The 72,089-nt window shown below is 40.8% G+C and overlaps 1 long non-coding RNA gene across 8 annotated transcripts; it reads right to left on the bottom strand.

Moving 5' to 3' along the window:
• Nucleotides 1–27,492: 27,492 nt before the first annotated feature.
• On the bottom strand, nucleotides 27,493–57,705 carry LOC134564883 (uncharacterized). 8 transcript variants are annotated; one of them, XR_010083687.1, is made up of 10 exons: nucleotides 57,579–57,705; nucleotides 55,330–55,429; nucleotides 51,422–51,858; nucleotides 50,263–50,384; nucleotides 42,746–49,273; nucleotides 35,965–36,176; nucleotides 33,127–35,208; nucleotides 29,298–29,386; nucleotides 28,345–28,517; nucleotides 27,493–28,217 (listed from the first exon to the last, which is right to left on the bottom strand). It is a non-coding gene; the product is annotated as an uncharacterized LOC134564883 (long non-coding RNA). The 8 variants fall into 8 exon arrangements; XR_010083686.1 differs by having other exon boundaries at nucleotides 50,263–51,858; XR_010083685.1 differs by having other exon boundaries at nucleotides 42,746–50,384.
• Between the last annotated feature and the right edge of the window lie 14,384 nt (nucleotides 57,706–72,089).

Here is a 72,089-nt window from a genome sequence, read left to right as displayed (position 1 = left end):
TCTGGACTACCTTCCACCCCCCTATACACCTCTGCCAGCACAAGCCCCTGCCTCAACACAAGAACCCGGTCCTGACCCTAATCTACAGCCCGTTCAGGACCGCCCGGTAATAGCTTCAGCGCCGCCACTGGAAACCGGGATCCTGGTGGTGGAGGCTCCGGCCCCGCCGCTTTTCAGTCATCCTGAGGTCTCACCCCTTGAGAAAAATGCAGTCTCTCTCCCCAGCCCGAGCCAGTGTCTGCGCCCGGAGCCAAAACCCGTACTACCCTCCGCGAGTAGGAAAACTAGGCAGAGAGGTAGGAAAATTGGTGAAGAAGATAGCGAAACAGAAGAAGAAGGTAAGAGTCTATACCCTTTGCGAGAGGTACCCACTGCCCCAGGGATCATTGGTTATGTTCATATACCTATCAATTCTATGGATGTGAGAGCTTTTAAGCGAGAACTGGGAAATTGGATGGATGATCCTTTGGGGGTTGCGGAAAGGGTTGATGAGTTTTTGGGAACTAGTATATATACCTATGATGATATGGCAATTTTGAGAATCTTGTTTAATCAAGAGGAAAGGGAATTGGTCCGACAAGCGGGGATGCGGGAGTGGGAAAGGCGGAATCCCCAGGGAACCCCCGGAGACTTAAAATGGCCCAGCCGTAGACCGGAGTGGAATCCCCAAACAGAGGATGGGCAGAGGAGCATGATTGATCTAAGGAGTATTGTTATACAGGGCATTAGGGAACCGGTGCCTCGGGGGCAGAACATCAGTAAAGCTATGAATGAATGCCAGGGTAAGGATGAGGCGCCGACTGAGTGGTTGGAAAAGTTAAGAAAGAGCTTACAGATGTATTCAGGTACGGATCCTAATTCCCCTGCGGGAGAGATGTTGCTAAAGGTTCAGTTTGTAGCTAAGTCCTGGGAGGACATCAGAAGGAAATTGGAGAAAATTGAGGACTGGCAAGGAAAAGGTTTACAGGAGTTGTTAAGAGAGGCTCAAAGGGTGTATATGCGACGGGAAGAGATGTTGCAAAGGACCCAGGTGCGTGTTTTGGTGACGGCCGTAAGAGAATTCCAGGGCAAGGGACCATCACAAAGGTCTGAATTTTTTGAGAAAAGTGGAGTTAGGAAAAAACCAGGAAGGCTTCCCCCGGACCGACGAGAGGCTCGTAAGGAGGCTCCTTGGTGTTTTTACTGCTGGGAAAAGGGACACATCAAAAGGGAATGTGGTAAGAGGAAGAAGGATGAAAAAAAGTTCAAGAGCTAATAGGACACCCTTGGGCTCCTTTTTCTGGGGTCTGGTCCATCTAATGAGCCTAAGGTAATATTGAAAATAGGCCCCCATGGAGAGGAGGTGTTGTTTTTAGTTGATACGGGAGCTGAATGTTCTACGGTTAAGAAATTACCAAAAGGTTGTTGTAAGAGTAATGGTATGGTTTTAGTGATTGGAGCTAAGGGAGAACCCTTCAGGGTTCCTATAATTGAGGAGGTGAAGGTGGAATTAGGTGATAAAGCATGTGTGATTGATCTGTTGTTGGTGGAGGATGCAGATTATAACCTGCTCGGAAGAGATTTGATAGTAAGGATGGGAATAAATCTCATGGTGGAAGGTATGGATATTATGGTAAGGTTGTGTCAGCTGACTGAGAGAGATGAGGGACAAATTGATCCCTCAGTGTGGTATACTCCAGGCAAGGGGGGAATTATAGACATGGATCCAATTGAAATAGAAATACAAAAATCGGAGGACCCCATCAGGGTCAAGCAATATTATACCTCCCTGGAAGGAAGGAAGGGACTGAAACCTATAATAGAAGATCTACTCAAAAGAGGTGTCCTGGAACCCTTTATTTCTAAACATAACACCCCCATCCTGGCTGTAAAGAAACCTGATGGGAATTATCGATTGGTTCAGGATCTGAGGGCAGTAAACCAGAGAGCAAAAACTAATTTTCCTGTCGTGGCAAACCCCTATACCTTGTTAAACCAGATATCTCCCGAGGATGTTTGGTATAGTGTGATAGATCTGAAGGATGCATTCTGGACATGTCCCCTGGCTGAGAATAGTAGGGATTTCTTTGCCTTTCAGTGGGAGGATCCGGACACAAATAGAAAACAACAGTTGAGGTGGACTACCTTGCCTCAGGGTTTTACAGACTCACCAAACCTGTTTGCCCAGGCTCTGGGGAAATTGCTTGATCAGTTTGTCCCCGTGGAAGGGACGAAAATTTTGCAATACGTGGATGATATATTGGTTACCGGGCCGGAAGAAGATGGAGTTAGATTGGGTACAATAAAGCTCTTGAATTTCCTAGGGGAAAAAGGATTAAAGGTGTCAAAGTCAAAATTACAGTTCACAGAGCAAGAAGTGAAATACTTAGGGCATTGGTTGGTAAAAGGGAAAAAGAAGTTAGATCCAGAATGGATATCGGGAATTATCGCTATGCCACCGCCGCGCTCGAAACGGGAGATCCGACAATTACTGGGACTCCTGGGATATTGTAGGCAATGGATTGAGGGATACAGTGAGAAGGTTAAGTTTCTTTATGAGAAGCTCACCACAGATTGGGTAAAATGGAATGAAAAGTATGATTTAAGGTTAGAAAACCTTAAGGGGATTTTGGTAGCAGCCCCGGTGTTGAGTTTGCCAGATATAAACAGGCAGTTCCAACTATTTGTGGATGTTAGCAATCATACGGCGTACGGAGTTTTAACACAGGAATGGGCAGGAGCCAGAAAACCAGTGGGGTACGTGTTGAAGTTATTGGATCCCGTCAGCCGAGGGTGGCCGACGTGCTTACAGGCAATTGTGGCAGTAGCTTTAATGGTGGAGGAAGCCAAGAAGGTAACTTTTGGTGCTCCCCTGATAGTATGTACTCCCCACAATGTCCGGAGCCTATTACAGCAAAAAGCCGATAAATGGCTCACGGATTCCTGATTGCTAAAATATGAAGCAATTTTGATTAATTCCCCCGAACTAGAGCTCCGTACGGCCGCAGCTCGAAATCCCGCCCAGTTTCTGTTTGGGGAAGGGTCTGAAGAATATAGTCACAACTGCTCTGAGATTGTTGAATTACAAACAAGAATACGACCCGATTTAGAGGAGGAAGAGCTGGAGGAAGGCGAGAAGTGGTTTGTGGATGGGTCTGCACGGGTTGTGGATGGAAAGTGGAAAACGGGGTATGCTATTGTAGATGGAAAGACTGGAAAGGTTATTGAATCAGGACCTCTGAGTGCTGATTGGTCAGCCCAAGCGTGTGAAGTTTTTGCGGTCCTACAAGCTTTAAAAAGGCTTAAAGGAAGAACTGGGACCATCTTCACCGATTCTAAATACTCTTATGGAATAATACATACTTTTGGAAAAATCTGGGAAGAAAGGGGGCTGATCAGCACCCGCAGGAAGGGATTGATACATGGTGAATTAATTCAGCAGGTTCTGGAAGCAGTTAGGGGACCAAAAGCAATCATGGTGGTGCATGTAAGGGGCCATCAGACTGGTGCTCAGTTCAGGACTCGTGGAAACAATCTAGCAGATCAGGAGGCAAAGAGGGCAGCTCTCCTCTCAGTAAAGACCCTGGAGATAAAGGAAAGAAACCCTCAAAAATACCCCTGTCAGCTATCCGAGGATGAGGTTAAGGAATATAGCCGACTGGGAGCCAAGCAGGAGGGGGGGAAATGGAAGTTGCCTGACGGGAGGGAATTGATATCTAAGGAATATACTAGGAAGATTTTGAATAGATTACATGTCCAAACTCATTGGGGCTCACAGGCACTAGCGGAACACTTCTTGAAATTCTTTGGCTGTAAAAGGATATATGAATTGGCAAAACAGGAGGTACTGGGTTGTGTTGTATGTCAGAGAATAAACAGAACAAGGTCCAAACACCATCCTTGGGGAGGGCGACCTTTAGCATACCGCCCTTTTGGCAGGGTGCAAATAGATTATACCGAACTTCCAAAGGTCGGAAGGTATAAATATTTATTAGTAATAACAGACCAATTCACTCGCTGGGTAGAGGCTTTCCCGAGTTCTAAAGCCACTGCCCAGGTAGTGGCTAAGGTGATATTGGAAGAAATTATTCCCCGCTATGGTATCATAGATTATATAGATTCAGACCAGGGCACACACTTTACTTCAAAGGTTATAAGGCATTTGGCAGACGCCTTGGGAATACGGTGGGATTATCACACCCCTTGGCATCCTCAGATCTCAGGGAGAGTTGAGTGGATGAATCAGACTATAAAGGCTCAGCTAGCTAAGTTAATGCTTGAAACAAAAATGTCCTGGGTAAAATGTTTACCTTTAGCTTTGCTAAATCTAGGGACAATGCCAAATTCAAAGGGAGGGCTATCCCCATTTGAGTTGCTATATGGGATGCCCTATGAACATGGTATGCCAGTGGGACATCCTCAAGTGGAGGACTCGCAGCTGCAGCCTTATTTGGCTGCTGTCAATAAAAACTTACAAGAATTGAGGAAAAAAGGAATAATTCTACAGAGTACTCCCTTGGGATTTGCTATTCACAATATACAACCAGGAGATAAAGTACTGATAAAAGTTTGGAGAGCGGTGTCACTAACCCCTCATTGGGAGGGACCCTTTCTTGTCCTTTTAACTACAGATACAGCCATCTGAACAGCTGAGAGAGGTTGGACACACGCCTCCAGAGCTAAGAAATTAGCAGCCCTGAGGGAAAACCCCGAGTGGAAAGTCATCTCTTCCCCCGGAGATCTGAAGGTCCGGCTACACCAAGGACGCAACCGCCCGGAGGAACATCAAGCCGCAGCCTAAAGAATCCTCAAAGGAAACTTTGCATCCACCCGAAAAGGAAAACTAAAAAGAGGGAAGGGTAACCCGAAGGAAGGTATTTCTCCTTGGTCATACAATCTTAGAAATTGCGGTCTGCTGGGAGTAGTGCGGGTTAATCTGGCAAATACCTGAAATTCAGCCGATGGGGGGGGATAAAGTGCGAAAAGCATAGAAATGAAGAAATTGATCCAGTAAAGCTCCTATTGTGACAAAAGGGCAACTCAAGTCGTCCAGGGAAAACAACCCAGCAGAAAATGAAGGAAGGATCAGGAAGGGGGTCTGAGCAACCTGTTCTTGCTGTTAAGAACCCGGAAACCAGCCATTGGTCGCAAACCAATGGGCTTTGGTATAAACAGAGGAACTCGTTTGTGGACTTCCCTACTGATCATAAGCTTAACTATAATACCTACAAAGAGTCAGTACAATGAAACTGGACTCAGCCTGGGGATTCCTAGAAAGGACGGTCTCAAAGTTGACATAATGTCCAAAATGGAGCACCCTCAAAAGGGAAATCTGGATGAGGGAAGGAAATTGATTAAAAGAAACTCCAGCCCACAGACCTTGTCTAAAGATTTATGGCCAGAAATACTCTCTTCTTTCAAGAGGACCCCCCTCAGAAGGAACCTCGGAGGGAGTGGTAATCACATGCAACCCGGCTCAAATAGCAGAAGCTGGAATGAGAATCCACGAATTTCTAATCAGTACAATTTGGGAAGAAGGGTGTTAATGGGCAGTAATAGAGGAAAACAATAAGGCAAATACAAAACATGAATTAAAATTGTTGACAAAAGAGAGAAATGGGGGAATTGTGAAAAATAGGGTTATTTAATTCATGTTCTATAGATAATTATAAACTGGAAACTGTAATATACTGTATAAAGGTATGATAGATGTGTACATGCTCCACCCGCGTGCCTCACAGATCCCCGTTGAGCACCTCTTCTGATCTTCCCGGTCCAGAAATAGAAGGTGAAAAATACAAGGCAAAAACGCTGTCAGAAGAAGACAATGAACATCGACCAACCTACACCCTGACTACGGGCAGCAAGCCATCCACGCTGCTACGGCCATTAGATCACCTCAAAGCAAGGACTGACTCTGGACATTAGCATTTGAATATGGATCGAGGGACTCTTTCAGGGCTTAATGTAAACACTCTTAATTGCCGGTGCTTAACAGAAACAATGAGGAGAGTACTGCCTAAGGGGAAATAAAGTGTATTTAAACTGAGTCCCTAAGCGGGAAAATTCGTGTACCCAGCTATAGACCACAGACTGCCAGGCTCTGTGTCTAAGGGTCACCCTTGGCTATTTTTCCTGGGAAAAACTCTGTCAAGTAGGTATCGCTGTTTGGGGGGGGGGGGGGGGGGTTTGTTGCTTAAAATTCTGTGATTTGATTCCAAATTTTGTGATTTGAATTTTTTAATAAACCAAATTATTGAATTTGGAAATAAATTGTCCTGGCGTTTATAACACTTTCCAAGGTTTTATTCAAGCTTTTCCCTTTCTTATTCCTTGTTCCAAATTGGTAGCAATCCCAGAATACACATTCCATTCTTCTTTCCCTTTATTTCACACCTCTGTCTGAGTTTTCACAAAATTCCTTCCCAATTCAGCAGTGGTGCAATAAGTTTACTTAAATAGAAGTTGAAACACTTCATTGGCTCAAGGAATTAATTCTGCCCCTACCTTTTATTGTCTTTTATTTTTTCATTTGTTTTGCTCAAGGTGCTACTCTTACATCCTGATCTTTTGAGAATTCAATACACAGTTCTCAAAAACATCTCACTTAAATTGTCACAATTCCATTAACTATCTTCTCTGAACATCTCAGACCCCATCCTTCCCTATAACCAAGATTTGTGGGATGTCATTTTTCTAAAATGTTTTACAGATGGATTCAAGAAAACCCACCCACTCATCATATGTCTCTCATAGGGTTTTTTATACATTTTGGTAGATTTTTGTCCACACTTGTCAGATTATATTTTGAGAATAATTGTTTTACAGCTCAGGAAAAAGGGAAAATGAAAACATAAGCAAATATTCTAAATAATAGACAACCAGAATTTCATATCACTCAGCTTTTTGAGTAAGACTTCAGCTTGTAATAAATGCCAATCACTCGCTTTGTGATTTTTGGAAATTTAATAAAAATAAAAATGGTTATATAAAAAATTAGTAATACACATACAATAATAAAAGTTAAACAATTTAGAGTAGGACAATTTATGAGACAATAAGAGCAAAGAGGTACAGCCCGGGCCGGGCCTCCTCCGGTCTAGACAAAAGCTAGCTAGGAGAGAAGGCAAAAACTAGGGAAAAATCCCTCTCTTTTGAGGATCGCCTTCATGACTGTGCATTTTTCTGGTACTTGTCAAAGACCCTCTGCTAATCTCTCTAGGCGCCCTTTTGTCTCGGTCCGACTTGTAGAGGTGGTTTCTGTAGATTGTTATCTCTGTGGAGGAATTTCTGGTTATCTTTTCTTTCTCTTGAGCTGAAAAAGAATATCTCACACACATAGTTTTTATTTTTGATTACTACAGCTTAATGTTAATTACAAAACTACCTTCACTATATTATTCAAATGTTAATACAGTATAACTTTTCTACCTAGCATTTTACATATAGTAAATATCTGCGTAGAGTCACACAATATGCCTTTTTCACAAGCTTCAGGTAGATAGATAGGATAGGAAAGTAAATGCAGAAAACAAAGGAGACCGATATTCATGTCCTTGTGTAAAACTATTAGATGTTATATTCAGAATAACTGAAATAGTTTTAAGGGTCTGACAATGTTCACTTTGAAATTATTTCAATGCATAAAAACATTACACCTGCAACTGCAGTGCTGGACTGTGTTAGGCTGCTAATGTAATTTCCTTCAAATTTTTTAGACAAAATTATAATTCTGTGATTGATATCATCATGCTTTAGCTTCAATCACTACCACAACATCAGCCTCCTTGCTACATAACTTCAGAAGATTTTGCTTTTTCTAGCCGAATAAGCAAAGAGCCCTTTTTCCGCCTCAAAATAAAATTTATGCTATTTCAGGGGAAAGCAAATTTATCCATTCATGACTGTCGTTACCTTTTGCCTCTACCAGCATCTAAAACTTGCAACACTATTTGTGTGTGCTGTTTGGAATGGATTTCTATGCACAAAAAAAAAAAAAAAAAAAAAGGGGGGGAAAGTCATCATAAGTGCAAACAACAAAACAAACCAGGGATTTTGCTGGCATGGAGCAAAGCATGGCTGAGTGCTTTCCTGGAAACTTAGCCTGGGAGGGCTGCAGTCCCATCTTCTCTGTAAATGCCTAAGTACCCATTGTTTTAGCACCAGGTGCACATATTTGTCTACAAATTACTTTCCTCCTGAAGGCTAAAGAACAAAAGCCAAAAAAAACCCAACCCCTAAATTGGAAAATAACCTCATCCAAGCTCATTTGCAGGAAGTTCAACACTCTCAGCTTTATCATTCCAAAACCCATGAAGGTAACACAAGAGACAGTTCCATGTACTTCATATAGAGAAAAAGAATATTTTTTCCTCAAGAAAACTCAAACAGCCTCACTGAGAGATTGGGGGACGAAATGTTCCAAGTCTAATGATGTCTTTGGTTTCAGTAAGGTTTTATTTGACTTAGCAATAAGATAAAAATCTGAATTTTCTTTTTTCACTCATTTTATCATAGGTCTTCCTGTACAGCCAGAACAATTAAATTCTTGTGTGGAATGACTGAAAATGTGCTAAAAAGGGAAAGTTGCTTGCTTTGGTTTTGCCTTTTCTTATGTGCTCTCCAAAGACCTGGTTGAGAGACTGCACAGCTGGAGAATATTACTCATGTGGGAAAAAAAAAAAAAGAGATTAATGGAATCTAAACCAATTAAAAAAACCTTGAAATTTTATAGAATTTTTTATGACTATCTCACTCTTGCATTTCAGATTAAATAGATCTTTGCAACTCCTTCTGATCACATTATAATGACAAACAACATAATGCAATCTGAAGCAATTTTGGAAAACATAACACAGAAAATCCACAGCAGGTCTTTTTGCCCACAGTGATTAATATCAGAAGCTATAGAGAGATCCACTCAGGTATTGCCAGTTTTCTGCAAATCTACTCTCAATTTTGAATTATTTTAAGGAACACAAAATATTCAGCTAGATTTCGGACAACTCACAGTGAGTCATCTAAAAACAGGGATTAATCTCCTTCCATTATGACAGCCCAAACAGGAGCACCATTGCTTTTAAGGAGTGGGTATTTGTCATGAAATTCCCAAATAAAATGTCAATTCAAGCTTTCATTTTTAGAGTTCTTCAAAATTCTGACACCGTTAGTTCTGCAACAAACAGCTATCAAGAGATTGAATCTGCTGTACCACGAGAGTTTTGGAAAGGAGGGACTTATCTTGACAAATCAGAACAGAAATTGAATCTACCAAGCAGTCACTACTCTGTAGGGAAGTGTTTAATATAAAAAGGCCATTTCAGTCCTGTGGAAAGTCAAAAGAATGTATAAGACAAAATCCTTTTTTGCTTAAAATCAGATAGAAAAGAGCAAAACAGGAGAGCAACATGTTCCAGCTGCCAGTGGTATTTTCCACAAGCACAGCTCACTGCTTTCAGTGGTAAACAGAAATAGAAAATGTTGCTGTACTCTTCGATATTACTGCTCTTTATGGGGGTGTGACACGTTCCCCCGGAGCCCTGTGTGTCCCAGGCAGCCACCGGCAGGTCAGTGTAAAAGATGCAAGATAGACCCAGCTTGCAGCTCCGAGATTTGTTTATTATAAAGCATAACATGAATCGCAACCGACCTCAAAGACAGCAGAGGCTAGGATCTAAAATCTCTAAAACCAAAAGTGAAAGAAAGTTTCTCCCAGGGCAGGCAGTGGCTTTTAAGGGACTGCTTTTTGGGGAGAGTTCAGGATAAGGATCCAATAGGGAGAGGGGAACAAGGCAGGGATTTATAATACTGAAACCAATAAGGGAACACAGCAGGAGAGGAGCAATCTGAACAACTAATAAGGCATTGAAGCTTGGGAGATTGATAGGGAACAGTCTGGAAGAAAAGGCAGGGTAGGAAAGGATTGACAGCTACAGGGAAAAAGGGGGAGGTACAACTTAAGACAGAATTATTAGCATAGGGGACAACAAAAAAAACCATTCAACATAAAAACATATCACAACAAGAAATAAGTTCTTTGAAAGAGGTTTCTCTTTCCTGCTGGGGAGCTGAGGCATGGGGTTGGTGTTCACAGGTACAGGAACTGGTAAGGTGCATTTCAGCTGACACTGAAATTTGGTGCTTGGCTCAGTAATGACAGCTAAGAAAGACATCTAGAGAGTCATGAAAGGTTTGTCTTGAGGACAAGGTTCACCTCTGAGGCAGGGACAGAGAGGGAATCGGGTGGATTGGGGGAAGGAGACCTGGGAACATGAAGGTGAGTTTGCTGCTCAGAGAAAACACAAGAAGAAAGGAATGTGTGGGATTGAATTTTATGGAAATTGGTTGCTCTAGCTCACCCCTGGAAAATGTATGGTTTATCCCAAGTCTGTACCCTCCCTGCAGTATCGTGTATCTGTAACCTCATTGGCTGGAGAATGTTACCGCGCCCCTTTGAACCTCTGTGATAAGAATGCTAAGGCAGAAGGCTCTGCCCCTCTTGCCCCTCTTCCCCTGGAGGCATCCGGACGCTCCCTTTCCCTCTCCCCCTTTCCCCCTCTCCCCTTCCCTTCCCCTCTCCCTCAGTGAATAAACCCTCACCTCATCAGCACCCCACCGGCGTCTGAAGTCTCTTTGCCTGCCAGCACGGGAACACCCACGACCTCAAGGACCCCGGGGGTCTCCCGGGGGACCCTCCCCGGGACCCCCCATAAATTTAAACAACAACAGGAATGGGGGAGTTTCTTGACAAGGGCAAGAAGAGGCTTTATAAGTGGAATAATTTCACTTCCTTTTTTACCCATCCTGGTTCAGCTTGTCACCAGTTGCTCACCATACAGGGACATCTATTCCGTGAAGAACATCTTAGCTCTTTTTCTTCCCACATTGAAGATTTTTGTCTGCAAGTCCCATTCCAGTCTCCAAAAAGCAGTCCTAGAAATGGCTGTGGGTAAAAGAGGTGGATATTTACTATGCCTGTACTTTCAACTATCTCTGAGTATGGGGATGAAAGAGACATAAAAAAAGTCAGAGCAAGAAGGCCAATGCCCAGGTGCTCTCTTCTTCTAGAGGTTCACAGTGGGTTTAAATTAGTAAGTCAATCTTAGCCATCAATAACAAATAACATCCTTCTTCACTTCAGTGTGAAACCAGAAAACAGCACTCAGAAATCATTATTGTCTCCCCAAATAAAATGAATTTGTGGGAAAAAAATGAGTACAGAGAAAGGTAGATTCCAAAAATGTCTGATATTTGGGGTTTTTTTTGGGTGGAGGAAAAAGGGCAGCAGTGAAACAGTGGAAACTCTCCTGAAGTGCAGCAGCAGAAAGAATGAAATTAAATCAGATAATTAAGCATGTGTGAACTGCTGCTAGCAGGAGGATGCAAATTACTCATCTGTTTATTTGACTTCCCAAATTAATAAGGAATGTTAGAAAGGGGAATCATCAGTCTTGGTGGTGATGGGATCAGCTCTACATCCCTATGGGAACCCAGGTGGGAGCAGAGGGGAGAGAGGAAAATTTTCTGCTTCTAGAGTTTTATGCCCTCTAAAGCCAGCAGTGGGTGTAAGAGGAGGTGAAAGGAAGAACCTGAGCAGCAAGGCGTGATTTCAGAGTTTGATACAGAAGGAGAAAATTCTCTTTTCTCCAGTTCTTAAAATCGCACTCCAGAGGAAGACAGTGTTGTGGCAGCTGGGGAAGGCAAAGGAAGGGCAACTCCCAATTCTCCTGCAGAGGCCATTTCTATTTAATTTAGGAATTAGCTTCTGATCTGGCATGATCTCTATAATGGCACAAAACTAAAGAAAATAAAGAAAATTTAAGAACTTGCTACATCCTCAATGTGTTTGTGTTTCTGTACAGTAATCTGACTCTCAAATATTTAACCTAGGTATACTTCTGGAACAAACTCAGCTTTTTTCCTACTTAGGGACTGTAACTGGGCGAATATGTGTTATTTTCAACTGTTTTCAGTGCTACATTTTCCTCTCTTAATATTTGTGTTCAGGTATCATTGTTGGCTTGATTTTTCAGAGCTCAAAATGTGGATATTTCATATTCCATTCCATTCCAATTCACCACCTTCTCATAAGATATGAAAAAAAGTATTCATAGAAAGAGCTTGTATTTGGGTTTAACATTGTTAGCGTTTCCTCTCATGAGGGATAGTAAATAGTTTCATGCCCAACTGCTCAAAATATTTTTTAAACTTCTGTAAACATAAGATTGCCAAAATCTAACATATGTTATGTGGTATTTAATCCTCCACAGGGACTGAAGGAACAAAACATTTCTGCTAAAGTAATTAATAAGCACCAATACAGATACCTAGAAACTGTTCCATCAAAATGAATCATATCCTTCTTGAAATCATACCCAATATTTAAGCAGTCTAAAAATGAAAATTCAATACACAAGAACACCAGCTAAAACAAGTGCTGAAATCTCTGTGGTAAGTAGGGACAGGCGCTCGGAAGATCTCGGGATGTATGGAAAGCGGGACCCTTCCCCCCTCACTTCCCGTGGTATGCAATCCCCTAGCCCCAGTAATTTTCCATTCCATTACTAACCCTAGTTAGACCCAGCTATGACCATCCCCAGCTACCATCCCCCCTGTGACGTAACATAACCTCCCCCAGACTATATAACCCCACGGTGTAACGTAATAAATGCCATTTGACCATCCACCACATTGGTGTCAGTGTGTCAGTGGTCCGAGTGACGCGGGTGAGGCTGCGTTGCCATGCCGTTTCTTGGGACCAGGTCGCCTGCCTTTCAGCAGAAGGCAGCAAATCTCATGTATTGAGATCAAATCACCAAAGATGTGCTACCTTCTGGTGCTCCTGAATCAGGAAAAATAGGGAAGTTATTAGTAGAAAATTAATTTTGCCTATGAGAAAACTCATTTGACACAGCACATGAATCCTGTGGGGACTGGTGATTAAGGTTAAAGTGCATGTTAATGAATTACTGAAAGTAAATTAAAAACCAGCAGAGTTCCCTAAATCCACTACTGTTTGTAAAGGTATTTTCAGCTACTGCTTACAGACATGACAGATAATTCTTACTTTTTGTTTCCCTGCAATTTAACATATGTAGCAAGAGCATGATGTGTTATGGAATGAAGGTTGAGCTATCCCAAACTGGGCCTCAGATTTGGGCCCGCAAGGCCTCAGATTTGGGCCCATGTAGTAGTAGATAAACCTGTGGCGCAGTTAGAAATTAAGTTGTGTGCATGCTTTAGCTGGGAGAGTTAGAATAGAAACACGGTCGCTGCCTTAAGCTAAGATTGTTTGCATTCTTTCTCACGCTGAATGCCAATAGAAATGCACCTGCACCTGTAAACTATCTGACACCATATAAAACCAGCCATTTCGGGAATAAAGAGGAGAACGTATGTTATAACCACACTGGTCGTATTTGCGTTTGCTCCGTCTCCAACCCCATATAGAGACCCTGGTTTCAAACATATGCAAAATTCTCTGCTAAGTGAATCCCACTGTAATAGTTGGTCAGCATTAAAGTGCTTCACATATTTTGTCCTAATATTTACTAAGCAAAAATAGAATCTCAGGTCATGTGTGGATCTTTTCAATCAACATAGAGTTCCTCAAGGTGTAGCAAAAAATTTGATCTCCTTTGTTGTATTTCTCTGGGGAATGGTTCTTCCCAGAGACCCCTGGAGTCTGTAACCATGTAGTTTAACCTTTCCTCCCCTTTCTGACCCTATTGGCTGAGTTCCAACTATCTCTCCTTAGCAGATTAGATAAGGTTCTGTTCTTCCTCATTCCTTCTCTTCCCCCCCTGGAAACCATCTGGAATAAATGTCTTGGACTACATCTGGGGGTTAGAGCCTCCTCTGGAACCTTTTGCCTTGTCCCTGAAATATTCCTCCAAAGCCTTCTAGGATCTGAGCTAGCATAGGAACTCTGGGGGGCTGCAGGGGGGATATTTCACTCCTTCTATGAGGTTAGTGTTGAAGCTGCTGCCTGTGGGTACTGGGCAGAGCTGCAGGAAAATGTTTCTTCCAGTTCAGGGGAAAGCCAGAACAATTAAATTCTCTGCTTTCTCTCAAGGTGTGATAGCACAGAGGAAATAAATTTAAATTCCATGAACAGCAGAAAGCATAATAAGGAGAGACAGTATCCCAATCAATGAGGTATTTCATTGGATTATCATTGCTGGTTCTGAAAATGGAGCTGCTCAATTGTTTAACACTGGACTCAATGAACACTTAAAGTAAATAAAAATCAGCATCTGGGCCTGCATTAGAACCATGGACTCCTCCACAGGTGATGTCACTAGCCTATAAATTAATGATCTTTCTCTTAATATTTCATGCTTCATTCTTTTTTTTTTACTATTTATCATATGAGAGTTTTACACATAAAGCCTAGCTTATACATTTTAATATTTATATTTTTACTCCTTATAATATTTTCAATGTATTTTTTATGATGGGTGTGGATTTTTTTTTAGCTTTTCATTTTAAAGTAATCTTTCCAGTATTGAAATTTCTTTATTGAAATGATAATTCAAAATAATAAAAAATGTTATTGATTGTTGGTTTTGATTTTGACAGTTCTCTTAGTACTGAATAAGGAAGTCTGCATGGTTTAAGATGTTATTAATAAAATGTAAGTCCTCAGTAAAATCAGAAAAGAAAGAAAGGAAAAAGCCTGTGTTTCTTCATCTTCATGTGATAAAGAATGGAAAGTTACACCTTTAAATGTCCAGGTCGGTTTGCATGTAAAGGCATTTTCAGAATAAATATGGTTTTTGTGGTTGAGTTGCAAAAAGTTTCATTCACTTGTCATTATCTGAATGACAGAAGTGACACAGAAATTGAAATTCCTTTTTCCTTCACATAAGGTTCCTCCAATTAAGTATTGAAAAAATGAGTTGAATACCAAAACTGTCACTGCCTTTTTCATATGGGCTTTTGCTGGGCCAACATGCTGCACACCTTTGCAAAATGGTTAATTAATTTACATTAATGATGCAGCCACTCCATTCTTACATAGCTCTCGCCACGACCCCTCCTCTGCACAGATCCATTCCCAAGGATCAAAGTCAAACATTCCTGGAGCTGGAGCTTCTTTGAGTGCTCCAGGGCACAATTTACCTAGCTCAATAGAGATATGTATAATTTATTTATTTTTATTTGGGGATGAAGAGGGTTTCCAGTATCTTTACCACAAAGCAGAATAAAGTGGCCATAAAATTTGGGATCATCAGTGGATGAGGTGTCATTAGCCTAAAATTCCTGTGATTAAACAGGGTGAGACAAGAGCAAGCTTAATTGCATAGGTGGAAGAGTTTAAGAACCACATTAAGGAACCGAAGAGGGAAACCCCAGTGTTGAACCCTTTATGTAACAGAATCTTTATAAAACATGTATTTAGCAGCTATATTCTCTGCAGACAGGCTCTGCAAAGTATGATTCTGAAGGTTTTAGAGACTAAAATACAGATTTCTATGGGGAAAAAAAAGGGGAACTGCCTACTACAGTTCACACTTTAAAGTGGGTCCTTTCAACTACACCACAAATTTATTTTTTCCCTAACTAAAATACACTTTATAGATAGGTTTTTGTTGTTTTGGTTTTTTTTTTTTCCTTTGGAAACAACTCAGCCCTTCCTCCAAATCAAGACTTTTGGATCCACTCATCAACTTCAATTTGACAAATAATAGAGATCTCAAAGACACATAATTCAGAAAATATGAAAATAGTAATGTAGTGGGCATGAATGGCTTTAAGTTGATGGAGGGCAGGCTTAAATTGGATATTAGAAAGAATGGGATGAGCTTTGAGGTCCCTTCAAAACAAAACCATACTGGGATTATGTGAAAATCAGCAGCCTGAGAGGAAATCACTGACCCCACAGAAGGAAAGATTGAGAGTTTGACATTTTCTGTTTCAACAAACTGTATATTTTACCAGTTTTCTAGGCATTTTTGGAGCCAGCTGACATCATTTTGTGGGTTGGTGGGTAAAGGAGAAATGCCGGGCTTGAGGGAAACACTGGTTCCAGGTCTCCTGAATGTAGAAACATTTACAAGAAATGAGGCTCCCTTGTTTCACGAGGTGTCTTTCCAGGTTTTCATCCCACAGCAATTGTTTATCACAAAGCTGAAATACTTAAAAATCAAGTTCTGAAAGAGGCTGCACTCAGAACTTCACCTTTTCCACAGCTCAGCAAATGCTGTCATGGAAAAGCTCTGTTAACGTGGATCACATACTTGTGCTGAAAATTACATTTAGCTGCAGACACACACACACCAAGTCAGAGATGCAAAAAATTCCAAATATTTTTCCACATAAATCTAGAACAATAAAATATAATCTGTTAACACAAAGCAGAATAAAAAGAACTGACTCTCTCTTTGAAGGTATTTAAGCTCACTAACTGTCTAAAAGAGCATTTTCCCTCACTGCTTTTAAGAATCCAAAATTTATTGAAGCATAGTAGGAGTCTTCAAGGTCAAAGGGTAGATAGTCTGCTTACTGCAACATAATCTGACATGATAAATCATGTACAAGCATCCAGCAGTGCTGCTATCATGAATTTGAAGGAAAATAGAAAATGATTTTTACAAAATATTCATTAAACTATATGGCAATTTTCATTTTTTATGTGTTCTGTTTTACTGCTTTGTTTTTCCTTCCCAATAAACAATTTTTACAAAAAGCCCCTTCTCATTCTTATCTCTTCTTTGACAAACATTATGTCACACAGCAAAGGCTGCTGATGGAATAGTTTCAGAGACGGGGGGTAGAGGCTTTCTTTGGGACTATACCATAGAAAAAGCACTTTTCAGAAAGTATGAAAGAAAAAAAATGACATATTCAGGGGGTTTTGTTTGTTTTGTTATGAAAAAAACACGTGTATTACATTCCTGAGGATGATGGCAGAAGATCAGAGCCTTCAGCAACACTTTAATCTGCTGCTCAACTCTATTTATATTTCACCTGAAGAAATAATTGAGAGACTGACAAAAATAAGTTACTCAATTTGTTTAGTGCTAAATCCTGCAAGAATGCCAGGCTAGTTGAAAGCTGTAAAACCCAAAAATCTCACAGAACCATGAAGTGGGAACTCCTGAAAGAGATGTTTTACAGGACACAAAAGAGAATCCTAAACCAGCCAATGCCACAACTGCAGGGTGGGAGTGGGAGGCAATTTCACAGCATGTAAAGTCTTTGGACTTTCACTCCAATTCCTTATGGGCAATGTAGATTAATAAAGTACAATAAATATGAACGAAACATGAAAAATACCCAGAATCCATTGCATTGCTCAAAACAAAGCACCTCAGGATCCCTGTCATTTTGAACAGGATGGAATACAAAGAAGCAGAGTGAATTCCACGAAAAATAGGAGATTTTAGTTGTACTGCCAGAAATGGCTTTCAAGGTGCTCTAGAAGAAATGATGGGGTTTTATCCCCTCTTCTTACATAGATCACACATTTATCACTGAGAGCAGATGAATTTAATCCATTGTTATGCAAGAGGGAATTATTATTATTATTATTATTATTATTATTACCACAACCACCTTCTTTTTTTAGAACCTTAAGATTCTTTCTTGCTTTTCAGAAAGACCCAAGTTTGGTTTCCCTGTCCTTATTTTCCAGTCTCCATAGCTCCCGTATCTGACACTCTTTAATCTGTTCTCAGTGTTGTTATAAACATAGATGGTTAATTCATGTTCTTATGATAAGTTAGAAATTTATAAAGTTGTATAATGTGATATCAGGTAAAAGTTTATGTTTTAAGAGATTTTGCAGCAGACGGCGAAACTGACAGCCCCGAGACCGCTGACACCTCCATTCAGAAGAGAACAAAGGGATTTTTCCGGGAAAGCCCGCAGCTGCCCAAGCACCGGGAGGGGACCCCGGAGATAAGCTGGCACCAGCAACTCACACCTTGGGTGCCACCTTCACAGACCATCAAGCCACATCCTCGATATCTCGACCACTCATCAACTATAAGGACCTATTGAAATTGGACATTAACACTTGAACTAAGAAAAGGACTCTTTTCTGCTTGGTTGGGGAGCCTCCCGAATTTTGTTTAGTTAGTGGGGAAACAATGGTGAATCTGGGGAAATATTGACATGGGCTAAATAAAGTGTATGAAACCCAAGCCCCAAACAGGGCGAATTTGTGAACCGTTGGGGGAGATAGCAGGCTGCCAGACCCTGTATCTCACGGTTCACCCTTGACATTTCCCGGGAAAACTCTGTCAAGTTTCTCCGCTGTTGGTGGGTTATCGAAATTCTGTAATTTGATTTGTTATTAATAAACCAAATTATTATTTAAAATTGGAATATCTGATTGGCATTTATAACAGTGTCATTTGCAAAAATGAAGGGCTGAAAATCTTTCATTAATTCAGGACAGCTGAGGCTATTCACACTGGCCATTTACCTACAAAACACAAAAGTGTTTGAGTGACTCAAAAGTTGGTAATTTAAACAAACATATGCAACAGAGATTAAATATAATATTTAATTATTAAACTATTACACAAAATCATTGATTCATACACAGATAACAATAAAACATAAAGCCGAACCTTCAATCTAGAAAATATTTGCTATTTTTATTTGAATTATCACTGGCAGTATCAGCATTAAAAAAGGAAGGACTTGACTTTTATTTGACCCTATGCCTTTATTTTTGGGATGGCAGGAGTGAAGCCTTTATTAGCCAAGGGTGCCCAGTTTGCACCTTATTGCCTGTATAACTAACTCAGAACACCTGGGCCACACGGGGTCTGCATTTCACTGCAGCACGAAATCCCAAACTGGGCAAACTCTATCAGGACACCATATGACAGATTTCAAAAGCTCTCATTTTTACCCAAGAAATCTAGTAGTGGCACTTATTAACTGAGAAACTATTTCAACTCTTTTTACATGGGGAAGCTTGAAAGCACCAGCACTGTGAGTGATGTATAAATGAAAATTAGATGTTGCTTTTTGCCTGGAAAGCAAACAACTATCAGCCCCATCAAATGTTTGTTTTTCCTTTTCTTTTTAATTCCTTGGAACAAAAAGGCCAGCTGACATTCCTTCCATTTCTATTATTTTCTCAAGATTCAGAGTAAGCCAAACTCACAATTACCATAAATCTAGAGGGCAGTGTCTAATAGATAAATCTACCAGAGCTGATGATTAGCATTTAGCTTTTGAGAAGAAACCCTGCTCATATTGCACCCACGATTCAATTTTAAATACATCATATGAAAATGGAATGCAGCTTTCCATCCAGCTGTTATTCTTCATTCCACCTTTTCTCTCTGGGTCTGATCACTCTTATTATCATCACTGTGGGTTGCCATTTACAACTTTCCATGGCTTTTGTGTCCAGTGAGCCAGGAAGAGCTCAACCCAGTCCATCTGACCCACTGAACAAGTGCCTTTGCTATAACCAGGGGCTAACTGAGCACATTAAATACTGTTTTGAGTCACTAAACACAGAACTCTGCAGTAAATGCAAGCTGAGATGCACCAGGACAGATTTAGTCCTCATAAAAATAGGTATAATCCTTCTTCAAAGACTGGATGCTCAAAGGGCTGAAGGAACTTTCTGTTCCCCTTCCCGAAAAAGTGGGTATTACAGCTATTCTGAGTCACAGAGGTTTCGAATCCCAACAATTAACATTCCCACCAAAATGTCCATATATAAAGTTTTGGAATTCATGATGGGAATATCCTGTTAACAGCCAAAGTAGCTGCCATGAAAAAGCTGCACCTGGTACCTGAGATCATCATAGGCCTCTGCAGACTTCAAGGCTTTGAGGAAGATACTCTTATATTTGGACTAGAAAGGCCTTTAGGAAATTATGCTTTTAGTCATAAGTGCAGACCAAAAGTTCATCCTAATAACACAGGACTCCATAAACACCAACCCAGCTTTGTTGCTGATCTGTAGAACCACCTCTCTACTGCAGATCTGTCGAGGAGGTTGGGCTGCCTTGAAGTGCAATATGGATAATTTGTTTGCTATACCATTAATGAGAGAAATCCACAAAGCATTTACATTTTGCACCCCCCAAAAGAAGAACAAAAATAATAATACAGAATTTCCCAAAACTAGAGCTCTGTATGTAAAAATTGAAATAGATCTCAACCCACACACAACCAAAGATTTACAGGAGGAATTTGGACTTGCATTCCTTCACGTGAAGTAATTAAACGCAAATCTGGAAACTGTTATCTTAATATAAAAATGCATTGCTGCAAATTTTTAGCTTCAAAATTTTTTGGTTAACTATTGACCAAATCAGTACTTCAATAACTATTTTCCAAAGAAGTAATTTGGTTTACAGAGTGACCACAGTATGTGGATTGCAAATATCAAGTCTTTGAACAAAAAGTGGCACAAATTCTGAAGAAAAAGCAATTTGTTGGTCATTACTGCAAAATTCTGTTTTACAACTGAAACCTGTGCCTGTTCACCTGGGAAGCATTTTTAATACAGGAGAATTTTAAACATCAACACCTCCATAATAGCCAACAGAGGATGCCTAATAAAGGCTGCTTTACACTGTATTTGATTAAACTGTATCTCCATCTGCAGAAGGTAAATGGATTCTTAAATTACTTGGGATAATTACAGCCCACAAACCTTGCAGACCTCTTGCATCAGTTCCTGTGCAATGAGTGGGGTGGCAGCTCCTGAGTTGTGTAAGGAATGCTGCCATGTTCTGACTATAGAATTACATCCAGGGAATCAGCTCATCCCAAAGCTTCCCTCCTTCCAGAGGCACCCCAAGGAACTCAGCAAGAGCCCTGTGCTGGTGCTGACCCTCTGTCCAAAGACAACATCTCTTACTGTGACCGCTGAACCCCCCATGAAAAGGGAAACCAGAAAAATTCGTAACAGAAGAACAAAAGAGTTTCTAGGTTTTGGGTTTATTTTTCCCATTAAATGGCTACTGAGCAGCTCCAGTAAAGCTGAGCTGAAATTTCAGCTGGCACATATTTTGAACTCAAACAAGGTTATTTAAAGTAATTTTACCTGAACTTCAAGGAAAGTTTAGCAGATAGAAGAGTAATTATGGATGATTAGATAATTACTGAATAATTATTAGATAATTATTGAAAAAGCAAGCTTGTTTAAACTGGTCACAGCATCCTAAACTCAATATTTCTGTTTTAATGATCTACAGAAGCCTATTTTCAGACAGTCTCAGACTAACATCTAGATTTTTTTGATATCAAAGTTTTCAACTCCAGTTAAAGAAGGCAGGAAGAGATCTAAGGACTTTGGAGTCCAATCTGCATTCTGTAGCCATTCTTCTAGAAAATACAAAGTGGGAAAAAGGGGCTGTAGAATGTTTTCTTTTTTGATAATGGGAGAAAATTGTCCAGTTTCCAATTTTGTTGTTGACTTTGCTGATAAGAAATCATTTAATGAAACCTTTGATGATAATTAATGTAACAGCAAAAAAAGGTGTGATTTATTGTCTTTTAATTTAATGCCAAATTTTACCCTTTTTGCTGGTAATTTGTAAAAAAGTCTCTTTCCCTTGAAAAGTCCCTAGGCAATAGTTTTAAAGTCTACAGAAGGCAGAGAGAGTCAAAGGAAAAGATTTGGCAGGACACTAGTACATATCAAAAAAAATAAGATGTTTAAGCCAAAAGATCCTGACAATAAATATCTATCAAATCCTTATTAATTTTCAAATTGCACTGTGAGAAAGCTGAGGATGTTGCAGTGGCTTTTATGCCTGACTCTATAGCTGCTACAACTCTACCACCAACTTTGGAATATTTGGTTCCATATCACCTCTGAAACACACCTGAATATTATTCCTGGTCTAAAGAATACAGGAAATCTGCAGATTTCTGGCATGTAGGTAAAAAATATAAGGAACTTGAAAAATGACAAATGTGTTGGAAATTTTTCAGTTTGTCTCAAGGATGTGGAATAACTGAATTCCTCTGTAGTGTTATCACTTGTATGATATTCACTCAAGAAATGAGTGAATAACAGAACAAAAAACAACACAAAATATGATTTGGTATATGAGTTTATAACTCTTTTTCCCCTCCTGGCCCACTATTCCAGCATTATTATTGAGGAATCCAAGAACCATAAAAACAAAATCAAAAAAAACCCCACACCACAAAAAAACCCACAAAAACTCCAAATTCCATCAGATTTTAGACTGGAATAGATACTTTTTATTCCCTAGAACTGAATAAACTGTGGTCTGAAGATGGTAAATGAAATTAAGGTTTGATGTAACCTCACTGCAGGGTCCAGTGTGATCCTGGGCCTGTCCCTCAGCTGCTGCTACTGAAGGGAATCCCTGAGGTGTAGCTGAAATATGACTTGATGGACAATTAAAGCTGCCTAAGAATCTTCACTGTTCTGAAATTACACATATTTTCCCCATGTATTTAATTAATTTGGAACATGATGCTATGACTTAATTTTCATAGGATGCATATTATTTAATAAAAAGCCCTGAGACTTACTAGGACAACTACAGCATAATACAATTGTTTTTCAAACACTGAGGCCCATTAAAGGAGAGACAGAGTGCTCAGGTCACATATATGCTATTGTAAACTTTGGATTTTGCTCTGACAGATGGGATGGCTGAATTACAATAGAAACAGTTCTGTGTGAGGGAAACTGCGATTCCTTCTTCAGACTGTGTTTTATTTGTCACAGTAACTGATGCTAGGACTTTGAACAACAAACAACCGTTTAGGCTGTAGAACTTTTTTGGGCTGTGCTGAACACTTCTCCTCGTGCTGTGCAATGCCTGACTGTGATCACAAGATCATTTCACTCAGTTCTGAATTCCTCCTCCAAATAGAAACCATTAATTTCAAATGTACATAAATTTCATACACTATTTTGATATTTTAAAAGTTCTTTTAATGGCAAGCATTCAACAGCCCCACCCTCCCTGAGAATTCAGTGGATATTCCAACTTTCTTCGAAACTCAGAATTATAAACTGCTGCTGATCACATAAATCATCATGCTCTAGCAATGAAAGACCCAATTCAGCACCTCTGAAAGCTCTGTGAGCAGAACACTGACACTCAGATGATGTACTTCATTCAAATACCAAATTATTTCATTAAAAACCAGCAAGTTTTTACGAACAGGCAACAAAGGGTGATAGATCAAACAAGAATTAAGTCACTGTTAACTCTGTATGTGTTGAACCCTTAAATTTACATCTCAGTTCAAATATAATTATCAGCACCTATTCAAGCGAAGAGAGGGCATAAGGATATCCTTTGCTAATGCCAACGCAGATTATAGAAAACAACTGTGAAAATTCAGTCACATGGCTGAAAAAGGGCCCAAGGATGTGTCAACCGACATGTGAAATGACAACACGGAGGCAAGAGGTCTGCAGTGCAAGAGCCGCTCATCAAAAAAAGAGCCAGCCTGTTTATTTCTTTAATTTTTATACATTTGTGGGTCTGGTTGTGGATTAGCTGCTAGGGTTACTACCCCTTCATCCCACTGGCCAGACCAGCTGTCAACCAACATTATTTTCAGGCTAAAAAATATGTAAACAAAAGACAGTGAACAGAAACAAGAAGGTTTGTTTATGTTCCAAGGCGTGAGAAACTGAAAAACTGACTTCTAATATTGTGCAGAAACTAAAAAACTGACTCCATCTTATGAACAATGCAGAAGGCTTAGAAAAACTCAGAAAAACCAGGGCGACACAAGGACACAATAGTTTTCCAAGAGATGTGGAAAATGTGGTGGCTGGTCAAACCTAGCTCAGAAAAAGCAAAGCACAGAGACAAAGAACTAGGAAAACTAGGCTGGGAAGTGTTCCATTAATCTGGATATATTAATTTACCAAAATAATTGAGAAAAAAACCTAAAGACACAATTGCAGCCTTGTCCATTATGATCAAAATTACTGTTTTCTTTTGAAGGTTTTAAAATAGCTTTAAAGTTATTAATTTTAAAAGTTTGAAACCACTACTTGCACTATTTTATTTATGAAACTAAGAATGAGGGCAAGCAATTTCCTACTCTGATGAGTGCTATATTGCAGAATTTATTTTCAGTGTAGTCTACACTTCTTGCAAGCTATTTTAGTAAGAGTGAGAAAGGTGATCAAATAGATTATTAAACTAACCAACTATGAAAGATCAACTTCTCTTTGTATTAAAATCAACAGCAAGTTGTTTTATCAGATCATAAATAAAGGTAGACACAATTAAAATTGGAAAGACAAAATTATCAATGGTAAATGAAAATATTCTAATGCAAAAAATTTTGAAAATCCAGTGATAGCACAGAGAAAAATTAATGCTTTGAAACAGCTGAAAGGAAAAGAGATTCTCCCAGCTGATTCAGCAAGGATTTGGGATCTCAAGGCTTTCCCCATTGCCTGAGCTATATTTTGGGATATAAGAGCACAGGAATTAATATTTAGGTGTTAAAATTGTGCTAATTCTATATGAAATCCTGGGTTATCCATTCATTAAATAATGTGCAGATGTTGCATCTCCAAGATCTCTGATGCCTCGATCATGCACGTATTAGAAATTTTCTGGTTTTACAGATTTGGCGCATTCACCAGGATTTAATATTAAAAAGTGCCTTTCAGACCTGAAAATAAAATCATAAAATAAAATGCAGCTTTGAATTTCCAACACAGCTATTCCAAACCCCAAATGTACACCCTGAGTTGGGGCCTGTCCCTACAACAGGAGAAGTTCCAAGAGGACTTTGGGGTCCCCTGCAGTAGCAGGGGCTGACAGACAGTGTCTCTGAGGGGGTGACACATTAGAATAAATCTGAATAACTCAGTCTGAAAGTTGAGCTAACAGACTTTTGGACAGTAGTAAATCACTGAGAGACATGTTGATGTTTATAACTCTTTTCTCTGTTGACACATCAATCTGTCTGTCATTCAGTGCACCAGATATTTCAGGCATATTAAAAATTCACAGGGGTTTCTCCCTGCTCCTTCCCCAAGCAGCATTAGCTGATACACGTGGGTTCAGTCAGAATATTCCAATGTCCCATCAAAGAAATAAATAACCTCTCAAAAAGGCACAATTGTATCAAATCCATGGCATTGCCCCTGCAGGCCCAGATGGAACTGGAAATCATGGAAGGCTGAGAGACTGGCTCCCTGAACTCATTTCTAACACCAAACACCACACATTTTGCATAGAAACTCTGGGGTTTTTTGAGTTCACACCTGCATTTCTGGAGGAATTGGATTCAGCCAACCAGCAGGACTTGTGATGAATCTGAACTAGACCTGTGAGAATTCAACCTTTTGCCTCTCAGGAAAGAGTGAAGTGTTTCATGAGATTTCATGTTTAAAGTGAGGGTTTCTTCTGGTACCAAATCAAACCTAAACCAACTGACTGAGGTTCTTTTTTTCTCTGAAGTTTTATCCATGATCTTTATATTTTCAGCCTAACACTGCTCTCTGAAGATCATTTTAGTGCCCAGTTGAGTGTAACTTACTTCCTTTGTGATCCAGGAGTACAAAAATACTCTTCCCTGATTCAGTCCACATGGATAGAGCTTGAAAGGTACATTAATCAGACTAATATAATTTTTTTCCGCTTTTTGAATATTTTCATTCATGACATGGAAAAACATGGACATTGACAAACCAGCAAGAGCATCCCGGGCTAAAAGAGCCGAATAATTTTCATTTTTTTCAACAGATTGGATCACACAGGTAACCTTTGCCATTCCTCTGTTCTTTACATGCATCAAGGGAAGACACTAAATTATACAATGCCAGGTATGTAGAAATGATAATTTCCTGCTGATAGAATTCTTCAGGCAGCTTCTCTGAAAGTTTACCTATCTAAAAGAAAACATATCATGTTTCTCTGTATGTCAGCATTGTGTCAACCCCTGTGTTCACATTTTTATACACTTGTGGAGGTCTGTGGTGAAGATATCTGGTAAATGCTTATAGAATAAAAACCCAAAAATCTGACTTGTTTATTATTGATTGAGAAAATTGTCTTGATATAAAGCTCATGAAATCAGGACAGTTTTTCTTATGAGTTTTACCAGATGGAATAATGTAAACTCCAAGGCTCAAACAGGACACAGGATTTAAATTTGGCTATATCCTATGGTCTATAACTCCTTTACCTCCACATATCCATTTATCTTATGGTCTATAACTCCTTTACCTCCACATATCCATTTATCTTTGTGTAAATAACTTTTCATTTTACCCTGTTGTGTACATTTGGATTCGTACCAGGTATATTTCAGATGACAACTCAGTACCAAATGCTTGACATTAATGTTCAGGCACTATTCCTTCCATGGTAGGGAATTATGACAGACAATGCTTATTTTTTTTCCTCTTTTAACCTGGAGGCGACCTGCCACTGGAATGCAGTTTCCTCGTTCATCATTGTTACTCTGTAAAAACACTAATAGTGATGCCTTGGAAGGCTGACCTGAAACAGAGACTGGACAGAGCTAGAGAATAAAGTAGGTATTTATTGAAAGGCCTCTAGGTTTCACCTCGGGCAGGACAGGAACCTGACCAAGGCTGCACCCGGTGTGGACTAAGAATGGACACAAAAATGGCTGACCGGTCAAGACATCTTACATTTTTATAAGTTTTGGTCCATTTGCATATTGGGGTTTAATTGTCTAATTACAGCTTCAGGTTCTGAGGTCTCATCCTTCTTGTTCCTCCCTTCAGTCCACCGTTGTTTATGCTTTTGGGCTTGAAAGTTGTCCTTGGTCCTCAGCTGGAAAGGATTTGTTTTGTCTACCTGCTCTGTGAAGAAAGCTTACTGGCACTTAATTTGAGGCTCAGAACTACACCTAAGCAGCACAGAATCTGAAAACATGAAAGCTAAAACTTAAGGCATCAATAGCACCATGTCATGCAACATTGAGAAAAACCCCAAACAAGACAAACCCCTCACAGACCTGTAATCCAATTGTTACTTGGATAATAAAGAGAGGGATTTTGCCTTCATGGCTCAGGGGTGGACACAAACATGACAAACAATGAGACAAAAAATTCCAAGGAAAACTAGCAGGATCTTTGGAACATGTGACAGAGGCACGGGGACAAGCACAGCCTTCCCACCACACTGCTGCTGAAATTTGTCTGCAAACACTCACTTTGGACAACAAATAGAATAGAAAGTTTTAGGAACTCCTGAAGTTGTTTCAGTCCACTCCTAAAGCATTTTAAAAATTCGTGACAATGGTTTGAGCTGGACAGGTAAGTTGAATTATTGTTATTTCACTGCCCCGGTGCTGACAAACAGAAGCCATCAGTGAGTGAGGGCTGGTTCCAGCTGAGAATCCATGGGAACAGAGCACCCCAGGGGCATTTAAGGAAACACCATGGCACTATAAATCAACAGGGTGGACAAGAGCTCAGCTCACCAGCAGCTGCTCCTTTGAGGAGCCCTGAGGGGTGTCACGAGCCAAAGGATGGTCGTGATGGTTCGTTTTGATTTCAGAGTGCAAAAAGAGGCAATGAGAACTTAGTTCAAGTAAAATCAATTGTATCTTTATTGATACACACAATTATGCGATAGAAGAGAAGAGAGAGAGAGAGAAAAGAGGAAAGGGGGGGTTATAGCTACTGACTGAAACAGACGAGAGTCCTCATGACACTGGACCCAAGACCACCTTCGCAGTCCTCGTGGCGCGCGTCAATAGATCCATCGTCCGCCGGGGAGGCCTGAGAGTGTGAGTCTCAGGGGGAAGCTTTTATAGTCATTTCAGAAGCAGGAGGCACCCGGCCAATGCAGGCAGAAGTGGGGGGCACCCGGCCAACATGGGGAGAGCACCCAAGAGTCATTGTGAGGAGGCCTGTTGCTCTGGGAATCAGGTGCAACCATTCAGATCAGGCAGGTTTGGGACAAGCAGGTCTGGGACAGCACAGTCAGAGCAAACACAGCCTCTGCAAACACAGCTCAGGAACCGTGACAGTGTCCATTGTTCCTGCATGGGTTTCTGAGGAGGGCATTTCGGTCCAGTGGGTGCAGCTGCAGGGAGAAACTTGGATCCTATCTCGGTCAGGCCAGAACTCCTGTGCTGTGGCCCAGGGTCCTTGCGGGTCTCAGCCTGACAGTCGTGAGGCAGATGAGGGATTTTCAGACCGACTCTTACACCACCCCGTGACTCACGACTGGTTGTCAGGACAGCTCCATCAGCCGAGTTCGTTGCGTTGTTCTGAAGTCTTCAGGACTCACTGTCAGTAGTATACCCTGGAAAACAGAGATGAGTGATACGATCCTGTTTCTCTCAAAGGGTCTCAGCTAGCTCAGCCCTTCTCAGGCCCAGCAGGACTATATCAAGAAAGACAGGACAAGGATTCAAAAGAGGCTCTCTTACCCTTTTAGCTGCAAGTCTTTATTCCAGGATGATGTCCCAAGAGAGAGAGAGCGAGAGCTCCCGGGGGACAGGCTTTTCTTAGGGTCTCTGAGGGAGGGGCTAGCTGGCACACAGCCAATGGGGTCAGAAGGGGAAAGAAGGGTCAGACTACATGACAGGAGTTCCAGGGGTCCCTGAGGGAGAAGAAACCATTTCCCCAGGGGGATGTAACAGATGAGAGAAAGAGAGAGACAATAAAAGAAATAGAGAGGAAGGGAAAAACAAGAGATATCATAATGATTAATATTGATTATTAAAAAATCTCAAAACAAATCACTATGATAAAACAAATCCAATGATATTAAAAATTTCAAAACAAATCCAAATAATAGTTAATATTGATTAATAAAATTCTTAGACAAACCATAATGATAAATGATTCACAAAGTCAAATAATCAAGACAAAATCTTAACAATATTAATTCAAAACAAGATCATAATATTAATTAATTAAAAAAATTCATAATATTCAAGGCAAAAGTCATAAAACAATTTTTTCAAATAAAAAGATTATGATAATATTAATTCAAATAATTTTAATTAACAAAACAAAAATCATTGTAAAACAATTTTTCAAGTAACATGAACAAATTTTTAAAAGCGATCAACACAAATCACAAAAAATCAAAAATACATAATTGGCTTAAAAATATGTATCTCTAAGATTTCTTTATCTTACTTAGGCAAAATCCATTTCACAGTCCGCGGCTATGGCCTACTTATAAAGTTTGTCTTGTGTCAACATCTCTAAGTATATCTATTGTTTCTAAGTAAAGAATGAGATTGCTGCAAAACAAAAACCAATCAAAATGAAGTCAAAAGAACAACGATGGGATGACATAATTTGTTATCAAGGTATTCTTGATTTTATCTAAAATTTCACTTAGATCCTGAAGGAGCAACAATTACTTTACCAAAGTGAGCTTCATCCCAATCGGAGTAGGCCATAGCTTGTGGATCAGTGTGTAATTAGATTGTAAAAGCTGGTAAGAAGTAACTGGAGCTGAAAAAGAAAAATCAAAAGCTGTGATTTTAAAGTTACAAACACAAAAGTTAAAATTATTCTTAGTTTCTAATATAACATTTTCTACAGTTACAACATCACACGCAGTCCTAAAGCATACACATCCATTGCTTACATATAGAAGCACTGTTTCAGGAGTCTCGTTAGGATAAACTTTAAAATGAGAAATATTTTGTTCTATGTCTAAACAAATGTAATTTTATTACTTTCACAAATAAACCTTTGTTGTTCCCAAACAATACAAAATTCTAAATTAACAGTTTGCAATTTCTCATTAATTTGATGGGCCCATTCCCTATACTGGAAAGGATAGAGAATAGCTCCATCATGATTTAATCTTAACACAATAATAGGGAATATCAAATGTACTAAAGCATTACATATAGTCAATACAAAAAACTGTGGCTGTGTTTATAATAAAGTTATAACTAAAATTCACTAAATTCCACCAAAATTGAAAATCTCTTTCGAAATCGTTGGCATTGTTCCAAATTACTTTCCGAATTTCAGTAGAAAGACTGCCTTTTATAATTGAGGCAGACACTAACTGCATCCACTACTGAGACTGGAGGCAGCTAAGAGCTAAAAAATTTAGTTTTGTGATCAATTATCAATTTGTGATCATTCACATTTAGCTACTGAGTTGTTCTCAAGGCCAATAAGGATGACTATAAAGAGTGTTGTCAAATTCTTAATTGTAACAACCAATTTATTAATTATTTCTAAATCAATACTATTTAAAATTCTTAATTTTGTTCTTATAACACCAATAATGTTTTAAAATATCACCAGTTTCATCATAGTTTTATGTGGTCTTTATGTTCCTCGGAGTTCTCCTGTGAAAAGTAAACACAACAGAATCTGCCTCCAAAGGCAGAAAAGTTAATATGAAGGAATTATCCAGCATGTATTTATGCTTGGAACTGCCGGGCAAAAAGCAGTGATTTTGGAACACTTGTTAGCCTCCCATCCATAAGGGGTAGCTCATTTGATCTTTTCACCTTTTGCCCAATCTGGGACAATTTTTGCAGTAAAGTGAGACTGCTTGGGGCAAAAGGGAGGGGCTGTTCCAGTGACTGAGGCAGGTTTGTCTGGGCTGCCATCCAAGTTCATTGTCAGATATTTTACAGCTTCGAGTGAGGCTCTTTTGGCCACCCCGTCAGGTGAGGGAGTTGAATATGGAATAACAGCTTTAAAAGGGTCTCTCAGGGCAACGGGTTGTTGTACTGACAATCCTGAAAAAGAAAAACCCCATTCCATCTGGAAAGGATCTGTAAGATAAGTAGGACCAAGTGTTTGGTGGGCAGTTGCCTCAAAAATTAACAATTTTAAAGCCTCCTGATGAGAATCACCCCATTCCCAAATTTACCTTTTCTCAGCAAGCTGTAAAGGGGTCTGGCAATTATAACAAAATCAGGGATGTGTTTTCTCGAAAACATTAGTAATTCTAAAACTTGTTGCAGTTCCTTCGTAGATTCTGGCATTTTAATTTGATTGAAGGAGGTTATCACATGCTTGTCATGCTTATTTTCCATCAAATTCCCAGAAATTTTACTTTCAGGGGAAATTTGTAGATCAAAGCTTTCTAAGTTGGAGATTATTTTCTGTTGGGCATCCTCTACTTCTATTTCATCCCTACCCACAAAAATATCATTGATGCATTGGTAAACACCTGCATTATCAGCTATGGGTATTTTTTCTAATTCTTGGGCCAAAGCAGGGTGGGCAAGGGTGGGTGAATGCTGGTTCCCTTCAGAAGGAAGGCTTTGCTTTGGCTTGTTGCCTGGGTGCTGAGAGGGGGAGGGTGGGGGGGGTTGTATTGTTAGATTGTTTCTGGGCTCACTGCCCAGGTTCTCAGAAGAAAGGTGTGTGCTGAGCTGTGACTTTTTAGGGAGGGGTTGCCCCAGCAAATTTGGGTTTTCTTTGGGGACCCCTTTTTTAATATCTGATAGCAACAAGTGTTGGCAGCTAGTGATCTATTTTCTTTTCTCTGGTTTTTCACTACTAGGAGTTTTAACATAGTTGGTCAATTCTACTGCAATTTCACTCAATACACAGACATTACGATCACCAGCAGGTGAATTGGATTGAGTGTCTGGGGGCTGGGAGGGGGTAAGATAAGGACTGAAACCGTGATCTGTAGATCCGGTTGGTTCACTTTGGTTTTTGAGGGATCTGTCTAGCTTTTCTACTGAACTTAAAACAATTGCTGTAGGTTTAAGTAATTCCAAAGGCTTATTCCAAAGGCTTTTGAATTAAAGGAATCATAATTTCAGGCTTTACAGGCAATTGCAATGGAGAGTCATCATGTATCATTTGCAGGCAGGCAGCTTTGTGAATGTTTTCCACGGGCTGTTCAGGAGTACCAACTAAAGTGAAATGGTTTCCCTTTCCAAGGGGTTGAACCCATCTGCCCAGTAAGCTGAGCATTGAATCAGGGACCACGGGTTACGTTTGTCTCTCATTGTTAAGAAAACTCCATGTCCCCAGTACCCACTAACTTCTTGTTCTGTCAATTTAATTTGATCTCCACCACTGAGAGATACTCAGGAAACATCATGAGGGAAACGTGAGTACTCTCCTTTTAGCTTAGATAATTCAGTGGTGGTGTCTGGGATTTCTTTAGTGATTATGTGTGGGTCTGAATCTTCATCATTAATATAGTTGTATTCTGTTTTAACTAGAGGTGTTATGCTAGGGCAGCAGTGTTCCCCACAATTTTTTACTAACACCAATTTTTTTCTGGGGGTAAATCTGATTAATGTGAGGAGTTTCTTTTTCCTCTGCCTTTTTTGGGAAGTCAGCATTCTCTAAATTTTTAGAATATTCATCTCCCAAGGCAGTCTGTAGCAAATTATTTTCATCTCGCAGCAAATGGTTTTCATTTTGTAAAATTTCAACTAAATTTTGAAGGGAGTCAATTATTGCGTTTTCTTCACTTCTTCGCTTAAAGCGAGTTTCTACAGCTGCCGTAAGGCAGGCTTCCAGAACTGAGCAGAGTATGGTTTTATTTTTGCCCAGTTCAAATTTTGTTTCATGTTGTAAAGAACATACTCTATCAACCACAGTCTCCAAATTAGACCAGTTATTATTAGCCCAAAGTTCCACCTCTGGAGAGGGTCTGGCATTGTGTTTACTTAGTAGAGCATAAAATTCGGTTTTATGTATATTATCATCAGTCATTTTGTGTAGGGGATCAGAAAACCACTACAGGGAGGTAATGCTTGGTTGTACACACACACACAGCTACGCTGCGTCTCCCCTCTTTCCCTGGGGTGGGAGAAGGGACAAAACCCTGTCTGCTGAGGCACTGTTTAGTTACGTCAAGTTGTCCCTTCGCTCAACAAGACAGTTTACACAAAAAACAAATTCTCTTTTTGCACTAGGAGATCTTTTGTGAAATCCTGAAGACAGATACACCTCAATAGAGTATAGGGATGCTTTTACCTAGGTGTCTACAATATGCGAGGAATTCCTCCTCCTGTTACAGACTATAGACAACCTGCAACCCCTCTGTCTATAAGGATCCTGTCACGGTGACGCCGATTTTAATGTCACGAGCCAAAGGATGGTCGTGATGGTTCGTTTTGATTTCAGAGTGCAAAAAGAGGCAATGAGAACTTAGTTCAAGTAAAATTAATTGTATCTTTATTGATACACACAATTATGCGATAGAAGAGGAGAGAGAGAGAAAAGAGGAAAGGGGGGGTTATAGCTACCGACTGAACAGATGAGTCCTCATGACACTGAACCCAAGACCACCTTCGCAGTCCTCGTGGCGCGCGTCAATAGATCCGTCGTCCGCCGGGGAGGCCTGAGAGTGTGAGTCTCAGGGGGAAGCTTTTATAGTCATTTCAGAAGCAGGAGGCACCCGGCCAACATGGGGGGAGGACCCAAGAGTCATTGTGAGGAGGCCTGTTGCTCTGGGAATCAGGTGCAACCATTCAGATCAGGCAGGTTTGGGACAAGCAGGTCTGGGACAGCACAGTCAGTCAGAGCAAACACAGCCTCTGCAAACACAGCTCAGGAACTGTGACAGTGTCCATTGTTCCTGCACGGGTTTCTGAGGAGGGCATTTCGGTCCAGTGGGTGCAGCTGCAGGGAGAAACCTGGGTCCCACCTCGGTCAGGCCAGAACTCTTGTGCTGTGGCCCAGGGTCCATGGGGGTCTCAGCCTCTGACAGTTGTGAGGCAGATGAGGGATTTTCAGACCGACTCTTACAAGGGGTTAACCCTGAGAGGTTCCATGGCACGTGTCCTGGGGGATGCACGGATTTTGGTCCCTGGATGTTCTCTGTGAAGAATGCTGGAGGGTAACGAAGACTGCCCTGCAAAGGGAACTACCAAAATCCACTGCCAATGACAGACTGAGCTCCGCGGCCATGTAATTCCAGAAATTCATAGCTTTCTTAGCATGGCTAAAACAGAGTGGTTAAAGGGAGCAGAAATATGACTCCATACAATTGAAAACCTCAGACAGAAGAAGTTATTTCTTTTTCCAGTGTTTCCTAACCACTTTTTGGGAACTTCCAATTCCTTGCAGGCTTAAAGAAATTTCAAGAGAAGCATAAAATTATTGAATTAGTTTTAGATGTGCTAAGCCTTTTAGCTCACATTAAATCCATGGTAAATGAGGTACATCACGTTGTTATGGTTTTTGGATGGCATGGAATAACGACATTGACTCTTGGTGTGATGCAGAAATGAGAGCAATCTTTATTCTTCTAAATTCTCTTTTTATATAGTACTTTGGTACAATTCATATGATTGGTCCTTAGAGCCTGCACCCTTTTTGTAAACATCTTTTGCCAGTAAACATGTTGGAAAAACACTACTTGCTGATGGTTTTCCCTTCTCAAGGATTGTTATTGTTCTTCTTTGAGATTTTCCTAGGCCAGTTATGAGAGAGCTGCTCACTGGTCTTTCACACAGACCCTAGCAGTGCCTGAAGCCTACAATTCAGACCATTGTCAGTACCCACATCACATCTCTAAAAGGCAGATTACTCATTCAGGATCAAAATACAACTTTGAAACATCTGGCATACACATTTTTAAAATTCAAAAGGTATTAGTAATTAATATTTTGGTAAATTAAAAAGTATTTTGATGGGGATTTTCATGAGATTAAAAACTCCACATGACAGTTTAAGATGAATACTTCTGGAAAAAATTATAGTAATTGCACATATATATAATTTTCAGATTTTTTTTGCAAATACACAAACTACCACAGAAACCTCAAATAAATTCAATTCATACAATTCTTTCCATTGGGAGAGAGAGAAATGAACTTTGTGTTATTTATTCTTCTGTTCTATTTGTTTTATTTTCTGTTTCAACTTAAGCTTGTTTCAGACCACTTTCATTTAGTGAAACAAGACAAATTTTAGTGTTTCAGTTTTGCAGATATGATTTAGCATTCAGAAAAGCACGTTTACAAACCAACTCATTCTGCTGCATTTTTTAACTTTTGTAAACAGATTGCGGAGAAGGAGCCAATGCAGATCTGGACATCTTGTATGTCATCAGGCACAGCTTTTGAGTTTTTTATTGCATAAGGGATGGATTTCTGACAACACATTTTAAAAATTGCTTCTTATCCAAAAAAAGACAGGCAAGAAAATTACTCATGAAGAATAATCTTTGTTCAGTGAGAGCAGACCCCCCACGTTCTCTGCAATGGCCAAGGGAAGTGGCTGCACTTGGAACACAAGATGGATCCCAGAGAACAAAATCTCCTCAGAACTCCTGCCACAGGGGGTTTCCACAGCAGTTTGTGGCTTCCACTCCAGCCATTGGCCTGCAGAAGGAGGAGAGATATCTGAGCTTTCCATAACCAGAGGTCTGTAGCTACCAAATCTGTCAGTATAAGAATAGTCAGAATTTTAGACACCTTTCACTGGACAATGCACTAAACCCCATACATTTCATTGATTTTTTTTCAGTAGTTGCTATGACAGTTGTGTGGATTATGATAGTTACAGAGGATTTTAAAAATTTGTTGGCTTTTCAACACCATTAATTAAAGAAAATAATTATTAGGAGGGAAAGTTACTTTACAAATGTTGAGGCTGTCTAAGGAGCTGGAAATGTTTGGTGGAAGAAAGTGATCAATGTTCACCATGGCAAAGGATGAACAGAGTATTTCAAGGCTTAGTTCCAAGGCATATGAAATACATTACATTTTTAATGGATAAAAGACTTGTATCTTCTAGCCATTCTAATATTTTCATAAGAAAAAGAAAATTCCATTTATAGACTTTGCACAATTCTAAATCAATTACATCAACTGTATTAAACTTCTCAGGAGGCAGATCCAACATAGCTGAAGGGGTGTAATGAAGAAATAAATATTATTATGGAAAGATGGGGGAGAAAAGTGAAACTATACTGCTGACAAGTGTATGCTATTTCATTAAAACAATTGCTTTTATCTGTAATACTGGTCTGAGAAAGACGATGCAAAAATTTTTAGAAGCATTTAAAAATTCTTACCTGATGAGAATTCAAAAAGACTAGAAAGTCTAAGGATACACCACGAAAAACTCATACTCACTAGTGGCATCTGTAGAATATCCAAAGTTCCTCCCTGTGTGTTCAGGAGCTCATCTGGAGAACATCCAAACACGAGGTGGTTCCTCTCCCATGAGTTGGTGATCTTGCCTGACATCCCTGTTCCCTTGTTCTGGATTTCCTGAAGAGAATTCCTGTCCCATCTCTCTCCTCCATAGCAATATATTACACAAACCCTTCAGCACTTCAGATTCTCTGCAAAATAGACAATTTTGGGGAACAGCACCCGATTATATGTGTTCTGTTTTCCTGCAGGGAATCTACAGTCACTGAGAAAGTGTCACTTTTCCCCAGCCTCCATCCACGGTCTCACACGCCCAGCAACCCTCTCCTCTGGCAGCTTTCCTTCTTTCCCAGAAAAGAAACCACTCATACATTTTACTCCTTTTCTCGAAATACTGTTCATATTACTAATTACAACTCCACCAGTACTTTTTTAATTTGCAAACTTGCTGCTCTTCTCCAGCAGGGAACAAACTTTTGACTCCACCTCACCCATTGGCCTTTCAATCTTCACATGGCCTTTGATCCATCTAACAAATTAATTAATATCTGATGGTCACAGACCTATTTCTGGCCAAACTAGAGGTTTTTTTCTGTTCAGATCTTCTGTAAATTCTGCTTCTCTTGCCTGTTGTCTCTTCCCTTCAGATCATCCTGCACAACTCTTACAAATTTGTTCTTTGCATTGCATGACATTATTTCAACTATAGATAGTGAGTCAAAAAACTCTCATTAAAAAATAAACATAATATTTGAAATACAGTTAAATAGCAACCATCTAAATAGAACTTGAGCCATGCAGTGAATAAAAAAACACAGTTTGAATTCCTGCACAGTATCTGTTACATCTCTGCCAAACAAAAGAATGAGTTGAGCACAAAATGAACCTCTTGTTTTCCAACAAATGCTACTTAGCTTTAGCTCATAACAGCTGAGAAGATTAGGCCTATGAAAACTCAATTTTCCCAGTCCAATGGGAATAGTGGAAAATAATACACAACAAAATAATAAAACCAGCCTTGTTTTACTGAAAAGAACCTAACACTGTCAACGTCCCCTTCAAGTGATTGATGAAGTAATATGGAACTACACCAAAATAGGGGTTGGCTATCATTTAGAAAAACAAACACATTGGAGTCAACCAAGGAAACAATTGTACAGACAAAAACCCCAAACCACTGACAAGGGAAGAACACAATACAGTACAGAAAAGTGTGGAGAAATACAGAGATAGCAGAGGGGTTCCTTTAGCTGCCTGGCTAATCAGGAACAAAGTGCTAAAAGGGCCTGGTAATGCACTGGGAAAATGCTGAAATTCCATGCCTTCCCTTCCCTGATTGTCTTGCTGATAAGGATGAACCAGGGACACATCTCAAGTCATGGCTTTTGCACAATGCAGATGAACCAAGGGGAACAGGGTGGGAGAAGGGCCCTGGCTGCAGGAGTTCTGGGGAAATGCATCGTGTCCCAGAAAACTCCATCCCACACACAGCCCCTATTTCTGAGGCACCTTGGAAGTGTCACCAGGGGTGAAGGTGTGAGCTCCAGCAGGATTCCTCAGCAGTAGAAGTTTTCAATGAAGTAGCCCTTAGTAGAAGTGTGGACCCCAAAAAGTTTTCAACATTTTTAAAGAAACTAAAAATAACTCCTGAAGTTTTTAATTCAGATCTGACCTCTTAAAAAAAGTTTTACTGAATTTTCAACTACATTTGTAAAAATTTGCCTTCTAACTTTTGTAGTTCATTTATTAAACAGATAACTTTGGTTCAGCACTCCAAAAGCTATGGAAATGGATGCATGAATTCTTAAAAGCTGCTGTTAGACACACCTGCATTTGTCACAGCCTGGACAAGCATGAGCACACCTGGGCAATGGTCATGGCTAGAGATGGCAATGGCTGATTTGGTAATCATGGGGGACTCCTCTGTTCTTGGAAAGCATCCATAGAATTTAATATAGTTGTCTGATGCAAGGGCCTAAAATGCCCGGCTAGCTCTCACACCCTGGCACTTGCGCCTGGAGTGGCCGCTCTCTGCCGTTTCTCAGGCTTGGGTAGTGGTGGAGCAGCGCTGCCAATATCGTGGCAGGGCAGCTGTTCTCAATGGCTCTCAGTTCTGGCATGCCTCGGATCGGAGCAAAGGACAGAGAGAGGGTTTCTCGCGTGCTTCTCAGAGATTAATTCCCCAAGGGGTGCCATGGTGAAATCCCAAAAAGCCCGTGTTTACAGTATCATTTAGACGGACCAGCCAATCAGGGATACAGCGGGGAGGGGAGTGGGGAGGGACCCATGATCTAACAGCCGATAGGGAAGGCAAAGGGAATGAAAAAGGTCACGTGCACCAACGGGACGTCGAGGAAAAGGGGAATTCCAGGGAGGGATATAGGACTGACTGGGATTTCTCTGGAACAAGGGGTAGGGATAAGGGTGGATTGACATTATGTAGATGAGGTAACAGGTGGGTCTGGGGGTGAATGACAGCTGGACAAGGGAGGGGAAAACCTGGGGTAAAACCAAACATTTTGGGGGATAACAGGAACAAACCATCGGGAGAATAACTTAACAATAACTTAACAATAGCACACCACCACATTTGTCCCTAATTTTGTATGCTGCCACATTGATATTTCACTTCTGCCAGGTCACAAGAGTGTTTGAGTTCCTTCCTGATTAACTTCACGGTTTACATTTGCTTAAGTTCCAAAATGAGTGTGCAGTGCTGGGGGACTATGAATCTCCCCAGAGTACTATAATGTGCTCGAAAGGTTTTGTTACTGGAGAGAAGAAATTTAACCTAAAAGGAACAAGGTCTGTAAAGAACACAACAGAACCATAAACTCAGATCAGTACCTGGAAGAGAAAGGGAACAGTCTGCTAACTGTATTTTAGAAGTTATGAAGCTAGGCAGATAAAATCAGGAGGAACTATTTTGAACAAAGGCAGAGGAGATAGCAGCTGTGAGGAGCTGACAGAGAGAAGGATCTTGTGCTGAGGCCCCAGGTTTTCAGACTCCCAAGTTAGCTTAAAGGTCACCTCTGAAAGATAGCGTTTCAAAGGGCAAATATTACAAGGTTGCCCTCTCTGCTTCTACAGCTGAATTAGGCCTCCAAGAGATAGACTTTGAAGGATGGCACTCCAGAGTTCTGCCTCTTCTTTCCCGTCATTTGTCTGTTATAAGACAAAACTTCATATATTTACTTCAAGATCAGCAATGCAAAGAGCAAAATTACATACAACAATAAAGAACATGTCCATTTATCACAATAACTATCTGCTACAGAATACCAGAGCAAGAAAATTAGGTTGGGTGAGGTTTTTTTGGGGTTTTTTGTGAGACACGGGTAGAATCACTAAAAAAGACTTTGCCAAGACAGGGAGATTTTATTGTTTGTAAAGGAAATAAAACACAGACTGGCCTGCAAATTCTTAGAAAGCATCAATGACAACTTTTGCAACTGAAGGAGGTACTACAAAAATGTTCTTTATATTTGTAGGAAGAAGCTTGTGGAGAATTGGTGGATATAAGGCAAGTGGAATGGGATGAGAAAGTTCAGAACCTTAAAAAAAGAAAAAAACGAAACCCAGCAAAGTAAAATCTGTTGATTTTAAGCAGGTAGATCAAATGTTGAGCACTCCAAATGTGAAATCCTTGCTGATGTCACAGAGAAGCACACAGAAAACAGGTCAGAAGGGGATGCATGCAATAACATGGGATGACTCTCAGAAGGACATAGTGGCAAGTAACAAAGAAACATTGAAGTTGATAGAGCAAAAAAGAAGTTATGCTGTGAGCAGGTCAGCAGTGGGAAAACCGTGGCTCAGTAGTTCCATATTCAATGGCATCACCAACAAATGACAATTATGAGCTAAAACCTTCAGCCATGTGCACCCACTTTCACTCCATGGCCAGGCAGGGATGGGACTGTCACAAATATAAACAAGAAAAGGTAAAATCTCAGCCTAGAATAGAGAAAAAACAGGTCAGAAAGCACTGACTAAAAGTGTAGTGGTGTGTTAATGAGTTCTTTATATTTTCTAAGTTTTTTGAAGTTCTTTGTGAGATGGTTTGTTCCTTGTACCCCTGTTTTGCCTTCCTGATAGTTGCCCCTGGAATTCCCCTAGTAACTGTTAGGTGTCAGTCTTTTCCCCTCTTCTCCCTGGAGCCTGTCTGTCATCTTGGAGCCCTGCCACAGAGCTGGAAAGTTCTATGAGGGGCTTCGAGTAATATGTTAGGTTCAGGGAAAATCCCCTCTTCTCCCTTCTGTGTGGTCCTCGTTTGTATCAGTCACCTTCCTAACCTCTCCTGTATTGAACCCTATTGGTTGTACCCTTCTCACCACCCTCTGTACCGCCCCCCCATAAAAGGGGCTCCCCAAAAGCCAAGATCGGCTCGGTCTGAGCAGTCCTTGGATGGTGAGGAGGCTCCTCCTGACCCCTCAAAAACCCCTTGGATTTACTAAACTGGCTCCTCCCTTCATTCTCCCACCTTCGTCTGCCCCTTGCCACCTGTGCCCTCGATGTTTCGTTGGCGCCAAGGATCAGTTTGGCTTGCGCTGCTCGCCAGCCGTGCCTACCGCTTGCCGTGGTGCCTGAGCTAGCCTTGGCAGGTTGGGACCATGTTCCGAGAGGCACTGCAGCATAAAACAGACCCTTTCCAATTAGCAGGAGCTGATCATCTGCCAGCTGCTTAACTGTTCACAGGATCTCAGGGGGAGTATTAGTATCTTAGAGGACAGAAAAAGGACAAAGTGCTGCAAAACTGACAATATCAATCACATATATTGCCTAGAAATGAACAGGAAAAGGGAAGTAGAGCTGGGAATTTGCGTCTAATGACTTAAAAAATGAAGAAATAATGTAAATCTAGGAAAAGGCTCTGACTTAAGAGACTTGCAAACAGTTCTTGGGTTTCTAAAGAAGAGTCTTTGACAAATGGAACATTACCTTAGTGATAGTGGAGGGTTAAAAATAATAATTTCTGTATAAGCTTACTGTGGGTGGTGGGTGGAAGGTAGAAGACGCACAGCCTGAAACCTGACACAGCCTGGCCTTGGAACAAACGTCAGCTTTCTGCAACCAGCCTCATACTATTGTTTTAATTGAATCAAGTGTGACTCCAGCCCAGGAGATAATTGAGAAGCATTGTTTTAACCAAATCAAGTATAACTCAGGGTAAAGCATAGGTATGATTTAAGATAGTAACTAAGAAATAGGAGAACCAGTATCTAAGGGTGGATGTTAGTTAATGTATGCATAACTTGAAGCTATAAAATCACAAAGCAACTCTGTATCCTTGGGCACAAGATTTGGGCATTGCATGCCCCTGTGTCCCGCGCACTTGAATAAAGAACCGCATATGATCGCCTTTGTGTGGTTATATGTTTTCCTACACTAACATTAGGAAAATGGAAGTGCTCTAGCTGAGCACTAGAAACAAAAATTTACAGGATGTGGCAGGGACCCCAGAGGGAGCCACGTGGTAAAAAACTTGTACTGTACCATGAGACAAAACTACTCATTTAAGATTCATGTAATGCTAAAAATTCTTCAGTGTAAATTTAAGTACATTTTTGCATTGCAAAGTGACAAAATCAAGTGACATGTAGCTTTCAGAAAATTGGACTCAGCTCAGAACACCTTTCTAATTGTAAGGTTTCTATTAGACATGGATATAATTCCAAAATATTTCTAATTTAATATTACAACTACTGTAAGAGATAACTAGGTAAAAATGCTGGTCCAGCACAGTGTTTTATGGCAAGCAAATCTGTATTTAGTGAACAGAGAATTTGGTAAGTGATCAGATCAAGAGATACTCATCTAAGGCAAAACTCTTCCCTACTCCAAATTTCCTATGAATCTCCTGGCTGATATTTCTTTTCACACCTTGATTACAATTTCCATTCAGCACCTTGGAAAATTCTTATAAGTCTAAGAAAAATATATTGTGCTTAAGCAACTCCTGCCTTGCACTAATCTTCTGACTTCATATTTGCCATCTTTCTACACTATCCAGAGTGTGCTTAGTCTGCAAAAGTAGCATGGAAAATTTTTTACTTTCTTGAAATATCTGGCACTGCACAATGTAAGGTGAAAGAAATTTAATTTTGTGGAATATCATTTGGCTTTGACACAATTTACACTACATTGTACACTAACTCCAAATTGAAAATCAGTTTTTTATCCAAGACCCCTTCTTCAAAAAAAAAATAGGCTGTGGACAAAAAACCCTCTTTCTGTTTTCTCACAGATGTAGTCATTGACCCCTGAATATTTGTCCCCCTATTTAAGGATATAAACAGCTTTGTTGTTAACCCTCAGAGTTTCTGACCTTGCTGCTTCTGTGAAGTAAGTGTGAGAGTGGAATTTTCTTCCAAATGAAATGTTTACTCTATAAAACTGTAACAGCTATATTGCATTATATTTTTATGTTTGCTGTTATAAAATGATGTTAAGTATAATTCTGTAATAAAAACAAAACAAGATTGATGCTGAAAGAGAATGAAATTTCAGAACATGCTATAAAACGAATCTAATCCTGGAAAATCATAAAAAAGTGCAATTACTCTACAGGTGAAAAGGAAAAACAACTGGATACATAAAAATAAAAGCTTCATTTTTATAGTAAGAAGCTTATAAACATGGAAATGAAAGTGAAATCCTCTTACAAACAAAAGGGTTAATCTTAATTGTGCATCAGTTTTGACTATAACAGGAACATCATTTTAATGCTGTAAACCCATTTTTTTTAACTCAAAAGTACCTTTGCATGATGAATGCTCTGGCTGTTGCAGAAGTTGCCTACGTCTTTCCACATAAATCACACTGCAGTCAACCTCCTTTTTTGTTGTAGAGCTGATGTTCAGTCACAATATTCTTTTTGGTGCCATTCTGGAAGTACCAATTTGTTCGGATGAAAGATGCAGATTTTAAAATCAACCTGCTAAATATATGTACAGCCTTCAGAAATATCAAAGGATGGGGCAAAAAGATAATTTGGGATGAGGCCAGATGGAGCCACAGAATTACAGGTGATGGGTGGAAGGGACAAGGAAAATTTCTGTCTGATTATTCCTGGTTTATCCTAGAAAACCTCTAACATATCTGGGACGCTCCTGGGGTAGAGGTTACCTGGGGAACAGGTCAATCTGCAAAAGAAAAAAACATTCCACAAGAAACATTAATGTTTGCTGTTCTAGCAATATTTTCAGTTTTGAGTGGAATGAGTTGAAATTTCCTCCTTATTAGAGGAGCTACTTTGAGAGAGTTTCAGGGTGTTTGGTTGCAGTTTAGTAGACAACAATGAAAACAACCCATGATTTTGCACCACTGCCCTCAAAGGATGAGGAAAATGCCTCCATGTGACACAATATTCATAATCAAGGGAAGAGATAAATTTGGAAAGCAAAGTGGCATGTTGGTACAAAGGTGACTTCCAAGTTTCATCCCTTCTCACCGGAGTATTCTTGTATGGCATAAAGGAAAGAGAAAAAATGAACTTACCTCAAATTTACTCTCAGCCCGCCTATACCAGAACTAAAAAAACCAATTTCTTTGCAGAATATCCTGATTTTTCTGTACTAACATCTGAAATATCCATCAAGCACCGACATTTACTGTGGACATGGGACAAAGAGTAAAACAGACTTGATTAGCATAGCTGGTTTGATAACCAAGATGCCATGGCAGGAACAAACAGAACTGTGAAAATTACAGAAGATGGGATTAAACCTGCTTACGGGAAGAGAGGAGATTCAATCAACTTCTGCAAGCAAAAGATGTTGTAAAATGTATGAGTTGTCTGTATGATCTTTAGCCTGATTATTGTAGTAGAAAATTATTACCCTTTCTGAAATGGTATATAAGCTTTTGGAAAATCTGAGTAAAATCGAGTTCTGATCACTGAATCAGTCTTCCCGTCTCTCTATCAATTGTCAATATTTTACAACAACAAAAGTGCTGTTGGTATAGCCAAAGAATTTATTTGTAAGGGAAGATCACATCCCCCCAAATCAGACACTACGTCCTCCTTTTGGAATTTTATGTGCAAGAAAATGAGGAACCATATTAATCCAAAGCAAAATGGAAAAGCTGGTGGAAAGAGCTACTTCCTGAGCTATAGTAATTAAAAGCCTTGACATATCTATGAAAGAAGGGCTTGGAGAATCTTTATTATTCTGTAAGCAAGGCAAATGGCAGATTGATATCCCTTGGCACAGGAATACACTACTAAATATTTGAAGACAAGCTGTGACTTCAAATATCACATCCAATTGCAACTTTAATTTATTTTTTGCAGAAAAAGCAACTCATGTTGAGGAAGATATGGCGTATTTGAAACTTATTTACTGTCACAACAGATGGTGAAGACTAGAGAGAATATAAATGAAAAATATGGGGGCCCAATAAATGTCAAGACTCCCAACTTGGTTTGTAAAATTAAAAGAAAAAAAAAAAAAAAGAAATCAGCTATATCTATGCAAGATACAAAAACTTAACAGAATAGATTAGCTTTTTAACATCTTGGAAATAACCATTTTTCTGCCTACATAGTGTGAGATCAAAATTGCATTGATTTTACAGTCCCTGCCATCTTGAAAAAGTTATACAGCATGATCTATGCAGAGTTACCATTATTCAAAGCTCCTTTTCAGGCTTTTACTCCAAAAATTCTGGTGCATTATGACAATATTATCAGTTATATCTACAATGGCCAAGATAGTTTCCTATGAACCCATGGTGGGGTAGAAGTTTTGTTGGCTGTGATTGTAACCCTGCAACCACAGCCTGAGTAATGAGGTCAGAGCTTGAGCCCGAGCCACAGATCCAGGGCCTTCTGTTGATGGGAAATTTTTCAAGTCTGGGGTTCTCAGTTCTAAACAAAGCAAATTTTAAAACCAGCAAAATCTGCAAAACAAAATTATTCTTTATGCTCAGTCCTCTTTAGTCATGACCTCAACCTCAACTTCAGAGAGAACTGGGCACTCAGGACTGTAAAAAAGCATCTGGCATCCTACAAAACTGTACTTTGCAATCTCTTCACAGAAGAGGATCCTGGCATGATGCATCCATCCTTATTTTCCTAAAGTGTGCAGGTGAAAAAGGAAACACTAAGGAAGGAACAACATCCCTTCACTTGTGGAGGGAAACTGCATTTGTATGGCTCCTGGAGCCATTATTGCCTTGGCAATGCCTCTGGTATCAAAAGCAAACAAACTTAAGGCAGAACTAAATCAAAATGGCATTCATGAAAATCTGAAATAAATTCTTAATTTGAAGTTACACAATGAAGCTGAGCATGTCTTTACCTTGTTGGAAAGAGATTCCATGGTGACACTGTGCCATGAATTGACACTGTAGTTCACAGAAGAGCACAAAGCCAACAGCAAAAAAATAGATATTATTCTGTATTTAGCTCCTCTCTTGCTGTCTTATGTCACCTAGATGACTGGAAAATACACCACTAATGCAATATTAAATTCACTAAAATACTGCACAGCTCATTTTACTTTAAATCTAGCAATGAATTTTAGAACTTGATAAGAAATGTAATATTAACTATCCCACAACAGCACAAGGAGAAATAAGGTTGTGAGTATATTTTTATATAGTTTTTCTTAATGAAAAACAAGGAAACATACATAAAGTATTGAAGTTTTTCATGCTGCTACCTTTTATGTTTTCTGTGCAATATATTTGAATGCTCTCCTCTTGATTATGTTCTCTGAAATACTTGTTTGAAGTAAGATACTTTATTTTAATAAGTGGAACAAAGCTTTGAATAGCTTGGTTCAAAAAAAAAGTTTTAAATGAAAGGAGCTGTTGCTAAGCACAGGGATCTTTGCCAAATACTTTTTAAATGGTTTATTGTGCCCTAGCAATCCTGAGATGAAAAACATCTCTTGAATTACGACACATGAAAAATAAAATTAATGTGGGAATTTTTATTACAAGAACTGAGCCTCTGTGTGTTATTCTTTCCATTAGATAAGAAAGAAACAAATTGTGGTACATTGTTTTTGCTGTCAGAGAGCTTTTAGGCAAATATACACTATCACACTATATCCCTCTTGGATTCAACCATGCACTCTACAAGTTCTATTAATTTAACTTAATGGTGTGGATTTAAGGGATAGACTGTATATTTTAACATATTTTTCTGCACTGGGGATGAGTTATTTTTAGACTCCATAAGACTTCATCAGAATCGGATTACATTGCCTCATCCTACTGCAATATGAATAATAGTATTGCCTCACTGTAATAAACATTTAATTTTCCACTGCTCTTGTGACATTACAAAACAACTGTTTGACCAAGCTCTGGTGTTGCAACACTGCAGAGCACGTAGATCTCATTACCATTGAGAAACCTGAGTAGAGAGTGCTGGATGTTTAAGAGAAAAACACAATTGATAGCATTTCCCAGCTAATAAAGATATCTAAAAGAGTGCTCTGAGCAGTGCTGGCCTCAGAGTACACAAATTGTGATTTAGAACAGGGAAAAAGGAAGTAGAAAAACCAACAGAGAACACAGCAGCTGCTAATTGATTTTAAACCATACTCAGTTTCCACACCTTGAAATCTTTTTTAAGTTTGTATCTGGGGGCTGTGAATAGCGAAAAGCCAAAGTTCCAGATATCTCACACTTGGTTTGAAAGCAAGGCATGCAGATTGTTGGGATTTTCCTGTAAATCACTGACTCCTCTGTTTTGCCCAACATCTAAGATGCCATTGAAAGACAGCACAAGTCCCTTGCCAGCAACACGAGCACCCTGGTATAGGTTTTGTCAGCATCCACTCTCCTGCTTCATTTCCTGAGGACAAATTAAAATATTCATCTGCAAGTTATAGATTATATCAAATTAAACCAAAACACATTGTACATATAAAACTGAGCCAAATCTGACCTAGGAAAATTGGCAAACACAATAATGATGGGAACAAGTGGGTCAGATTATATTGGTGTTGTTACTCACATATGTAACACCTCAAATGACTTAGATTACCAAGGCAAACATAGAAAACTTAAAGAAATTGCAGCAAAATCCTGCCACTTTCATATAATTTCTTGGACAGTCCATTATGAATGTGGCAGTGTGTTAATTTAATCGGTTATACTTTATATATTTTTGTACTCGTCTGGTTCTATGTACCCTACCCCCCCTAATTATTATTCCTTTGTCTCACTCACATGATTTCAGTCTGCACCTGCACCTGTTATGCGACATTCGGTTAAGTGTCTGTTATTTTTCCCGCCTTTGTAAACCCCCTCCTACTCTCTCCTGATTAGTCCATGTTATGTTCTCCTACCCCTGGGTCCCCTAGCAACTGGCCCTGGTTGGCTAGCGATGGCTGACCACTTCCTTTGCCCCCTCCCAGCTAGCCCCTGACAAAAACCCACTGCACCCTCCTCTCCCCGGACAGTTCTGGGCTGAGGAGGTGTTTCCAATAAACCCTCTGTTCGTTCAGAATTGTGTCCTCCTTTCGTTCCACTGCCTGTCGTTTCTCCATCGCTCACAAGAGTCCCTTAGGAAAAGAACCCACAGGAGTCAGCCCTGCCTGCGCTGCTTGCAGGCTGACCCTTGCCGACGCCTGTCGCCGTGTCTGGGCTAGCCGGTGACAGAGCCCGTCGACTCTTAAGTGGGCACCGTGACATATGAAGATATGTTGATAAAATCTTTGCACATGGCCAGAATGGAATAAGCTATGTGAAGATTGATCAAGTCTCTTAGGGTGTCCAGTATTTCTCAAAATGGCTTAATAATAGCGAGACAGCTCTCCAGAGGTGTTTTGTAAAGCAAAATGTTTAATAAATGAAAAATAACAAACGTTGCAGAAACAAAAGAGGAAGCTGAGCATAGGTGTTAGAGAAACCTCTGACACCTTGCTAAAAACACCCTAAAAAGCTCTGAGTACCTTTGTGCTCTTTCTTAAATACTTAATGTTCCAGGAGGGACAATTTGGCTTGCTGCCAATTAGAATTTAGCTACATTCTGAGGAACAGCCAAAGAGACCCATCAGTGTTTTTTATCTTGGCATTGAGCCAATTACTGTCAGGACAGCAAAGTTTCTGGGTCCTTTACCTTGTAAGAAATGCAAGGGGTGAGTCATAAACCTTTCCCTATATGGAAACACCTGCTAGGGTGTGGGTGCTTTACTACAATATGTATTCAGTTTTTTTTAAAGCTCAGAACATCTCTCTCACAAAGAACTTCTGTATTTTATTGCCTGTCCCCTACTGTCACACTCTTAAGAGAATCTGTACCTCCAGGTAGACAGCTTTTTTATTCCTCATCTTAAATGGGAAATACATAACAAAAACATAAGAGGAACAAGTTGAAAAGAAAACCAAGGTCACCTTCTCAAACTGGCCATAGATTCCTTGCTCTCCAAGCTGGCACAAGTGCTTAGAATTTTAGTGAGGACCTAAAATGACCATGAATGTGCAGAAGGTTGTTTCCTACTCCCAAAGGCACAGGAGTGAACTTGGAGTAAATGTCTTTGAAAAGGCAGATATTAAAGATGCCAGATGTTGGTCAAGTTAGGAAGGACCTGTACAAAATTGTATTTTTAAGACATGATGAGTTTCAACCAGAGACACTCCATGGCTTTAAGTTTCCTCTTCCAGGAGTTCCCTAATGAACCCCCACATAATCAGGGTAATCAGGGTTCTCTGCCTTCAGTCATACAGGACTAGGACCTGTATTTTAGGATTCTTCACTCCTCAAGCCCACTCATGAGGAGCTCAAAGGCAATGAATGCCACCAGGAAAAACATTCCATAACAGCCCCATTTGATTCCCTGCTCTGATAGGAAATAAGAAATAAAACACTTTAAAAATGAAACAGATCCATTCAGCCTTTGCTGAAAGAAGACCATCACAGTTTATAGTGCTCAAAAGGTGAAGCAGAAATATAAAAAAAGATGAAAACAATTACAAACCTTTATACATCTCCTTGGAAAATACACACTTTTCTGGTTTTCTTTGATAATACCACAACTCAAAGGGAATACATGGCCTCACATAAAACATCCATCCACCCACCAGGAAAAGCATTTATTGGCCTCAGAAGCCATATATCACCTTAAACAAAACACGCCATTATTTGGACAAAGATGAAATGACTCATCCTGACATTGGAACTTGCAGGGGGAGAGACTTCATCACCAGTCAATATTCAACAGCACTCAGTAGGTAAATTGTTGAGCTTTTAGCATCAGCTCTGGAACTCACAGCTCATGGCAACTGCATTTGCTCATGTTCAGTTCTGTGGATTCTTGCTTATTCACTACAAGAGACATGCAACATAAAGCAACTCTGAGCTAATCATTTTCTCATTTCCTAAAACATTAGTTATGCTAATAATTAAGGCATTTCTTTTTTTCATACTGATTTAAAAAGGAATTAGCACAACTGAATAAGCAGTAATTCTCATGGTCAAATTTCAAATAGCCTCCAAAGCATGAGATTAATTATTGTGTTTAAATTTCCTTACGATGAGGATCAGGATGCAATCTTTCCAGGCAACAATATACACCTCAAGCTTGTGAATAAAAAAAAATACCTGTGCTGAATCAAGTGTTTTGGACAAATTGTGCAAATGTTAGATGTATTAGAAAAGAAATTAAAGGCAGAGTAAGTGAGACAAAGTTACTCTGTGGTGGCAAAAGCTTAATAAGAGCAGATAATCCACTACCCATGAGCTACCCAAGACAAATATCTCTTTCTAAACTAGAAGTGAAGCTTTTGGGGAAAAACATTAAAAAATGGAAAACCATGAAATAACTACTGAGATTACTCAATTTTCAGGAAGAGATTTCAGTAGAAATTGTCCTTATTTCAGGCAGTGTTTAGTTTTATCTCAAGTAGCATGATAGTTTCTTAGTAGGGTACTTGGCTTAGAGCTTATTTTTAAAATTAAATTTCAGTTATATTAAACTCTTCCATAGCTTAAGCCAAAATATTCCAGCAGTAGCTTGTAGATGATATTTCATGAAGAAATGTTGTAATCTCAAAGTTGAATGATTCTCTAATGACAGCTCTGTTATTTAATTGGAACAATTGCTGGAGAGACATTTGTGCTCTTTTGGCAATTGCCATTTCTGCTAACATTCAAGTAAACACATTTTGGGTTCTGGAACCTACTTAATCCCTTTGGTAAACAGAACAGGGGAATTTTGAAATGAATTAAAAATGGGATTAATTTTTAGTTTTTAGTCAATTAACTGAAATCTTGACTAAAATTACTCATAGTCCAGTATTTTCCATCACACATACCCTTTAGAGCCATTCCTTCCTTCTGACCTTGTCTGTAACATGATCTTATTTCCATGGTCCCAGGGTTTGTGTGAGACAACAGGTGACAGAACCATGCCCAGGACTCTCCCTCTAGTAATCAGCTTGAAAGTTGAAGATATTGGATTTTAGAAAAACATTTCAATCTAGTTTTCACATAAGCTTTTAAATATATGGAATTTAAACCAGCTGTCTTCCTCACTGAAAAAGTGAAATAAACCAAATCATACTCATTCAAAATCACTAAAATTGTTTCAAATATTTCCCTTAACCCACACTGCCCAGTGAAGCAACATCCTCCTGCAGTATTTTCATGCGTTATTTCCCTTCTTTTCCTTAGTCTTTCCACACAATTTACATCCGCTCAACTAAAATGATAGCTCCTTATCTGTCTAAATCTTGGATAAATCTTTCTGAATTTGGCTGTGTGACCTCTTGCTTTTCATGGCCTGCCACTCCCTCCCAACACAGGAACCAAAGTGTGTGCTATCCCTTGGCTGCATGGTCTTTTCTTTTTTCCAGACCACTGGCTTATAAAATGAACAAAATTGGTCCCAATACTGATCTCCCGTGGCACTCCACTAATCACTTTCCTCTTTCCCAAGCCACTGCCCACTCACAAATACCTGTCTTTGATGTCTCAGTAGATAATTTATCTATTCACATACCTCAGTTACCATAAAACATCAAAATTACAGACCTTGCAGATTATTCTTTTGTGGTTTTCTCTATCAACAGATTTCCTAAATGCTAGGAAAATTATTTCTATGGACCAAATTTACCTTGTTACTGCATAGCAATGATTTTTTAAACATAATCAAATTTTTGTGGCTGCCTTTAACTGTAATATTCCAGGTGCCTCCACTGGGGCCTGGCATTAAAAAAAAAAAAAGGAGTAGGGAAAAAAAATAAACTCCAAGATCCTTCTGTGCAGTCATTTACCAACAGAGCTCAGGTAGAAAACCTTGTAACAGACTGCTGAGTTTATTAATAGATATATTCTCTATCCTAGTATTATTCTCCATTAATAGTTAGTCTTTTGGTTTAAAATAATCTTTTAATGAAGGGATATGCGTTGTTTCTTATGAGGACAAAACAGATGATGCAGGCGACAGAATCTGAGTGTTTTCCTTGCACTCACCTGGTCTAATTTCCAGAATCTTGTGCCCTCTTTTCTCACCCAAAGTTTAAATACTCCAACAAAAGACAGGACCCGTGTTTTCACCTCACCTAGAGGCATTTTTCAGTCCTTCTCCCAGAAGTGCAGTTACTGGGAAGCCTTCAGGGCGCTTCCCTGGTGCTGAGCTCCATGTGGGGATGAAAAATGATGAGTAAATGAAAGTCTTTCCCCTGCTCCCACATCCTGGTTTCCCACCTGTGGTGGCCGTGTTTGTTTTGCATCCTGGGGTATCTCAAGAAAATGCAACTTCATTTACACTTCATGTGTGAGGTTGCTGGGCAGTGATACTTCACCTTATGGAGTAGCAAATGTGTGGCACAGACAGAACCAGAGATGTCAGACATTGGAGTGAAGAATGTTGATGGAAAAGTGTGCTCTGAGCTGCTGACATCCTTTAGCTGTAAAGCAAAAATAAAAGCAAAATAATGTTTGGAAAAGAATAAAACCTCTGGTTTATATTTACTCTGTGCTCACAAAAATAATTCTTTCTTTCCTTGGCTAGTCAGAGACATAAAAATTCTATTACAAAAAAAAAAAAGTTTGCTCCAGACCCCATCAAGTGTCAGAGGCATCCTGATAGCTAAGTCAGCACAAGATAAAGATTAATAATATTGGCAGCAATCTCCTTTCCCAAGACTTTTGTAAGGAAAAGGGACAGACAATATCATGGTAGCTATTCCACTGGTGTTTTTTCCAGTATAAGCTTTATCCCGAATACCTTGAATTATTGTCAGAATTCCCATGGATTATAATGATGTGGTATCACCACTTCAACCCTTCAGTCCCCCCCAAAATATATATAAATAAATAAGGAAAAGGCTGTGTCACAGTGCAGAAATGTTCTGCATTCCAAACCAGTCCCACATGTTTCTGCAAGCACAGTGACTATATGGATGTTCCTCTCATGCATATAAAAGATCCTTAACAGGCTGTCTTTACTCACAGGGCCCTTCAACAGGTATTCCTGCTTATGTCTGGAAGTCATATGTATTGTAAACGTGCACACCATCTTATTTTATATTGAAACAGAAACAGACTGTTTCATATAGTTGAAATAACTGATAACAGAAGGCAGAGCCATGCTAATTTATGTTGATCAGGATCTGTGCACATTTTCAAATCTTTCAAGGGAGGCAACTTGAACTTAAGCTGTTATGTCTAAAACCATCACATGAAGCTCAAATGGAGAGAGCTGGAAAAAAACAGTTGTGCAGGAAAAAAGACACTTTAAAAAATAGTTAAATTCTTGTCTGCTTTGAAATTGAAGCAAGATTTCTGTGCTGAGATTGAGAAGAAGCCTTGCATTTCCAGCAATGTGGAGTTGCTGGCCCGCAAAACAGAATGGGACTCCTTTGGCCTGCTGAGTCCCCAGCTGATACCACAGAGAGACGGCTGCTGCAGTTACCTGCAGAGATACCTCTCTTGGCTCAGTGGCTGAGAGCAGCAACACCCAGACCACGTGTCAATTCAAGTCCTCACTTGTCCCAGACCAAGAACGGTGGCTGTAGAGACAGACCCTTGAGGAAGCTAGGAAATAGAGATTGCTTTCTCCTGATGTTTACTTGCCCGAGAAACTGGACTAGGCGAAGAAGAAGCCAGACTGTGGGGGGGTTTTCTTCGTCCAGAGTTTATTCGAGCCCCAACGTTAGCATACGGAAAACATATAACCATGCAAGGCAATTATAGGTCGGTGCTATTATTAGCGCGTGGGGGCACAGGGGCCGCAGTAGCCCAAATCATGTGCCTGAAGATACAAAGTTGCTTGTGATTTTTATATCTTTATGTTATACATATGTTAATTAACACCCACCCCTAACTACCAACTCTCCTGATCCTGGTTACTATCAAAAAATCATACCCATTTGTGGCGGTGCATTATTTTAAGTTTATTATGATTTCATATTTGTTGTAATAACTCAGTTTTGTGTACCCCATTTTCCTTCTTTATGTGCCCTCAATTCAGTTCTATGTATCCCTACCCCCCTCATTAGTATTCCTTTGTCTCCTTCAGTTGCTTTAAGTTATGCGTGCACCTGTTATGTTATGTGACTTTCAGTTATCTGTCTATTATCTTTCCCGCCTTATGTAAACCCATCCCACACATCCTGGATTGGTTTCTGTTAGCTTTACCTGCGGATGCAACACCCTAGATACAGACCCTAATTGGTTGCTTTAATTTTACCGCTCCCTTTACCCCTCCCCTAAGCCTGTTGTATAAAACCCACTGCCCGAGCCCTGCTCGGGGCTTCTTGGGGTTTCGCTTTTCAGTTGCTCATCTCCTTAATAAACCTCTTCAGTTCACCCCAAGACCCGTCTCGCCTCCACTCCATCTCTGCTTCCGAAATAGACACTGCCGAGAACATCGGAGTCCCTAGGTGGGGAGGTGAGAGCTCCCCAGGGGGGAAGGTGTCACACCCCTGGCCGCTGTGTGCCCTGGGACTGAAGAGAGTCACACACCGCGATACCCATTCTTTCCCTAAGTTATACTTGATTTGGTTAAGACAATTCCCCCTAATTATCTCCCGGACCCAAGTCACACTTGATTCGCTTAAGACAATAGCATGAAGTAAGCTAACATTCTGTTTCCAAGGCCTTACTGGCCAGCAGGTTCAAGCCGTTCCTTCTTCTAACCACCACCACCCCCTAGTTACCTGCTTGCAATGTAGAAATAATTTTAACCCTATACTGTCACCAGCATGGGCTTTGAACCAGTCAAACAGCCCCCACAGACACTGACCACGAGGTCTGCTGTCTCTTTTATTTGGGGGAGGAGTGGGAGCAAGGGGTAAGGAACCCACCAACAAGGGGGCAGGGGAGGAGTCAACCAAGGTAGAGGGACATTCAGGTGGGCCAGTGTTCTTCTTGGGGGGCAGACTTCCTTGGCTTTTTCTCCTATCACTCAACGGCCTTCTCTGGAAATCCCCTGAGGGGGTAAAACCCCTTTCATTGATGGACATGTCTCTGGGGAGGGGACGTAGAAAGTTCTGGGGTTCTGGGAAGAGGGGGAAGGGAGGACTGACCCAAACCTGGGAAGTGGGGGGGGCAGAGAAAGACCATTAACAGCAAATGGGTTACAGGAATGAACTCTCACATCATAAAACACACTGCAACACAGCAAGAACAAGTGTTAATGGATAAGATGCAATGAAAAAAGTGATGTCAGGTAAGCCAGCAGCTCTTAAGCCAGCTATGAATTTAGAAGAGAAAAGCACAAAGATTTTAATGACATAATTGTTGATGGAAATCTGACTTCTTTTAAAGCATTGGCAAGGATTTCCCCCCACAATTTCTACCTTCAGCATTATTAATCAACTAACCAGTGCTGTTCCAAGGTGGCAATGGAATTGTACCACCAAGGTGTGCATGAGAGATTTCCTGCACCACATTGGCATTGCCAGTGGTAATTTCAGGCTCCATTATATGGGCTTGACGGGGGTGTCTAGCCCAACCCAGACAGACGCAATCTTCCCAGAGAGAGTCTCGCTAGAGTCAGCCTTGCGGTGGTCTCGGGTAGTCTCCTGGCTGCCGGGCAGCCTCAGCAAGGCGCAGCCAGTGGCTGCAAGTGATTCAGCTCTTAGCAGTGATTTCAGCCCTTAAGAGTGATTTCAGCTCTGCCTTGCGAGGTGTTCCCAGGCCGACTCAGGGACAGAGAGACAGGAGTGCCATGTAGCGGATTCCACAAGGTAGCCTTTATTGTCCAGCCCTGCAAAGGGTAGCCAGGGACAACAGCTCCCTCCTGAACAGGGGTACAGCTGGGGTATTTATGGGGGAAAGAAGGGGTGGTACCAAAGGGGAGAAACCAATGGGTTGGAAAGGGTGTACCAGAGGACTATGGGTACTTTACCCTGACCGAGAGAGAGCTGCCTTACCTAAGGGTTGTCTCTCCCGGGGAGGGAAGGTTGAGATGAGCTTATCACATTCTGTTCAAGGGACATCCCTCCAGGGCAGAGGCCTGACAGGCTCATCTGCCTCCACACCATGAGAAACAAGAAAACAAATCAATGATGATCAAAGTGAAAAAAATATATGGAAGGAAAAGATAAAACAAGCAGAGGTATGGGGCAGCCCTCTAAGCTGTACCAGAGAGAGAAAGAGAATTACAAAGTCTCATTTGGCAGCATGAAAAGGGTTGAGAAAAGCCCTTGCAAGAGCTGTGGCTGTTGTGGAGTCAGTGGTCACGTCTGCCCTATCCCTGACCTCCTCCCATTGTGCTTGTAGGGAATTTTCCCGGGGTTAATCCTGGCAAAGCAGCAAAGGAGGCAGTTTGAACAGGCACTGAAAGCTAGTCCTGCACGAGGCTGGAACAATTAGGACAAGAGTCAATTACCACAGTGTTGTGGTTTGTTTGCTTTTGTTCTGGCTCATTAAGGTTTTTCCTTTCTATGATGTAATTATTAAGAGTTTGTACCCTCCCTTTTATATGTCAGTCCTTCCTAATCACTTCCCTTGATCCTCAAAGTTCAATGCCAATCCTCATACCCCCTCCCTGATCACTTGTCCGTCACTTGGTGTACCCTTCCCTTCTTCTAGAAGGCTCTAAGAAGGGCGTCGAGTGATAGGCTGGAAAGCAAGGTCCCTTCCCTAATCTACCCTCAATGGTTATCCTCGTTGTCTGTTATGTACCCCGTTCCCTCCGCAGCCTTCCCCCATTGGCTGATGAGTGGTTCCCTCCCTTGTACTCTCCTCTCCATAAAAGGGGCTGTCGGCACAAGTCGACGTCTCTGCATGGTCTGTACCCCCTGGGTCTAGGAGCTCTCCGGAGATACCAATAAAGACCTGGATTGTTACCACTGTGGAGAGTCCTCTTTCAGCCTTTGCTTTCTCCTGATGACAGCCTTCTCATGTATGGGGTAATGTCCGTAGCCACCTCTCAGTACCCCAAGGCACTGAGGAGTGTCCCCAGCTGACTGCTGTGCCTGGAGCCAGCTGGGGTCCCCGATCAGGGTGATCGGGAGGCGCAGCGTCACCACAGGGATGGGAAGTTAACAGGAAATTTGGCAGCAGCTGCTTTTTGCTGTGGACATGGACACACTGAGCCAGGCTGGGGAGACAGGGTTTCATTCTGTAGTGCAAAATCACATTTTTAGCTAGCTAAATCAAGCATGCAAATGGATATCTGTATACAACAAACATGGAAGCTTAGGCTTGGCTGGGATGGAGATTTCCTCATTACCATCCACCACCTGCTTCGCCACCACCACACGCCGGCAGAGTCACAGTTTTATTTTCTGATATCAAATATACTTTCAGAGTACCAGAGATGATATATATTTTACAAGTGCAGGGCTAAAGAACCCCTATTTATGCAAAATTAATGACTAAAAATGGCTGAGGATTCTTTCTCACCAAGAAAAAGACAGTTACGAGAAGCTGGATTTCCAGGTCAATTATCAGGCTGAGAAAAACCTAAAATCTTATCTATAATAAGTATATTAAAATAAAACAAGTGCTGTCTGTTTTTAAAAAAATCAGAAAAAAAATACAGTATTGACTGCCTAAAAAATCTTTTGAAAATAATGCATTTATTTATGGAGAAAACAAAATTTCCTTTCCCTTGCCATGGTTGGTAGAGACCTTGCCCTAGGCGTGCCCTACCATAGGAGCCACAGAGAAAAAGGGATCTTATTACAGAGGCATTAAATTAGGGTTGAACTCCTTAATGATGAATGTAGAGATGCAGAATATGGTAGTATTGAAGAATAAAATTTACACAGGGATTTAAAAAAATGTATTAATATTACTTTGGCTTTCAGGAGTGGATGGAGTTGTGTTGGGGAAAAACTCTGTGCATGGCTGTGCTGGCAGAGCATGAACCAGCTTTTCCCTCCTTTGTACTGCCCTGCTCTTTCATGTCCTCTGCCAGTAAACCCAGGGCTGATTTGTAGAAAATAACTCAGAATAGAAAAATAAAAGTGGACATTTTCTATGTGTCACGATCCAAGCAGGAATCGTGATAGGTTCGTGTGATCTCAGAGTACAAAAAGTACTCGAGGGGACAATAATTTAATCATACAACAAATGCACCTTTATTGAGTGCCAACAACACTTGTGATAGAGGGAATGAGAAAGAAAAGATAGGATACAGAGCGAGGAAAGGGGGGCAGGGGGATATAGCTACCAATGGCAGGGATGTCCTCGTGGCGTGGCATCCAGCCAATGGATCCATCTTCTGTCCGTGGGGAGATCTCAAAGTGTGAGTCACAGGGGAAAGCTTTTATAGTCATTTCAGAAGCAGGGGGCACCCGGCCAACGTGGGTGGAGCACCCGAGAGTCATTGTGATGAGGCCCGTTGCTCTGGGAACCAGGTGCAACCATTCAGACTCAGATCAGGCAGGTTTGGGACAAGCAGGTCTGGGCCTGGCTGCTGGTAAGCACAGGTTGTCCAGCTGTCCATTGTCTTCGTACAAGTTCCCATGGGAACCAGCTCCGGTCCAGTGGACACACCTGCAGATCAATGCTTGGTACACACACACCGTGGCTTAGGCTCGAGCCCCTTGCACACAGTCCCTTCCTTGACGGGGGTCCTTGATGAAGGTCGTGAGGCAAAACCAGGGACCTCCGGGCCCCGACTCTCACATTATGCTGCATGTCACTTGAGAAATCCCTGACAGACCCAGGATTTGCAGGGGACTGAATTGTTAACTTCTAGAATTACAAATCAAGCATCATTCCATACAGCACTACTTTTCAAATGACTTCCCTGTAAATCACAAAATCAGAAGTCTGACTCAACAGCACTGCCACTGACTTTGTCCATTACATGAATTTGGGCTCCTCACAGAACCAAAGAAGTTACCATATCCCAGTTAGTGCCCAGGGTGAACTGGGAGTAACTCTATTCTTCTGTGTCCCCCCTTTTTTTATTATTATTTTTTACCTTCTCAAGGGTTTGCTTTTATCTTGTGTGTCTTTTCTGGAGCTCCTTGGCTCCCCTCCAGATGAATACAGCATCCAGTAAACATTCATTTTTCTGTAAGTTTTACGCAGACCAACAAGGACATCACCAGCATCAGCTGTACTAGTGCCACGCTGCTGTTTTGATCCTACTTTCTATTATTCCTATTTATCTATTACCAATTATTTAAACAAGATGATCTTATTTAAATGAAACATCTTCCTTCCATCTCCCTTGTCACAGGACCCAGAGTAAGGCAGAATCTGGTAGTAAATCTGCTTTTTGTGACATATCAGTGAATAGAACAGGCAATGTCTGTAACCAGGGAGCTTCGTTTTATGACAGCAGAATTTCCTCTCTTCCCCAAAATTTGCTTTTTTTCTGGGGCATCCAAACAATATCTTTTTCTTTTCTTACATATTTATTGCACTCCATCAACAATTCTGAATATCCTTCCTCTCCATGTTTGGAATAGACCTGTGTAAGCTTTATCCTGTGGACTTCTAGTATATGAACTGTAGTATAAAAATCAGCTCTTCAGTACCAAATCTCATTTCAAGTAGAGTAACCAACTGAGTCAGTCACAGGAATCAGGACAAATAGAGAGAACTTTCTTGAGCTCCTCAGGGTTTTTTGACACATTAATTTGATATATTGTTACTGAGAAGGCTTACACCTGTGTAATATAACACTTCAGCTTTCAAAAATATAAAGACTACAAGAATGACAGGATAAAATATGATTTTTTCAGTAATTCCAACTGTAAATTAGTTAAAATTTGCAGCAGAGCAAGATATAAGCTTTGATCCACTCTGTAGCATCCCCATAGCTCACTCCTGAGATTATTTCATTGCCATCTGAAGCACGTATGGTGAGACAGGGCCTGCTCTAATTACAATATTGTAGTTTTGACTGACAGACAATATGTCTACAATCAACTCATTTGAAAGCCATGTGTTGCGACAGTTCCTCGTCCGACTCCATAGTGCAGAACCAAGACAAATCAGTGCCTTGTTACTCTGCACTCATCCTACAGTTAAAAAAAAATAAAAATCTTAGGAAACACATGTACACAAAGAAGAGTGGGCCAAGAGGTGCCCCAGTTTCTTTTTATTTTTCCTAATTGTTAACATCTGCTGACTCCTTAAATACAGCCAGAGCTTTTGAAAATAACACTTCAAGACATGTAAACTCCAAAACTACTGATTCCAAACATTCCAAACTTCACATGTGCTGTTCTAAACAAAGTAAGTTTGAATATGAAAATTTAAAAATCTCCATTTTTGATATCACAAGAAACTCCACATTATTACACTTACTCCTTACTCACACCCATATATAGCTGATGCTGAAACAATGGTTTTATTCTGACCTCACACAGGCCCGGATAAGTATAATTATTATGCAGTATAATATGACAGAGATATCTGTTATTAGTAGAATTTCTGGAATTTTGAATATACATTTCAATAGCCTGAGTGGACCTAGCTTGGCAATTTAGCTGACCCTGGAAAAGAGTGCCTTATGTTCATCTTGTGCAATCTGTTCAGTAACAGATGTACACCATTAAGATGTAAAGTGAGGTGGAGGAGGATGGGAACAGCAGGAGAAGAGTCAGGCCATTAGCAGAGGAGGCATGAGCTTCCCTAGGCCAGCACCAAGGGAGACAGCAACCTACAAAACACTCAAAACAGTTTTTTCCAGTAAACCTGTGACAAACAAATTACTATTTTTGAAGCGTTGCACTTACTTTATGTTAAATGATATGTAAACATATTAAAAAAACAAACAACAAACCAAAAAAAAGTGAGTCCCTGTGGCATGTTTGTGGTGAGAAGACGGGGTGGAGAGGAGGCTGCAGAGAGGTTCAGGTGTAACGGGGGCACAGAGAGACAGCAGTGAATTCAGCCAGTCCCAAATCACACCCTGGTGTCAGATGGAGCAGCTTTCCTCTCTCCTCCAGCTCACAGAGCACCAGGAAGCAGCAAACCCATGGGTGGTAAAGTTTTCCAGGTGAGGAGTTTGTGTTGATGACCTGCCACAGCAGCAGACACAGCCTGGCACATTACCTCCTCTTATTAGCACAATGAATATACTGGGAGGGTTTAATGGGTTTAAGCTCTATCCTTCCTACCGGTTTCTGTGAAATTTTCTCACCTTTGTTTATTCAGTTACTACCACAAATCTGTGAAAACAGACAGGACTTGCAATTAATTGGTTTTTCAAGTGTTCAAAGTGCCACTTTACAGAATTATCGCAACAGTCCCTAGCTGTCAGTATATTAGAAATATAGACAGAAAAATTTTAAATCCTCTTAATTGTAATAAACACATATAAAATATGTCTCTTTGGACAATTCTGGTCTTTACCACAAACATAACTTATTCACCCCATATTCCTCTGGGTGTTCTTTAGAAAAAAACAACTGTGATTGTGGTTTAGGGTTTTTTTTCCCCCTCACACATTACATGTTGCTCTGGGAGCTTAAAATATTGTTTTCAGCTGAACAAAAGGAAACCCCAGGCATAATTTTAATAAATGTGAGCCATATCATATTTTCTGTTAACAAGTGCTTTGTGTGTCTAATAACATGCACCTGTGAAGCTGATTTTTCTTTTTCATGTGACCTCACAGAACTAAAAAGAGACCACCTTCTGCTGGGACAATAACATTGATAAAAAGACTCAATAAACACATGTTGGAGTCCAGGGCATCCCTCTGCCTGCCCTGGATGGTCCGAGACCCTGGCAGGAGGATCTGGGACCCTGGCAGGGGGGTTGCAGACCCTGGCACAGAGCCCAAAATGACATTGTCTTTGACCTCAGTCCATGGGAGAAACTGCCAACCTTGTACGAAGAATTACAGGCCATGGGAGTTTGATATAAATAGTAGTTTATCACAGGGTGCAAATGTAGAATTTGGGGTTTTTAGAATGAAGTCAGGGAGGGCAAGATGGAGGAATCAGGGTGTGGCCCTGTCCTTCTTCCTTCTTGTTCTTGTCCTTCATCTTCTGCTGTGGTGGGCCACAGGGAATTGGTTTAGAATAGGTGACATGTCTAACATAGGTAGTAGGTATTGGTAATTAATTGTAAACAAAAAATACATTGTGCACGATGGTTGGGTCAGAGAAAAGGTACAAAAGGTCCGAGCCCTCCCGACCTGGGGGGAGTTGCCTCATGCCCGTGCTGCAGCAAGGACCTTGGCAGGGCACTGAGAGAACTGAGAGATAAGAAATAATAAACAACTTTGAGAAACCTGAACTGGTGAACTCTGACTTCTGCTTCTGGCATGGACTTTCAAGGAAAAAAGAGTCTTAACCAACATATCTCAGGAAAACCAAGCCAAGAAGATAGAGACAGAAAAGGCCTCCTAACCCCTCCCCACCCTGTGGACCATCCCTCTCCTGGGTTTGGGGCTTGGTCTCAGGATTTTTCTGGTGAAGAATAAACCTGGACACACAGAGAGTGGTGGGATGAACATGCCTGGGCTCAGCCTGAAGTGGGCTCAGCTCAGCTCAGCTCAGTGATCAGTGCAAAACCTCCAGATCAATACAAGATCAACCACTTGACTCGATGCTCTTGGAGGTCTTTTCCAACCTAAGACTTTTAAGCTGTTCCTCCAGGAACTGAACTCTCTTTACATAATCTAAGAAAACCAGTGATTCCTCCTTTCTAACAGACTCTTACTAGGAGGAGAAAAATGCTACAGAGCAGTAAGAATTTATACCAGTCTCGTCAGTATTTGGAGTGCTGTACTAAATTTCCAGTGTATTATTCCCTGTAGCTAAATACCTTTGATAATGCAAACAGTCTCGAATTGTGAAGTCCAGGAAAATTCACCTTAGTTCCACTGTACTTTGCTTTTCAAACAGATTTCCCAGGAACAAACTGCACAGATCTTTCCTCCTGAGCTATCAGACAGCCCTGTTTCCCCACAGGGCTAAGCTGTGGGCTTTTAAAGCTCCCTGCCAAAATTTCCCAGGTCTGCTTTGATAAGGATGAATAGGGAATGGTATAGTTTCTTGTTTTGCACAGGTGGTTCTTGTTTGATTCTGTTCTTCTGGGGATAAAACATTAAAAAGAAAGAATTATACCCTGATACAGAGAATATCTAATGAAACAAACAAAAAAAAAAAACAACTTAATTTTTTCAAAAAATTCAAATTTTCTACAGAACTTCTATTGATACCTTTTTCACAAGCGAAAGCTTCAAAGTTTCTGTTTTGAAAAGTGTTTCATTTTTTATCATGTAAAGGCTCCTGTGAATAAAGGTAAATAGTAATGAATTTCTTTCAATCACTTGACAACCACAAAAGAAGTGAATCTCCACTGGCTAATAAGAATTAAAAAGAAAACTGTAGCCTACCTAGTTTCCTGTAAAAAAGATTTTCCTAAGCAGAATCGGTAGATGTCTAAGATACAAAATATTTTTGCTTTAGACAAGACAACTTTCTCAGCTTTAAAGAAATTGTTTAGAAAATTAAACACATATTTGATATAAATTTTCTCCTACACTGAGCCTAACATTAAAATATTTCATAGTTAAAAGAAATATGTCTTGTACTCTATTAATTTGTACAAACTTACTCTATAAGCCTAGACTACATTTCAATGTGTTTGTGAAACTTGACTGAATAGAAATTTTCTTTTTAAATTAAATATCTTCTAGTCATTTTTTAAATTATTCAGTCTCTGCTTCTAAACTCCTCTAAGCAAGCTTGTCTTATTTTAGGAATGCTCTTTTAGTCAATTATTTAAATTTTAAGGCTGTACAACAGGATATGGTCTGTAGGGATTTGTTCTGTACCTAAGGGTCATTTATTTATGAAATTTCTGTGCTCTATGCCTACTAAAATATTGATGGTCTTCCCCTTTGCTCCTTTTTTCTGATTTAAGTAAAATGATAAGTATTGAATTGAATTAATTTAAAGATTAGCCCTTATAATGAAGTCATATTTAATCATTAAGAGGAGCTGAAAGAGGTGAAATGTGGCTGACAGAGTTTAGTGTGGAGCAGGCAGGAATCCTTGGAGCAGAGTGAAACTGCTGTAAAGTCTCACCCACATTCTGGTATAAATATTAGGTTAGTTTTCCTTAGGAAGGAAATGTCAGTGACACCTGCATCACTCATCCCTTTCCCTCCTGAGGAGGTGACATTCTTCTTCTTCTTCTTCTTCTTCTCATTATTATTATTATTACTGTTATTGTTATTATTATTAACAGTAATGCAATCCCTCTTGATTATTATTCACTTGATCTCCACCTCTTAAACAACATCCATGGCTAGCTTAAAGTGTTCAGGTAATTTAATTTTGCTAAAAGTCTTGCAAATGTCTAATTCTCTTTAAGTATATTCCTGAAGCCTACCATTCATTTCTGGAAAATTATCACTCATTATCTATTTTGTGATTTGGAGCTGCTCTCTTTTACCAGAGAGCTGCTTTTACAAGATTCTCATGTTAGTAAAACATTTCCCAGCTACCAGAGTTTTATAATTTAATTCCTGTTTTTTCATCCATACGTGAGAAATGAACCTTGCTGGCCATGCTGAGTGATTGGTGTGAATGTGGTCTGAGGTGTCATTTATAAAAGAATGAATTATTAGAAGAGCTAATAGGAGCAACCTATGATGATACAGTGTCAACCAAGGCTATTTGTCCTTCATAATCCCTGCCTTTATGGATTAAAAATAGTTGTATATTCAAAAGCAATCTGAATTTCAGTGTCTCAGTTGTTAGTATATCAGTAATTTATCTAGAATAGTCCATACTTTGTCATAATATCACCGAAAATATTGCAAGTTCATTTAATAGTGTGCTATGCTTTAGAAAAATATATAGTTCCATTTCAGGAAAAATGTTACATTCAAAGTTTTCTTGGTGTCCTTGGTACTTTGAAAAAGACAAGAGACTTTGAAATTCGAATACTTAGGTGTTTAAAGAGCTTCAGTAATTATATTAATATGAAAAAATACATAGAAAAATTTTTATTTTCCATAATAAAACTATAAAATACCCCACAGTCTCTGGAATAAAATGCAGTTCATGGAATAATAAAAGAAAACCTTTATGGATCTATTTGATCAGCTTTGAAATATAAGTGCACAGAGAAAATTCTGGTCTGCACTTCCAACAACTTCTAAAAACAATTTCTAATGAACAAATGGATCATGAGGCAGCCTCTGGAATCACCACAGAGGGGGGAATCAAAACCTCCTCTACTTGAGTCAGGGATTGACACCTGACTGCATTCTTAGGAAAATTGATTTCTGTTTCAATTTTCTACTTGGAACGCCAGACTTTCACATAAATTTATAACCAAAGGAAGAAAAACATCAGCCTCAAAATGTGTAAGTAAAATTTGGGACTTATTGTGATCCATGAAATCCTAATTACTGATCTGTTTAACAGAGATAAAAGCTGGCTGACAATGCAGTGCACCAGCAGAGTTTCATCACTAATTGTAATATATCAGGAGCCATAAAATTACTTCAGAATGTTATTATGGTTTTTAATTCTGAACTGGGATTTGGGAACCTTAAAAGCTATTTAAAAGAAGACCCTTCTCTATCTTGAAAAAATGAGCTTCTACAAGTGATTAAAAGAAAATGAGGAACTGACAAAAGGACAGACTGTAGGATGCAAGCCGGAAAATATATAGTGTGGGAATATTTCAGAACTGGCATGAATTCAGGAGCCAATTTAAAGGTTTTCTCTGGATATCAGATATAGTGGGACATCAGTGCAGCAGGTACCTCACATGAGGTAAATGCATCTAAAGTACCTTGTTAGATCTCCAACATACTAGAGGGAATGAGGCACAACAAGTTAAAAAATTTCTTCTCTATTATTTATCAGTTGCTCCACTGAACATCTGCTCCATAACTTCAGTCCAAAATTTACCATTAAAATGATATAAACAAAGAATGCAAATAATGACTGGAAAGGATTATTCCCTAATTCTAAATTACAGTATTCTGGTAGCAGCTCAAAACTGAGCAATTTCATTGTGCCCAAGCTCTTTCAATGAACATTAAATTCAATTTTAGCAATTACAATACTTACGTCATTAATCAGAGTTTGGACTTCAATGCAAATAGCAATATGGGACATGATGAAAAATTCCAATGCTGGGTTAGAAAATAAGGCTGGCATTGCATTTTTAGAACAATGCAGATCAGGAATGTGGGCACAGGCTCTGGGTACAGTGTGGATGTGACAAAGTCAGCCTCTGGTACAGGTGCAGGTCAGTCAGGGACCTGCTGGAGTGAATCCATGCAGTAGTGAAGGAATCAGGGATGCTGGAGTCCCTGGAAAATATATTTCTATTCTTTACGAATATAAAGCTGACTTCAGGCTTTGGTTTCTGTGTGGGAATGGCTGTCCTGTGAAGGTACAGCCAGCATGGCACTTATCTATACTAAAATAAGTGAAAATATCCCACCTTGAGTGAAACAGCTTCACTTGGTCTGCTGAAGGACCGAAGTGAGTTCATGGAAGAAAAATCCATCCAAGGTTAGCAAAGGAATGCACATCCCCTGTACCCTGGAGAGGGCAAGCTGCTGCCAGGTAGGAAATACTCTGGGAAAGGTTCAGTCTGGGCTCTTCCTGGACACTGGCCTGACCTTGTAAAGTGCACTGTAGGAGCTTGTCGGTGACGGCAGAGACAGCGACAAAATATCTCTATAAGCAAAACAGCTGTGAGAACACGTGGTTTATTGTGAGTGCAGGGGCCTTGCTTGTAGCTGCTAAGCACAGCTAAAGCAGGCCAGGAGAGAGCAGGAAAAGAGGAGGAGGTTCTAGTTACCGTACAATAAATGTCCTTCTGAGTTGAATAGTCTGTGTTGGACCAACCAATCTAATACAAGATACCAATCTCACAACCTTTACGTACAGCCAATAGAACTGTCCCTTTACCTTCGGCAAGCAGGAGGGTATTGTTTAATCAAGGGAGATTGCCCCCAGCTAGCCACACTATTGTTCAGTAGCTGATGGCTTGGTATTTTACATCTCAAAGCTTGCCTTCATTTCTATCTCACTTGTTGGTCTCATACTCCCAGAATCTAAACCATCATATTTACAAGGCCTCTCTACTTCATCCTTCCCAACATCACCCTTCCTAATGGGACATTCAGTCACCATCAACAAACCTGTTCTGAAAGAGGGAAATTGAGAATTTTAGTGACAAAGACCAAATTATTTTTAACTATTTTAAACTTTTTCTAACTATTTTTAATGATTTTAAACTATTTTTAACTCTACCTCCCTGAACATTAATTGTGGAGGCAGATAAAAGATCTCACTGCTACTTTTCCTGGTTTTGCTGTGACTACCAGCCAGCTCGCTGACACTCTTCCTTGTGATATTTAGTTTCTCCCTGAATGAACCAGTGTTCTTACATAAAGGGCCACTTTGTTTTCCTGCTCTTTAGGGAAAACCCCTGGCCTTAGATCTCCAAAGAACAAGTATTCACATGACTGCTTATAAAATAGCACAAAAATTGTATTTGTCAGAATCTCCTGCAAAAATATTTTGCCTGTGAAAAGCACTTTAGCCCCAATGTCACAGAAAGTAAGTTCATTGCAAGAATCCTTCTAATTTGGCAAAGAAAGTCTTTGATCCCAAATATTTCAGACAAGGCACTCTGACTTTTAGAGTTCAGTTTCTTAACTTCTACCTATTCTTTTATATCCAATCATATTTGCCCTTTCTTTTATATTCCTTTTTCTATAAATGCAGAAATTTTGCACGTCAGGCCAATTTTCTCCAGTTGTCTTTTCCTTTGCTGATGGAACAATAATAATTTTATAAAATAATTTTTTGAACTGCTTATAACTCTATAGCTTGGCCAACAATGGTTCAGAAATGAAAATTTGTAGTTTGCTCTTTTAAAGCCAATCCAGCCACTGGTGTACAAAAACAACATGAATGCTTATCTTTCATATCATTTTCAGTAATGCAAGTTATTATGCTGACAATCATCCATCATGTAGTAGGGTTGCTCAAGAAATTTAGGTGAGAAACAACAAAATAGCGAAAATACTTAAAATTATTTGCAAATATAAAGGTGACTTCAGACCAATATAATTAGGCTGAAAATACATTAATATATTTTTGAAACATGCCTTTCTTTTATTTGTGCTCAATGAATTCCCTCTCTGCAGTGTGCATTGAATGGAACTTCACTTAGAATATTTTTACAAAGTGCCTTAAATTTTAAGTCATGGACAACTTTCATTGAGACTGAAGAAAATAATTCGATTTGAAAAAAGAATTGCTAGAGCTCACTGATACTGTATTAATACAGCATTACTAAAATTCACAATTTACTATGCATTTATCTAAGGTTTTAAGGATGTTTCAATTTTCCCATGAGATTTCAGCACAAATCACTCCAGAATTGTCTCTCTATGACCCAAGTCCATGAAGCTAATGTTTCAATAGGCTGATTGTAAATGTCTGTGTGTTAATTCTGCAACATTTTTATAGCAAAAATATTAGGCTGGTTTTATGGGAGATGCTTTGTAGCTTGGCATCTGAAATGGGGATTGCACAACACACACATCTATGGAGAGGCATCCAAACTCTGATGTCTTATTAAAAAACATCACCACCCCAGATGTCTCATTGCAAAACCCTCTGACCAACAAAAACAATTCTAAAATCATTGCACACCACTTATTTGCACAGAAATTAAGAACTGGTGAGACTATTGCTAAAAAGCCTTTTTCTGACTTTTTCCCCCCAAACTTTATCAGTCGAATAGAGTTCAAATTCTTTAGTTTTGTTCCCAAAGTTGGATGCTTATTTACATTATTATAAAGCCATGAAAGTAAATCCTAGACACTAACTCGGGATAAGTGAACTTCACCTCTGTTTTGTGGTTATTTTTGTATTGATGTTGCTGAAATGAGAAATTCACCCTGCAGTCCTCACAATGATTTAAGGGATGCTCAGGGAGATTTTCATATTATCATCAGTAAAGAGCAAGAGAGGAAATGCTTATTCAAGCTATAAGAACATGAAAGAGAAAAAAAAAACAAACGTCTTTCATGTCGATTTTCCACATTAAAAATCTTTGTCTGTTTCAACTTTAAAAGTGAGTAATAGCTAAAATATGCATTGGGTTCTGTCAGATGCAAAAGCAGCAGCGAGTGTTGCAGACCATCAATGAAGAGCACTGGTGCTTTTTCATGCACCAAGTTCTTCAAGAGCCCAAATCCCACAGGCAATTCCAAAAATGTTACAGATCCTCAGTGCCATGCCAAGGCAAGCCATGCCAAATCCGTGTTTCATACTCTGTTTGCACATATATTACACCAATCCTTCCGAGGACAGAGGTGTGGTTTCTTGGGTGTTTGCACTTTGCTATGTAAATTCTCAACACTCAGCACAGCCAAAAACCTGTTTCCTTCAGCTGAAATTGATAGCACAGGGATATTTTTTTTTGTTTTGATAAAAAAATACCCAACAACTTCAGTCATTAAGCCCAAGCCTTAATTATTTACATAAGCTGAAGTTCCACTAAGTGATGGGTATTTTGCTTGTATTTAGACTGAATTATAGTCAGTATTTTTGACAAATATGAAAGAATTCTAATGAGATAAAACTTAATAAAATGATTGTGTGTGTTAGATAAGGAAAGGGAACGGAAGATCTCGCGATGTCACGGAAAGATAAGGACCCTCCCCCCATCTCTCCTGTGGTGATCCCTCCTAACCCCATTGGCCTCTCACCTTGAACCCTCCGCCCCCCCCTCTGACATAGTAAAGATCCCTTAGACTATTTAACCCCATGTGCTAATCCAATAAACGCCATTTGCTGTCCACCACATTGGTGTCAGCGTGTCAGTGGCCCGAGTGGCTCGGGAAGAGGTCGAGCTGCCGTGCTGGCTTTCTGAAACCAGGTCGCCCGCCTTTCCATCGAAAGGCAACATTGTGGTGCCGAAACCCGGGAGGAAAACACGCTTGGGAATCGGGATTTTCACCTGGACAGGAGCAGCGTCCAGGGCAGGACAAAGGATCTGACCCTAGGCGGACGGGACGCCGTCGGACTAGCCAATGGAAGCCATGGCGAAGGTCGTAAGTTCGATTCACAAACAGTGGGGAATTGAGTGCAAGCTCAAGGATTTTCAACTTGCTATGGCAAGGTTATTAGAGCTTGGGGTCGTCAAACGACTGGTAGATGTATTACATTCGGAGGTTTGGGGGAGGTGCACGGTTGCCCTAGCCGAGGATACTAAATCCACGGGCAGCGCTAAAAGCCTCAAGGCGTGGGGGAAGGTAGAGCAGACTCTACGCAAGACAATGGAGGAACAGGAGACCTGGAGCGCCGCGCGCGTGTGCTTGCTAGCTACCCCCAAGCTGGGGGTGGGAGCTACAACGCAAACGGCATCTGAAAATGATTTGTCCGAGGGTGGGGAACCGCGGGAGCCAGGCATGCTTCCCCCCTCCCGGAGCCCGAGCCCAAACCCCCCGGTACTGTCAGGGAACCCCCTGGCCCCCCCGCCAAACCCGCCGGCCTCCCCCTCGCCCACGGAACCTTCCCGAAAATCCACGGGTCCCCAATGCGTCTCTTCGCCGTCAGCCGGCATTTCGGTGCCCGAGGCGCGGCAGCATGTGCAGTTTTTCTGGGAGGGATTGGTGAGCGAGGCCAGAGACGCCGAGCATGTGGCACGGGAGAACACGTGGGCGGCACCGCTGCCATACATGTTTGAAACTCGCTCCAGCGGCCGCGGGGAAGGGTGGGGTCTGGATGCTCTTGGTGGGGAAAGCCCGGAGCCACGGGTGTTCGCCGACGCGCATGCGCGGGGGAAAGACGGGGAAGAGAGAGAGGAGCACGTGCTCAGACAAGAGCCGCGAGCTTTTGCTGGCACGTACGAGCGGCAGGAAGGGAGAGAGTGCATGCTCGGAGTGGCGCCGCGGATTTCCGCGGGCACATGCGCGCGGGACAGCGGCGGAGAGCGCATGCGCGGTTTGGAGAGGCAGTTTTCCGCAGACCCCTATGCACGGGACAGCGGCGGAGAGCGAGCATTCAGCCGGGAGCTGTGGGCTCTCGCAGATGCGTGCATGCCGGGGAGTGGCTGGGAGCGGGCTCTCGGCTCAGAACCGCGGGCTTTTGCAAACGCGCACGCGCAGAACAGTGGCAGAGAGAACACGCCCCGTCGGGAGCTGCGTTCAACACTGCCACCATTTAAGGGAGAGACCTCCCCCCCGCCGGAGGCAGGACGAGCCCAGGGGCCAGGAGCGGCGCCACCCCCGAGGAGAGGGGCAGGGCCAGAGCCGCACGAAACGGCACCCGAACCCGGAAGTGCGCTGGCAGTGTGCCTCTGACTCTCGGTCGGACACCGCCAGCGGCAGCAGTTCAGGAGAACTGTCAGACACTGACTGGGATTCAGAGACAGAGAGGCTAGCAAGGGCTAGAGCAAAACCTAATAAAACCTTAAGCCACTCCGGAAGGGGTTCAAAATACGAGCCAGCCCAGTTCACTGACTGGGGGAAAATAAATATAGCTTGTGCCGAATGGGCACTGGCGGCCGCAGTGAAAGCCTTCCCAGTAAGGGTTACCGGGCCAGAGGGTAACCAGCAAAAAACATATACACCGGTAAACCCCAAAGATATACAAACAATCGTAAAAGCAATTTCAGAAAAAGGGTTGAATTCAGCCATGGTCTCCACTCTGGTGGATGGCCTTTGTGGCAACTACGATCTGCTCCCTTTTGATATTAAACAGATAGGACGTATGATATTTGATGGGGCGGGAATGATTGTGTTCAAACAAGAGTGGAAGGACAATTGTACAAATTTACTGGCTCAGTCTTCTGGAGCAGGGCAGCCACTGCACGACTCCAGCCTATCCAGGTTGATGGGAAAACATGACGACATGATTACCCCTCAGCAACAAGCCGGGAACATGCGGTCTGAGGAGGTCAGAGCCACCATCCAGGCTGCCCGGGAGGCCATTCGAGCTGCATCCCGAGTGGTGGCCAGGCCCTCTCCATGGTCCACCATAAAACAGGGTGAAAGCGAAAGCTTCACTCAGTTTGTGGATCGCCTTCAGGCAGCAGTGGATTCGTCTACCCTGCCCCCAGAGGCGAAAGGCCCCGTAGTAGCTGATTGCCTGCGGCAACAATGTAACTCAATTACCAAAGACATTCTGCGCTCCTTGCCGGCTGGAGCCAGCCTAGCCGACATGATTAAACATGTAGTAAAAGAGGAGCAACTGACACCCATTCAAGCAGCCATCCGCACCTTAACCAGTGCGATGGCATGTTTCAAATGTGGCCAGGCAGGCCACATTGCGGTGAGCTGTCCCCAGCCGGCACAACCATCCCCCACGATGCCCCCGCTCCAAGCACGTGCGAGAGGGCCCTGCTGGAGCTGTGGGAAGAAAGGGCAACTTGCCAAAGACTGCAGGTCCCGGCCTCAAGGAAACGGGAAAGGGAGGGGGCGTGCGGGCCGCACCCAGCCTCCTCCCGCTGCGAATGCGAGGCGGCCCATCTATGCCAACCCCCAGTGGGGCGGGGAACCCTCATACCCCCTGCCCCCACAGGGGACAGCCAGTTTTGCACCCCCCACAGCGACACAATGGCAAGGTTTCACAACATCGCCAGCGGCGCCCTCGTGTCCACCACCGCCGCAAGCCGCACCTGTGGCACACGGCCAGCAGGGGTCACCCCAGAGTGGGACCCCTGGGTGGCCCTGGCCATGAAAATCGGGAAGGAGCCTCTGGTGATA

Source organism: Prinia subflava, assembly GCF_021018805.1.
Source record: "Prinia subflava isolate CZ2003 ecotype Zambia chromosome W unlocalized genomic scaffold, Cam_Psub_1.2 scaffold_22_NEW, whole genome shotgun sequence".
NCBI lineage: Eukaryota > Metazoa > Chordata > Aves > Passeriformes > Cisticolidae > Prinia > Prinia subflava.
This window is presented reverse-complemented; position numbering and strand designations above follow the sequence as displayed.